Source organism: Oryzias latipes, chromosome 13 (genome assembly GCF_002234675.1).
Source record: "Oryzias latipes chromosome 13, ASM223467v1".
In the NCBI taxonomy this organism is placed as follows: Eukaryota; Metazoa; Chordata; class Actinopteri; order Beloniformes; family Adrianichthyidae; genus Oryzias; species Oryzias latipes.
Genome location: NC_019871.2, coordinates 12,257,020 through 12,320,425, shown reverse-complemented (window position 1 = coordinate 12,320,425; position 63,406 = coordinate 12,257,020). Strand labels below are relative to the sequence as shown.

The following is a 63,406-nucleotide window of genomic DNA, read 5'->3' as shown; positions in this document are numbered from 1 at the left end:
CATAGAGAATATAAACTCAGCTGCCACAGGTATACCTGTCCCACTGCTTGTTAATACAATATCCTAATCATCCGATCAGATGGCAGAAACTCAATGCATTTAGGCATGTAGACATGCTCAAAAGGATCTGCACCAGTTCAAACCGAGCATCAGAATGGAGAAGTAAGGTGATTTGAGTGACTTTTAACGTGGCATGGTCGTTGATGTCAGACGGGCTGGTCTGAGTATTTCAGGAACTCCTGATCCATTGGGTTTTTCACCCACAACCATCTCTAGGGTTTACAGAGAATGGTCCGAAAAAGAGAAAACATCCAGTGAATGGCAGTTCTGTGGGCAGAAATGCCTTGTTGATGTGTGATAACTCTTAATCTACAATATGAAGCCATTTGGATCCTGTTTTCTAAATCCCCCCCACCCCTCAATCTTTAGTCTAGGGGTGTTCAACTCCAGCTGTCATGCTAAAAATAATGGTGTAAAGAAAAGTTTTTGTTTTATTATTATTTTTTTTATCACCAATCCTTTAAGATGAAGTGCAACAAGTGCTAGTTTCTCCGAAACAGTTCCTCTCCTGCACACATCCATGCCTCTGTTGGTCAGACTGCAGGAAACACAGAGAAGCAGCATTTGTTGCACTTTAAAAACACTCTGCCATGGAATCACAATTACGTTAGTTAAAATGAACCAAATAATTACATTTATTGTAACAATGCCTAAAGATTTGATTTATAGCAGTGCAAACAATGAATTGTTGTCTGGTTGTTTGGCTAAAGTTATAGGCATTTCATAGGGTTGATCTGAGAGTTTTTAAGACAGAACCAGCAATTTTTAAGTCAGGTTAAAGCAGGAGAAGACACACTGGACAGTTGTTGGGATTCTTTCCCAGTGATCCCTGCCCTACCTGCTGCTGCTTACCTGTGTCAGGAGTGCTGCTATAAAAAGAAGCAGCGTGTGGAAAAGTATGTGGAAAAAAAGCAAAAAACGGTCTGGACTCCTGCTTTAGTAACAGATATTTCCTGATTGTATTCATCTGTGGTAACTGTGTTAAAACTCAATACTTTCTTTTCTTCTTTATTTTACATAAACAAAAAAACGAGTTAAAGTTGATATAATCAAGGAAATTGTCTTCTTGGTGAACTTTTCTTAACCTCCTGATGCTGATTTTTGGGTTCATATTGTTGGGATTATGTGAGTATGTTTCCGCTTCTAAAAGTCAAACAGGGAAGATGTCTGATCTTGCAATGGTTTTTTCTGACAAATAGAATGACTGAGTCATAGTAATATTTCTCAATAGAACTCTATGGGATTTTGGCTTCTTGGAGCCAGCGGGTACTTCCTGTTCGGAACGGCAGGGCGGAGGGGTTACTCTGTCCAGTTCTCATATGAAGTCTATGTTTAGGACCAAGCGTCCATAGTTAATGAATGGATAGTTAACACATTCATATCAGCTCTAATCAGTAAAATGCATATTGATCAATTACAGAATGAAAAATTGACATGGCAACAAAGGCCAAGATTTTTGACTTAAGAAACATTTTTTTTAGAAATATACCAAAAATAGAGGGATATTTCCTTATATTATTTACTTTTAATTAAAATGTAAGCAAATCACACCTGTGACCGTTCACATTTTTTCCCCTGTTGGTAACTAGTTAAGGTCAGGTTTAGGACCTATCTGAACCATTTTCTACTTCAAACTGTCGTTTAATAATTTTAATTACAAGTCTACATTTGATTTTTCAGACATAACCCAATGAGTAGCTAAATCAAGTGGAGAAAAGTAGTGTAACTTTGTAGTTATCATCGTTATGGCCCAACACAGACGATCACTGTCTTCCAGTGAGGGCTCCCTTTTTATTTCCAACACATCTCATTCTCAACCAGATCTTAGAGTTCCAAGGGATGCATTTATTCACTCACCCTTAATCTAATCAGGCAATGAGGATATCAGATTGTTCCAGACAAGATGGCACCAAGCTCCCAGCATGCCATCCTGCGTAAGTGTGTCACATGAAAAACAATAGGCTAAACTTACAGCAAATTTTTTGGCTTTAAATTTACTGTTTTTTTCTTTTTGACGTATCATTTGGTCCTTAACAGATACATAAAGATGATAATCTATCCAACAGTAGAAAGGCTGTGTTTCATTTCCCCACCACAGGATGGCAGCAGAAGCTCATTTTAGCTGGGCAGGAATGTCCAAAACAAGAAAAGCGAAAAGAAAAGGAATTTATTACAAAGAAATTGTTCTTTTAAACACATTTACTTTTTCTCACCAGCCTAATCCTACTTAATCCATATTGCACAAATCTTTTGATCCCAGATTGCTAAAAAGTGAAAGATTGATCTGTTATTTTAATGTGAAAATCTAAGAAAACCCCAGTCTAAAATAATTCTAAATGAAAATTACAGTTGTCAATAATGCTCTGATGTTAAAAATACACAATAAATTATGCAGAATAAACATCACAGTAGCTGTAAAAAGATAGCTGAAAATTTAAATTGCATTCATATTTTAATAAAAGCAAAACCATTTTACAACTAGATTTAGATCTCATTAGGATAAACAGACAAATCCTCAAAAGTCAAATTCAAATGTTCTCCAGTTTTTCCGATTGTAACCTACAGAAATGAGGGTTACAATAAAATCTAACAATAAAGATAAACAGATATTGATACTTTTGTTGCATCATGGCGTTCATGGACATGAAGTACTTCATTATATCCAAGGGACAAGCGTGTTTTTGTCAGGACTTGGTAAAACAAGGCAGGGCCTCTAAATCAAAATACAAGACGATGAGGAAACATCTTGTAGTCAATTAATTGTCAAAGTATTAAGCTCAAGTCACCATAGAAAGGCTCAGATTTTAGATAGTTTATCATCCAATCAGAGTATAATTAAGTATTCTCTGTTTCACCCGTTTTCTTTGAATTTGACAAAAATTTCAAATACAACCAATCATGTTTTTTTTAAATGTCCAATGTATTTGTAAATGAATCCATAACTACAAATCAAGTAATGATACCAATAAAACATTTAATTGAGAACCCACTCATTTATCTAATAAAACATCGGAAGTGTAAATTTTTTAAAGAAAAAATTATGCTCTTGAAGAAAAAAAAACAGTTTACGTTGACCCTTCTTTTAAGTAAAACTGGATTCTTTTTTTAAAAGCAGCATTTGATTTCTGTTGCAGCTAAAACCAAACAAGTTTTAGCTAAAGGGACAAAAAATATAAAAGAGCAGAACTTTTGGGGGGTAAAACCTATTTTTAAGTTTTTTAACTTTAGTTTTATAACTTTATTAAATTTTTTTGATAAGCGAGTTAATTTATTTTGAAGAACATTCTCATCTGAGCAGACTCATTTCTCAAATTCAGACATATTTCTCAAATCATTGAAGTGAAAAGTACATTTTAAACGAGGTAAAGGGGTTTTAAGCGCACTATGCTTTACTACAGAGCAAAATAGAAACTAAAATGAGGAAAAACAAATGTTTTTTTTTACCAGTGCAGGAGAAAGTTGCCTTAAAGTAATGTCTACTGTGAAAGAGTATCTGACAAAGAAGCTTGAGAGCATCAAAATTTATCATTTAAATTAGTATTTCACTTATAAAAATCTTCTAAAATCTTAAAATAGTTATGATGTAATAATACTTTATCAAGTTATTGAAAACACACCTCTTCAAAGTAGTTTACTTCATCAATGGAAATCGGATTTTTCATGCATTAATAGCACATTAACATTTCAAAAACACACTGAAAATTTTATTTTGAAGATTTTTTCTATAAAAGATGTACGAGTAGGGACCAGTGTAACTTTTCCAAATTTACATTTTATTTTAAACAAAAGTACAAAAACAAACATCAGATATTTACAATACTTGCATGGCAATGTTCACTTTCTTTGGTCGATTTTTCCAATTGGATGTTTTTTTGTTGTTGTTGTTTTCCACAAAGTAGACAGAAGCTCAGAGGTCTGAGATTATCACATGCTTGGAATATTACTTGACCAGACGCTGAGCAAACTACTGGTGACAGAAGCAAATTACACTTTCTGCAAGCAATTTATCACAATTTGAAATAAACAGAAAATCTAGCAGGATATTTAATCTTGTACAATATAAATAGCAAAAAAATAGTAAAAGAAATAAAAAAAAGAAAAGAAAATTACATTCACACACTTCACAACTTCATCCTGGTCTTGTTACATTTTTCGGTTGAGTAAATTTTCCTAATGGACCAAAAATGGTTACACATCACTGATGGAAGCAATACAGGTAGATGTTGAAAGAAGGCATACATATCAAGGCTACTTTGAGACACGCATCCTGTCCTGGATTGCAAAATGATGTTATGGCTATGTGATAAACAATCATTCCTCAACACTGCCTAAGCACAAACCAATAATTATCCTTTCATGTCTGCGGGTCCCGGGGAAAATTCACGGGAGAGGCAACGCGATAAAAGTAACATCTGCGAGCAGAAGTGAAGAAAAAGCTAATTGATGTCGTTTTGTCAAATGTACAGTACATAAAAGAAAAGACAAAGGCTTCATGCCATTTACTCTCCTGGTTACACAACAATAAAAAGGCAAAAAAAAGTGAAAAAGTTAATGCATACAACACCAAAGAAGTTTGTGAACATCACCAGCATCCAGCAACGTGAAAAGTCCCCATCTATAACTAATGCTGAGTATAAGAATATACCCATAGCCCTTTCAGGAATTTCCCCTCAATTTGAAAACTTTTTCCGCCACATTAATGAGCGGAGAATTAACACGTTTACTACTACTGTATACTGATGTTGAAGCAGAGGTGGCTTCACAGAGATTCAACTAATAAGACGTGGGGAAAGTGTTTGTGTGGGGTGGGGGCAGACTAATGCAGAACTACACATCCTTACAGAGAAGGCAACTGGTCTAGTTTAAAACTTTATTTGCATCAACTAAAGACAGCTAAAGAAAAAGATCTGAATCTTCACACTTTCCCCAAAAAATCCATTCTAACTGACATGAATCCTAAAAGTAGACAAGTTTTACACAGGCTTCAGTAGTGCAGACGAGTTATGTATATCACACACAATATCCATTCCATTTTTTTTATTCTTTTCATAAATGGGGGGGGTGAGGAGTTGTGGAGCATAGAGAATGTGTGGATATGTTTTTTTCTAGAAGTCTCCCTGAAACCAAGCTGTCTTCGTCCAAATGCACACTCTTATTCCCACGCTCAGGACAGAAATGTGCAAAAGTTCTATGTTCTCACTGGAAGAAAAAGACAAAAACAGCCCAATGTTATCTTAAAGAATTCAAAAAACATCCAACTGTTTGTTTGACACAGTTATTCCATTGTGTACCTCTCACTTCCCCATTTATAGAATGGACAGCTTTTCTTTACACTTCAGCTTTCTGACTGTTCTCCTCCACTTTCTCCTCCAGCTTTTTCTCCTCCTCAGAGGAACCGTTTTCATTCTCTGCAGTCTTCCAGCTTCCTTGCCTATCAGATAAAAAGACAAATATGATGAGAAATACTCATATTCTTCATATTTCAGAGAAGAATTAATGGCAATCCTGTGAGTTCCACTCAAAGTCCCACTCTGATCATCTTTTGATCTATTGTAAGTGTTCCCAGTGGTCCGGCTTTTAGACACAGTCAAAAAAACTTCCTAGAACATAGTTTCTGCAGGCCGGCTGTAGTTTATCAGAAAGAAATTCACCTTTGGGTTGTAGGACTGTCGGTGTGGTGAGCAATATTGGTTCCAACCGAACAGTTTTGAAACCTGATTTTAGCTCAGACGAGAAAAACAAAGACATTCATGAATCTATTTGCCTACAAGTAGCTGCGTCAGAATGGAGCAGAGCAGGGAGCTAGCGGCCTGCCGATTGTAGCTTCTACAGCACAGCTACACGCTTTTTCAAATGGCATTTTTTCCTCTGCTCCTGATTTACAGCAATCTGAATAATGAAACACTCAGAAATGCGATTTTAAGCGTAATTTTCCTTAGATTTGTTCTCCAACGTGAGAAAAATGTCCCAAGAACACTTTAAAAACACAGAAAACTTGATTTTGATTGAAGTGGATCTTTAACCTTTTAACACTGTTGCTGGTGACTACTAAATAGTGCGCTCTTTGACGTACCGTAACCCCTCCACCAATTATGCGATCAGTGTGAATCAGCTGATTTTGATGTTTCATATTGGCTTTGCACAGATTTGACAGCACATGACTAATGTAAAGTGTTCTGCTTTTCTGGAGGAATTACGTTAATTACATAAACAGTAGAAGACTTTGTGATGGTTGAAAGAATATAAAGACTGAAGCTAAAGTTGTGGTGTAAAAGAGTTAAAAGCCTTTTTACTGATGATGTGGCATCAAGTTAAAATGCTAAAATGGAAAATGCATGTAGGCAAAACCTAAAAAAGTAAATGAAAAAAAGAACATCTTCCCTTCTGTAAGGAAAAGTAGTTTTAAATATTTTATTTATTTATTATTGATCTTATTTAATGTACCGGTTTGTCTTGTCTGGCTTTAAGGTGGAGTGAAAGCAAAACTCTGATAAGATTTTTTTATTTTGAAAATCCACAGACTACAGATGTAGGTAGTCTATGAAGAGTTTGGTGATTGTTGTAAATCTGTAGGCTGCTTTGGATAAAGGGCTGATTTGTGCTATGACTTTAATATAGCATAAATTATTTGTTTGAATAAATGAAAATGTCTTATATAAATCTATTACATGAACTTAAAAAAAGGAGCTTCATTAATTTCTTAAAAAAAATAAAGAATACTTTTCATACTTTCCAGAAAAAAAAGCATTTATCTTGAACTTGGTGGAATAGAAGCACACAGAGAAAAACAGCCACATCAGTTGGCAGCATTAAGTGTTCCAGCTAACAACAGCCTCACTTTGACCATGAAGTACTCTCAGCAGGCAGAGCGTGCCGTGCTGCGATGGTGCATCTAAAATTGAACAGCGTTGTAAACTTGACCCACAGCTCCACGTTGCCTGAAATATTTAACATCCACTCTCAATGTTCGGGATTCCAGAGACTGGAGAGAACTGCTTATTATCTCAATGATTTTGAAAATTCTCATGGTTGTTAATTCATGCAGTCTTTTATTTGTTCCTTTATGTGATAGTTTTTGGTTGTTTAGAAAAGCTGTGTATGAGCAAATGCCCACAAACCTAGATGATCAGAAGTCACCATGTAACAAAAGGAGGAACACATTTTTGTGCAGAAAACTACAACTTCTACATGCTCATCAATCATAGCTTTTTATAGAACCACTCGGATGAAAATTGTGTTTTTACATGCTCTCCTGGCATTTTTCTGATGATGGAAAATATATAAGGAAAATTAGGCTCAAAATTGCATTCCCGAGTATCACTTTAATGAAATCATGAATAAGGAGCAGACAAAAAATGCTGTTTAAAAAAGATTGTATTTGTGACGTAGAAAATAAGCCTGGCCACAAGCTCCCTGCTTTGCTCTACAAGGGGGAAGGGAAAGGGGGTGGGTTTCTCCACACCAATGGTTTGCCCACAACTCAGAGACAAGTTTTTATGAATTACAGTCGCTCTGCAGAAACTATGTCCTAGAACCTGACAGTTTTTTTTTAGTTTGGCTAAAAGTTGTATAAACTATTACTATAGGGTAAAAGATGATTGGAGTTGGACTTAAAAGTTCTCCATTATGCTGTTTTCTACTGTATACATATTCGATAATGTTGTATTTCCACACTGCAAAGCACATTTAAAGGCCTTAATTGAAAAAACACATAATTAAGAGGGTCTTAAGGCCGTGTCACACAGCCACTACGTACATTTTGCACATTCTCTACGTATGAAATTTTGGTCTTTCGTGGTCCATGTGTGATATACGTACTTCTTCTGTGGCTTTAATGTTGTTCTTTCCTGACACATCTATGAAAATTTCACATAAAGACCACAACTTTTCTCACTTTTTCTCACATATGACCAATTTTCATCTGTGCAATATGACTGTTTTGTCTCGCTTAATTTAAGTTAGTCTTAGTGTAAGTTTTTTCTGAGGTTCCACTTTAAGAGGCGATAAAGATTGGTACAGATTTACTGTCTACTATTTTGTTCTGATCCCCAAGACTGTTTCCCACAGGATCAAAATTAAACAGAAATGTTAGAACATGAGGAAGATTAACAGAGAGAGACACTTCCAGAAAGATTTGAATAGACTTCTTACTTGGATTTCTTCAAGTAAAGCCAGTACGCCAGGCCAATGAGCACAGTGGCGACGAGGAGGCCCAGCACAACTCCAACTACCAGCTTGGTTTGATCTCTGCTCACATGCGTGTCTGTAACCAAAACAAAGAAATGAGAGACCTGCCAGATTTCTGTGCAAGGCTCCAGACTGGCTGCATGTAAGGAAATCACAATGCATCAATGAGTGGACACATCTGCGCATGATTATGAAATATTGATTGGGGCATTAATGAGGCATCCAGCTCTTCACGGACAATGCTGATATCTAGTCAGGATGCTGGGCGTTCCAGTTCTCTTGTTTCAAGGGGCATTTTTGAAAGAAGACAAGTACAGCGCTTGGTTAAAAACCTAGAAATGTCTATTTCCCTTGTTGTCTTAGCTCCTTCCCCTCCCACAGTTTCTAACAAGCAAAAAGATTGCTACAACTTACCTTGGTATTTGAATGTCACATCCTTTAATACTGAAATCAGATATGAAATAAAATTAACGTTCAACCAAAACAGAAAGAGAGAAAATAAAAAAAAGGGTTTTCTTTGGATAGAAAAGCTACAACTCTACTTCTATTCTAGTTTGCATGCAAAGAGGGAACTGTTGAAATCCAGCATCCCAACACACACAGACGCTGTGTGAAGATCTGTCCCGAACCAGAGTGAAACCCAGGAAGGAACAAAGGATGAGATGGATTTGGAAGAAGTTCAAAGCGCATGCAAAAGTTATGAGGAGGCAGAAGCCGACAAACAGTGCTGCAATACAGATCAGGAATTTTCATACACTACATTTATTAGCAGAATTACATATTTCTGTTATGATTTATATTCTCAGTAATTGTTTCAAAAATAAAACAACTAAACCCACTAGTTAAACTTAAAAAAGGATAATCAGAGGTTTAAAATCCCCTGTAAACGGAATGAACTTAAGAATATGTTTTTTTATTTTTTTATTTAACGTATCTAAACATTAAATTAAGATAACACAATAGAAATAAAACTTAATAAAATAGATTCCAGAGTGACGATTAGGAGAAAGGACAGTGAGACGGGGAAAAGCAAGAACATCTTCTCTTTGTACTTACAAGGAAGCACATCGATAGATTTCGAATCACTGCCAAACTTGTTGGACACTGTGCATTGGACGGTGAGGTTTTCAGATGGCACAACTGCAAACTTCTGGATTATCTTTCCGTTGCTGAAGGGACTTTCAGTAATCTGCACAAGACAGATGAAGAAATAGAGAAAAAAATGAAAACACCCTGATCTATTAGTTTCTCCTTCTGCCTCTAGGTGGCAATATAAGACAAATGACTCAGTCTTTTTTCAGCGACAGAGCAGCAGCTTGTGCCTGTGGGATGGAGGCTTGTTGCATCTCAGAGGAAAACCCCAGACAAAGACAAACTGCCAGCACCTCATTCACATCCTCAACACATACAAAAGAATGCTGCAACCCTGTAAGTCAGACTAATGATTCTGTGTTGAAGCCTCACATGATTCTTTCACTGAACAGGCTTGAAGGGATTCAGTGGAGAAAAAAAGAGAAACAATCAAAATGTGTCCTGCAAGTGAAAAGAGCTCGCTGCAGCTTCTAAATGAGTGAATTATCGCACGCAGCTTCAGGCTTTAAATTTATTGTTGTGGTTTGAGAGTGAAAAGAGGGCTGAAAAGCATCCTGTGCACTCCCCAAGGTTTAAATGTAATTCACACTGCTCGTCCATCAGAGAAAACACAGGCGCTTCCCACAAATAGAAGAATGCTAATAAAAAGAAAAAAACAGGGCTAAAACAGAGACGGAGGCTTGAAAAAAAGGAAAAGAAAAGGAAAAGCTGCCACTTTTGCACACGGCCACCTGGAAGTGTTCAAAACAGATACGTTTAGACCTCTGACAGCTCAGAAAAACAAAGGGGGGCATGCAGGGAGCAGGGAAAATGCACTTGAGCTGCAGCACAAGCTACCAACTCAGGACATTCAAGCAGGCTGCCCTCCTATTCCAGCTTCCCTGCTGATGCTGACCAGGTTTGTTTAAAGAAAAGCAATGAAAAAAAAACACTTTAATATATATACATGTCTACCATATCCAGATTTTTCCAAAAATGGTTACACTGATCATAATGAATTGAATAAAATACTATAGCATCCAATTTCGACTTACCTGCAAAAGCATAAATCAGTAGAGGACAAACAAAAGAGACTTTATTCTGTTTCTTAGTCAAGGCGATGGAGGCGGGGGAACGTCAAGAAAAAGGTGGGACGCTGCTTGTTCTATCCGATATTGTTAATTCAGTAAATAAACAGCTAACTTCCACTGAGCTGGAAGATAACAAGCACACTGTGCAAACCCACTCATAAAAATGCCTCTGATGAGTCGTCTTGTCCTACCTTGATGATCTGATGCTGCCCCAGATGTTAGTAAATGACAGAGCCGTGTTGGTCAGACAGCGCAGTAAATAACACCTCCTGCCACTGTTTTCAAACCCAATAAAGCACAACTGGCGTTGACTTTTATTTGCTAATGTTAGCAAGTAAAAAGGTGGCCATTTAAGCTGTGTTAAAGCGATCCAGAAAATAGGCCATTTATCATAGATGCAACCGATGTTCTGAAATATTTGTAGACTTCCTTTTAAAAGAAGATAAAACAGCTTGCCCGTTTACGAGAATATCTGCTTGAAAAGGTTATCTCCTGCTGTTTTAGGCTGACTAATGCCAATAGTATAAAATTCTACACAGTCTACATGAGTTCAAAACGTATTTTAAACCTAGTCCTTGCTCCTCTTCTTGTTGCTTCTTTCTAAGGAAAGTAGTTTGGGGTAAAGCCCAACCTGCTCTGAGGCCAGGTCTCCTCTGATTAGCAGTCAGCCACAACCAAACTTCTCTCTGTGCTTTAATTGACTGTCTGTTGAGAGGTGAAACACTCTCACTCTGCCTTCGCCGTGTACAGAATCAGAAAAGGGCTGCAGGGGGGAGCATCCGTAAACAATCAGAAAAGCTGGGACTATAACTTCTACTGCAGCTTCAAGTGAAACTTTCCCCCCTTTGTGAACCCTGCAGGAATATTTACATAAACACTCTGTTCAATGCAGAACATTGGTTCTTACTCTAGAAGAGTTTGGTGGGAATAACCAACAAAGCATGACTTTATGGGAAAACAGAAACTGCAGTTTGGTGCTACTTAACTAAATGTCACTTTTAAGTTATTTGTGTTTATCTGTTATCTAAAATAACTTAAAAACAGTAAATCTTGTTTTAATTTTTTTAAATAAAGTAAAATCAAACCCCATCACTGGACTTTCATTAGACATTAAACCTCAACCTGTGACACATGTGGACTAATTTATTCTTCAGCAGACTCCTGATCCATTGAAATGTTCTCTGATTTCAGATGAAAGTTTTGTTGAGGAAACTGTCCTCCGTCAAACAAACAAACTAAAGCTCTTCAGCTGTGTCTCTGTCCAGGTGTAAACGCATCTTTGAGGAACGAGAAATAATTGTGAAGAGTAAAATGACCTTTATTCATAAAACCAAGAAAGTTTTGTGTTACCCTTTAAGCAGCACATGAGGACACATTTTCAATGTCCTGCATGATGATACACTCCCCCTGTGGCCTGCTTAGGTTATTACAGATTATTCAATTATTACAACCTGAGGAGCTGAGAATCTTCTCCAAACTGTTTTTGTGTGTGTGGGAGGAAGTTGCTGCAATGTTCTTCGCAGCCTCATGGCAATCTTTGAGTTTGACTTTGAAACTAAATAGTAGTATGGCAACAAATTTAGCCCAAAAATCTGGATAAGTCTCCCTTTAGGGTTAGCAGATAAAAATATGTTCCGACTACCAAAACCTTCTCCTTAAGCTTTAATAAGACCGGCTGTTTGACTGTTAAACTGGATTGTGCAGTTTGATCTAATCTATTCTTCATTTTAGTTTTTAAGCTTGTAGTATGTTTGGCTTGTTTATATAATGCAAACAAATCAGCCATGTTTCTTCCTGCTAAAATCATCACACCAGTAGTTTGCTGCACTTTTTGCTGCTGAGCCGCTCTGCTCTTTTAAACACTGACCTATTTTCAAGCAACAACACTTGAGAAATAAATAAAAAAAAATTATTTGCTTCTATCTCTACTTGTTTGCACAAACTAGCTCCCAAAACAGGTCACCTTCAACAGTGTTTTTAACTGCTTATTCTTTTTCCTTTTGAAAGTTAAAGGACATTTTGAAAGTAAAAGGTTATTAGTTAGTTGTTGTTAATTGCCCCAAAGTCGTATCCTTAAAGGAGGAAAGTTGCTAGTTTAAGCATTGTTTGTAGTTGATGTCCCAACAAACTTGAAATAAAATGTGTTTATTTTGCAACTTAAGTTTACTAAAATCCCACCAAACTGCAGTATAAAGCTACATCACCAGAAGTAAATCTATGTTGTTTTTTTCTAGCTTCTAAGGTCAATTTTAGCTACTGGAAACTGGAAGTTATGCACACTTTATTTTCCTCTTTTAAAGCAATAACCTTATGGCTTAAAATATAGGTTATTAAAACTCTATTACTGGGTTAGAATTGCAAAAGCAACACTTCCCTTTCAGTTTGAGGGGAATGTAATGTGCTAAATACTGCACCTCTGGTGTGTATTTGTAGTTGATGTCCCAACAAACTTTGAATAAAATATGTTTATTTTGCAACTTACCGGTAAGTTTACTAAAATCCCACCAAACTGCAGTATAAAACTACATCACCAGAAGTAAATCTTTTTTTCTTCTTCTAGCTTCTAAGGTCAATTTTAGCTACTGGAAACTGGAAGTTATGCACACTTTATTTTCCTCTTTTTAAGCAATAACGTTATGGCTTAAAATATATGTTATTAAAACTCTATTACTGGGTTAGAATTGCAAAACCAACACTTCTCTTTCAGTTTGAGGGGGAATGTAATGCGCTAAATACTGCACCTCTGGTGTGTATTTCTTTAAGCAGTCTGGGGTTTTGTATATAATGACAGGTGGCCGAACTGCAGCCCCTTTCTTCACTACATTAATACATCTTACAACAGATCATAATAAATTCTGCCTTCCTGTCATTGACAGCTGCAAACTGAACAACAAACGAATATCACATAAAGATTTACATACAACAGGACAGTAAACTGTAGACCAGCAATGCTTGGTTTGAAATGGAAGAACCAGCAGAGTGTAATTCTGAATAGCAACAAGCTTCAGGAATGTAGATGCGCGTACCAAAGTGCCGTTGATGTTCCAGGTAACTGCTGGCTTTGGGAATCCTTCGGCCTCACAAGTGAGGACTTTGTATTTGCCGTCGTCACTGCTGTGTTTGGACAAACTGCTGATAACCGGAGCACCTGAAAAAGCACACACACCTTAACATGCATCTGATTTACTTCCATTCTTGTCTGCTGTAAAACAAAAGATCATTTCTGAACTCTTGAGTTCACTCCTGTATCCCCAATCAGTGATTCAGAAATGAAAACTGCATTCATATCGATGCTTCCTGCACCCACGCAAAAGAACACAGAATGACTATTGAATGGCCATACTTTCCATTTATATCATTTTTGGCATTAGTAGACTTGTACAGTGCAGAATAATCCAACAATAAACTATAAATCCTGTAAAAACAGGATTTAGTTAAACGCTCTATGGCTAGCTGAAACTTACCTTTATAGATTGGGGTACCTTCCTCAGGCAGTTCATTGACAATGGAGAATAGGAGGTCTAACACTGACTGTTTACATAAACTCCATATTTTAAATAACTTGTTTACATGTGTGTCTGTGAAGACTCATTCATCTAAGATGGTTCAATAGCTTAAAATGTTTTAAAAGGGTAATTTCATCAAGTGAAACGACCTCAGCTTCAAGAACTAAATCCAGATTTGCTTTTCCAGCAAGAAAAAACCTTTTTTTGACTATTTTTTTCAAAACCATTACCATTAAAAGAAAAAAAAAAGTCAATATGTTTGATTCTGTGAAGTTTCCCACTGTTACACATCTTCTGGCAATGCTCATGGGATGGGAAATTTACAAATTGGGGAAGGATACCAGTTCAGACTGGGTTTAAAAAAATCTATATCAACTTGTTCTTAACCTAAACAAAATGATCTGGATTCAGCAAAACTTGTTTTTTTCAGGTATGAAAAAGTCTTACAGTATTTTTAAATGTAGGAGTTTTTTTATTTTATTGATGTAAGTTTCATATCTATTCAGTGTTCATCATTACATATGTAAAAAATGTTTTGTTACAAAATTAAGTTGGTTTTAAATAGAAAATAGAAAAATAAATCAATATTAAATCCTAAAACAGTGAATTCTAGTGAACTAGAAATGTAAATCAGCTCAGTATTTTGGCTTTAAATTTCCATCCTAAATACTAGTAGTACTGAAAAGCTAATGCGGCTGCATTTTCTAGGCTTCTAATTCAACAGATGTATAAATATATGGAATAAAACCAGGTAGTTGAAGCCTTGGCCAAGTTTGATGATTGTGATATTTGGTATTTACCCATTAAATGTGTCAAAGTCTGCTTTGAGAAACAAGAATTTACTTTGACCTCTCACCTTGGACAACAAGCTCAAAAGATGCTTTCCGGCTGAGGGGTCCCAACGCCACCTCACACTCGTAGACGCCAGAGTCAGAGTAAGCGATCTTGGGGAACTTTGGCTCGTTGTCCAAAATGCGGTTATTCTGGGTCAAATAAAGAAAAGATCAATCTCCACTTTGGGTGACAAGAACAAACCTTTTCTCTGAGGTTTTGAATTGTGCTCTGTAAAGCTCTGCATTTACCTTTTTCCATGAAACGCTATGTGCAGCGGAAGAGTAAATCTGAAGAGTTACTTCCAGCGCTTTGCCAGCAAGCTTCTCAATCCTCCCAGAGGGGCTTAAATTAATGTCTAGGTCTAGAAGAAAAAAAAGAGGGGAAGGTGTTGAAAAGAATGTTCACAGGTTTGATAAGGGTTGAAACATTTCTGTTGTTAAGCACACAACTCTACACTTGGCTCAGAGCCTGGCAGATGCAGCTTTTTTAGAGGCAGAGCCCACACCAATCACCCGAGTGACAGTCTGGCAAAGGTAGACGTTTGAACTTTCTCCCACAAACACTTATTGCTCTCAACACGAAAAGTAGCAAAGGAAAATTACACAGATAAACAATGAAGATGTGGGAAAATTGTGCTAATCTACAAAAGATTTTCTTACAGTTGACTGTGACGTTCTTGGAGGCTTCCAGTCCGCGGTCATCAATTAGAGAACACTTGTATTCACCAGATGCATCACGTGTGACGTTTGTGATGGTAAACGCGTTTTGGTTTTCTACTTTTATTGTCTCCCCCTAAAAAAAAAAAAAATCACAGTTGGAGATTAAATAAATCATTTACTTATTTATTTTTTGCGGTGCACAAAAATCCAAGCAAGTGGTGTGTGTGACCTTGAGGTGAAAGTTAAAGCTGGTGGGAGCAGGGTTTCCATCTGCCACACACTTCAGAGTCATGTTATCTCCTTCCACAAGAGGATCCTGAGGAGTGACGAGAAGTTCGACAGTTTCCGGGGAGTCTGTGGGGAAAAGTAAGAGTTCAGCCTGGTGCATCACATTGGGCTACAATGAAACTTAAAAAAGATGCAGCTGAGGAGATGGCTGAATCACTATCATAATCTGAGGCAATCAACCAGAAAATTCCCTCAAAGCACATCTGAAGCGAACTGTTTGAAGAGCTTCTTGTAAGTAACCACTGCAGCGCTCCTGAATTCCATGGTAAGCAGGTTGCTTTCATATCTGATGCCGCAGTCTATAGAAATGCCAGCACAAAGCATCTAAAGCCAGACATCTTTATTTTTCCAAGCATAACCATCAAAAGCATTGTTGTCATTTCCTGCTTTGCCCTAAAGCAAAAGACATTAAAGTAGAAAAAAAGTAAACAAACTTAAAATAATATTTAAAAAAAAGACAGACAATGGGACTCTGCTGGCAGCAGCTACTGAGTGTTTATTGATCCCCTGGTCAGAAGCTGCCGCTGTGTGATGGGATGTTGACTGAATAAACCGAATGGCGTTCACTGGATCTGGATGCCCATCAGCAGCAATGACTCTTCCTGTGAGGGCAACAGCCAATTTTCTGGATCTCTGCTGCAGCCTACAGCGCTTAGAATAACAGAAAACCTGAAATAAAAGCTGTGGTTCAACATGAAGCAGAATCTATAAAAGTATCAAAACAAAGCAAAAAAACATGACCATTTCTGGTTATGACACTGCACTTCAGTTTTTTTACTGTTCGTTATGTGTGTTGATTTTGCATTTATTCTTCCTATTTATGAATGAGAAGAAATGTTTTTAAACATATCCAAATATTTTCTCATTTGCAGTTTTAACAGAATTCAGAGCTGCAACAACCTGATACGATCGGCACCTATTGGTGCAAATATACATCAAAACGTCTTGGCTCCTAAATAACCTTAATTTAGCATCTACTTCAGGCAAAACCATAAGTGAAAATGGTTTTTTTTCAGAGCTAGAAATATATTCAGGTGTTAATTTTGGGCCAAAAATTATTTTGGATATGAAAACCCGGTGAAGAAGGTGCCAGGAAACACTTATATCAACACAAACAATCCTAAAAAGATCTTAAAAAGAAATTGCATTTGAGAAACGAAGGAAAGTAGGGCTTCTGAGATTTCTTTTGGACTGGTTTGACAAAAGCCTGCATGCAGAGATAACATCTCTACGCTTATGTCATCTCCTGTTCTCGCCTTGCATGGCCATGGGGGATGCAGGAAGCCTATTCCAGGTACTGTAGGGTGAAGGGGGGTCCACCCAGAGCGATTCGCCCCTGGATCACAGGGCCACACACGCTAACCTATCAATCCTGTTTTTAGATTCGCTATAAAGTGACAGGGCAAAGAACCACATCACCTGCATGTAACCCTTCAGTGAAGCATATTTAACATCCTGAAAAAAAACAAATAGTGGTATTGTTTTTCCTCCATTAACTCAGCAAGATGGTAAAAACATTTTTCCCATGACGAAAAACCGCACTATCAAAACATTTCCCTTATTTACTCCATAGAAGAGTGTTGATTTAAACCAAGATCCTTATCTGTGAAAAATAAAGTAGAGAACCTGTTGTCTTGAAAAAAAGACTTTTGAGATCCTCCGATTAACCTATTCAGCGTTACTGTAACTTTATGGTTAGTTGCTCAGGTCCAATCTGAGAAAAACTGCAAACAATAGCGTGGAGTGACTCACAGGTGACGTTTAGAGTAATCGAAGAAGTTATGGGCTCTCCCACAATGTGCTTAGCGCGGCAGGTGAACACAGCGCCGTCGTCTTCCTTCTGGGCGGAGTACTTCAGAGTGGAGGTTGTGGTCGACAAGAGTGTACCGAGGTCTACCTTCACATCCTTTGTAATGAAAATCCCTGCCCACAAAGAAATATCAACAGGTGTTGTCTTTAAAGTCAAGGTGCTGGAGAGATGACAGTTAGAAACTGCACAAATGCATGCGGTCTGATCTGATCAGTGATTAATATTGAGGCTTGCACACCTTTCCCGTCATCCATCAGAGCTTGGTTGTTCTTTAACCACATGATTTCTGCAGCTGGGTTCGCATTCTTTGCAGTACACACTCCCAGCTGTGGAACCACCCAAAAGAAAACAGAGAAAAAGAAAGAAAAAAACATTTCAGGAATATTTTCAAATGCCTAAATTATACGCAAATGAGATTTTTCCATTTCTCTACAGCATTTGAGGAGTAAAGAGTTTTCCAAGCAGTAGACCATGAAATGCCCAGAGCACTGCAAAAGCCTCTTCAATCCTCTGAGGATTCTAATTGCATTAGGGGGGGTGGGCAAATGGGATGGGGTGGGGGGGTTGTTCTGCTCTTTACTAATTCATGAGGATCCCTTCAAAGAACTTATTACTGGAATAACATGCACAGTCTCTGTTTTAGGTCTCCGTGAAACTGAGGGATTTCCCTTGATAAGAATAATGTTATGAGCAACATTTAACATTGAAAACTCCACCTTAGTGAGTTTGCCAATCTCCAGCTCCTCTGCCTTGTCAAATATCTCCAGGCCTTCAGGCGACTCTGCAATAGAGAAAAAAAAACATGTTTCTGAACAGGCTGTTAAGCACAGGCGCGGATGCTGTTCCTGTCAATCATAGAGGCACTTTAAAGAGCTGATGCTATGCTTTATGAATTTCTGGCTCTTCTTTGGTGTGCTCTATGGCGTTTTGTGTCTACAGTCTGCATCTTTACAAAGCTGGGCTGGTAACAAAGCAAGATATTTATATATTTTTTTCTTTTTCTTGTAGCTGAGCCTGCCCCTGAACTTTCTGCACTGACGTGGTAAATATCTTTTACCATAAAGCATCAGGGTTTAAACTTTTCCCAGGAGAACAATCTGCTCAAACTTTTAGTTTAAAAGTATTTGTTCATTTGTTTCTTGTTTTACTCACTTAGAACCTCCAGTTTAATTTGGTGTTCAAAAATGTTAGCAGTGGTCACCACCATGCAGGTGAAAGTCCCTTGGTCGGTCAGCCTGGCGCCAGACAGCAGCAGGCTGGAGTTGGCCACCATGCTCACACGATGCTTGAGTGCGTCGGGGACGGAGATTAGGGGGTCCTGGTCTTTGCTTTTGACTATCAGATCCTGTGGAGACCCGTCTGTTTTTTGCTGCAGAGAGGAGCAGAGTGCTCTTGAGACACGACTCTCGCATATGGCTTTCAATTTCAATAAAAGCACTCAGTGTCAGACGGATGGTGCAGATGCATGCACTAATGCGCGTGCAGTCAGACAGGGCGTGGCTCAGACACCAGGAGAAGGTGTCAGAGGCATGCCGCAGTTGACCTCCACTTTGACTTACATATTTCCATTTGATCATCATGGTGTTTTCTGTTTGGATGAATGGGTCGCAGGGAATCTCTATGGTTTCCCCGTACATGCCGCGAACACTCGGCATACATTTGACTGCAAAAGAGGAAAGCAAAGGCACTGTTTTGATTTGTTTGTGGGGGACAAAAACACGGAAAACACATTCAACCTCAACGCCATAAACATAGGAGCTGTTTGTAACAACGCTAACCGGATGATTCCTCAAAAGCATCCACACTGCTGTTCTGACAAAGTTTTAATCATTCCACGGGTCCTTTCCTGCCCTAAATTTTATTCAAAACATCGCCATGGAGACAAAGTGCTTGAAAGGGGGATGGGATGGGATGGGATGGGATGGGGGGGGTGCCAGAAAGCAGAGTCTCAAAGGATTGCGATGATGAGGTGGAGCTGGATAGCTTCAGGAAAGACGAGGCATGAAAATGAGGCGTTGCTCACTTTTCTGGCATTTAGACGTACATTTCCGACCTCGCAGGGTTCAGGTAAAATGCCTGCGTGGGCGTGTGGAGGGACATGATTCAAATCAGCACAACGGCAGCTCAGGACACCACTACTAAGCTGCATCCAGCCAGCCCCTATCCTTCCGCTAAACTGGGTTTTTTATGACCTTTACAGACAATCATTGGACAATTTGTGGATATTCAGGTACCCAAATGTCTGATTATGTTTATCTAAAATAAACTAGCTAGTGATTCTTAAGTCATAGGAGTTTTACAGGGCATCTTTGGTGCGATGCAAACATGTGATCCTCATTTAAATCCTGTTTGAATACAAGTAAATAGCTTTTCTATGGTTACCATTGTCCACATTTGAAGTAAGTAACAGCTTGGACCCTTGGGGAGTGTTTGCACAGCTCAATTCAGCGAGTTTTAGACAAGCGCTGATGTTTATTTCCCACCCTGCCTCTTGTTTCCCCGCATGTCACAACCCCCTGCTGTCGAGTGTCATTTTTAAACCAGGGTTTTAAGACGAGCTCTGAGAGGAGTCACAAAAATCAGCAGGCTCTGCTATAGCCGCCATCTTTTTTTGGCCCTCAGCAGAGTGAGTTCATGCATTGACACTTGTCACTCATCGTTATGAGTTTCAAAACGGTTCGAGTCGCTGAACATGCAATACTCGTTTTCAGATACCCGAGACCAACCGACGGCACGACAAAAACAAACCCTGTTATCTGATGGTTTCTAATGGGTCCTGTCTGACTCATAGATCATTTCCGTCAGGTTGTTTTTGTCGTGTCTATGAGTGCCGTGACTTCATCGCCCCCCAGCCACTTGTCTCACTCTAAGAGACAGGATTGACTTCCAGGATGTGAACCTACTTCTGTTGTAGACAGGTAAATGACAAGATTGGTAAAATGTTGAGCTCAATGACAAACAAGATTTGTCTTGTCCACATATTTTGACTACAAAACACTGGAGCCAGGTTACTTCAGTTCTGCTCTTTTAAAAAGTTGTGAAAAGCTGTCAATCTCCTGGCTGCAACCATTCAAAGTATAATACAACAGTTCAGCCAATAATATAGGTTTGGCAGTTTTACCCTAATAAAAATGGGCATGTTGGGAATGAGGGGTGAGATATTGTTCACGCCTCTCTCTGGTGGTTCTTTCACTTTAAAAGTACTTTTGTTGTCACTCCTCAACGGTGGAGACAAGTGTTGAACTTTGACGCATGAAAAAGTCCCGTGACATCTATTACTTGTCAAAAATATTTTTCCTTGCGTCTGAATTTCTGATGAGTCCCACATGATCTGAAGAAGACCCAAACATGCAGAAGGCTCAAAGGAAACTTCCACCTAGAATGCCGTACTTTGAAATCTGCACCGCGTCTCAGACAAAGCACAATGATTATGCATCCTTGCGAGTAAAAAGATTTTCTTTCTGTTTCTGCTTTTTTTTCATGCTGTGAAGTAAGTGCACTTTGAACTACTGGTTTTTTGTTAAAGTTACTAGAAATCAATGGGGAAAAAGAGTTCACCTGTGGTGCAAATTCTTTCTATTTTAGTTTGTTCATTTTGGATGTTTTTTTTACCTTTTAGCAAAAGCCTCTATTCTAGCAAATGTTTTAGTGCACATTAACAGCTATATACATGAGCAAGCTTGAAGGCAGTCAAACTGAAACAGACAGAGATTAAGAAAAGTGTGAGGTAGACATATATCTGTGATTTTTATCATAACTAAGGCTAAAAGAAGTGGCAGCAGCACATTCAATGTTAAAACCACTTTTTCTTTTTTTGGTTTTTCACACAAGTTCTTACAAACAAATATAACCAGAGTTTCAACTTCTTTCTGCATAATTCACATTTATTCTCTATGGTACCTCATAGTTTCTTCAAACTAATTAAAATGAAGTTTTAATTAGTCCAAAGAAATGAAGTTGGTGTATTTGGTTTTGAAATTATATGATTATTATATTATATGATATTTCAAATATTAGAGACCAACTCCAATGAAAATTGCATTTGGGTGTTTTTAACATGTTCTTGTGGCTGTATTTTGATGACACAAGATATATATCAAGGAAAATTCAATTTAAAATTAGCTTTCTGAATATTTTTTGTGTAAATTGTTGTGAATCAGGAGCAGACGACAAACTGTTGTTTGCAAAAGAATATTTGTGGTGTAGGGCCAGCAGCTCCCTGCTCCCTCCATTTTGACGCATCCACTCAAAGACAACTAGATCCATGTATGATTTTGTTTCCTCGTCTGAGCTGGCATCTGGATCAAAAATGTAGGGCTGGGTAGCTCCAATATTGCTCGCTATTTTGGTTGCACTGGTAATGTTATGTTGAGGGAGTTAGGGGCTGTAAACTGGCAGGAGAGCACATAAACAGAGAGCTCTCAAGGGAAGGGGAAGTAGGGTTGCTCCACACCAATTGTCCCGGCCACAACCCAAAAGGTGAATTTCTAATGATTTCCTGCTGTTCTGCAGAAACTATGTTATAGAAAACAACACAGGTTTTTTTAGTTTCGGCTAAAAATAACATAATCATAATTAAAAGACCACCGGTAACGCTTATCGGAATATCGGAGTGGGTCTTTAACCTATAATCAAAAGTGAAGTTGGCTGCAACATGGCTGTGTTTGTCCAAACTGTGGTGGGATGCAGATTTGTTTGAGCACAGCATGCGGTTTTTCTTTTTCACTTTCGCTTTGGCTAGTATGAAAGTAATAAAACGAGCAGGCTTCTGATCCATACAGAAACAAATGCACATGCTGGGAGGAAAAATAGAAAGAGTGCAAACATGATGAGCCTTTTGGGCAGGACATAGAGATATCTTTCCTTTGTTTACTAAATTGGATGGTGTTGTGTGACACTTTAGTTATGGACCCTTTCAGGGTGCGAAAAGTAAGCAGGAGATTGAATATATAAAGATTGAATGAAGATTGAATAAAAGATTGTTAGGGTGAAAAAAAGTTTAATTATTTAAAGAATTTGGCAAAATTCGACCAAACTCATGTTTATAATTCATAGCAATCAGCCAATACATCAATCATATTGGGTTCCTGCCTCAATACTGAGACAACTTTCTGAGAGGAGTTTGTAATTTTCAAGACTGATGATACAATTGTCACCAACGTTTCAGTTGCTTGGTATTCTATTTATAGCGATATATAGGGAGTGTTGAGATTCTGTTTTCTATATATATAAAACCTTGTTTTTTTTCATTTTCACATTCAACATTTTTCTGAAGATGCTTACATCTATATAAATATGATTTTGGTTAATGGTGCAAACAAGACAAGGTAGGTGGTTTATTTTTTTTGGTTGCTATTTTTTTTGTCTCAACATACCTGTACTTTTGGAAAAGAAAAATCTTGAAATGATTTGCCATTTATTCCACATCTTAATCAACTATAGCTCAAGTTAAAAGTTGCATCAGAAAGTAAAAATACAGTGAAAGTGTCACGTTTATATTACAAATGTTTTTGGAACGGAGTCCGACTGAAATAACGTCTAACCTCTCTTGTATTTAGAATGCATTAAAAACGACCTTTTCCTTGAAATCCTAGGATGTGGACATGTTCAGGGTGGAGTTTGCTCTGCCATTGCATCATCAAAACATTCGAAATAAGTTCAGGTTAAATGGCTCGATATGCACGCGATTGCACAACGGGCTTAAAATTCCAAACGTGGATGATGTCATCACTCAGGCGTCCCCCTACCATCCAAAAAATGCTCCATGGGTTAATTAGTGACCCCAGGTGTGCATGTGGGAACCCAAAATTGCAGGTTAAGAAAATGAATGGATGGATAGATGATGTCATCAGCCTGTGTCACATTTGGCAGCGATTGGGGCAATTCCTTTCTGATGGCCTTTTGACCTTAGCAATTACAAATGGCTATGAAGTATAAACCGGGCGTTAGGATGTGTCTAAATGGGCAATATGTAAAGATAATACGCGCAAGCTATATGGAAAGTTGACAAAAAAAATCCATAAATAATAGACTTCTTATGTTTCAAATCCCATCTGAGTTTTTTTTTTAACATTCAAGTGAAGCTTTATTCAGCATATTTGAAAACTTTTAAAACGAGAACATATTAAGGAAAAGGCATTATCTATGCAGATTACACTACTACACAATGAGAATTAATCACACTCGTGGAGTTACAGAAGGTAAAGCTCCTGCTGCTCACCAAGATAAGCTAATCCTTCATAACAAAAGCAGAGGCATAGTTACTTTATGCTGAATATACTTGCACACAATGCATACCAAAAACCATCACCTGCACCAGTTGGCTGCAGGATGAAACACCAAAGGAAGGAGGTGACTGTTCAGTGTTCTTACACTGCTGGTGCATTTCAAAGAAAACGAAGAAATAAATTTTACTTTTTGCCACAGACTGACTTGATTAAAAATGTTACGAGTTGTATGTGTGGGGTATACAAGGAAAACAAATGTGTACTCACAGCCGGAAAAGAAATTCATCATTCCGATTAGCACCAAAGCAGCTGTTTTTCTACTCAAATCCGCATAGGTTTACGTGGTATTGATGCAACAGTTACCGCTTGGTGAACAAAGAAAAATAAGATAAATCTCACTGTGCCTTACTGCTGTGATCTCAGCGGCACGGAACAGAACAGTCATTCATCATTTTCTGCTTCTGACAATTAAAATGTCATTGACCAAAATTGTATTTATGAGCTGCTAAGGAAGGTGTAAAGGAGCTCAAATGTGAAATTTGTTTGTTTTTTACTTTAGAAAGGAGTTTATGTAACCTAATGCACCAGATGGTTTAATACTTTGAACCATCTGGGAAATGATCAATAGAGACTATCTGAAAAAAGAAATAATTGACAGGTAATTAGATAAACCATCTGTTTATCCCCACCTATCTGGATAAAAAAGATAACATCAACCTGTCAAACAAATGGAGCGGAACCTGTAGGTAAAACCCACTGGAGAACGGAGGAGAAAACTTTATTCCTTTTTTTTTAATTTAGTTAATCATTCTCAACCCCTCTGACAATTAGCTGAACAAACCTTGTTAGGATCTACCATCACCAATGAAACAGCAATCAAAATCTGTCCATAATGCATGCTGATTGGTCAATTTGCTGCAGCTAAACGCGTAGCTGGAAGCCTGGAAGCAGATGGATTCTCTGGTAATTGTGGTGTAGAAAATCTCTTGAGGATGCAGAAGCCTGAGAAAACACAAGCTCCAATTCACTGCATCCGCGGATTCAGAAATCACTCAAGGGTGCTTCGCTCTTATAAACTCCAAACATCTCAGCTATGGTTTGTTTTGTCTTCGGAAAAATGGACACGAGACAAGTTGGCTAATATTTCAGGAAAGGTACTTCAGGTACTAGACAGGTGAATGACAGAGGCAGGAGGCAGCCCTGCAGGAAATACTTTTACATTCCTGATTAAGCAGCCTGCATCCATGAGTGGAGGAAGGTGACAGCAGCTCAGACATGAAGCTCATGAGGGAAATCAGTTACTTCCCCAGACTAGTTTCTATCTCCTTACCTCTGCCTTGCGTGTGTCGTAGAGTGAGTGCCTGGCTTTCAGTGACAACAACCTAAAGAAAAACCCAGGCCCAAACTTATTAAGTGCTGAAAATGAGGATTGTGCATTGAATGGGGATCCCATGGCGCATGTCCACAAAGACGGGATGGCAAACAGGCTTCAGGGGGGGAGAACCATTCCGGCTAGATCAATAATACTTCAGGAAAGGCCAAGTTCTTTCAGAGAGCGGCTACAGCATGAGAAGGTACAAATCAAAGAGAAACTAACCTTCTGTGACATTCTACATCTGTTTATTAATAATTCAAGTACAGAATCCTGGTTAGCTGCTTTAATAAGAGGGATCAGTGACTTAATAAGCTTAGTTTTCTAAGTGCTTGTTGTCAAGTAATATGGCATTAATGGAGAAAAGGTGAAAAAATGTTTTCAAATTTAAAAGTCCAGCTCCAGGGTCTCCGAAGGATCATAGCAGGCTTTTCAAAAGCACAGCAGAGTGCTGTTATCTCAACCTTTTTTCACTCCAAACACACCATGTCAAGTCTTGTTACTGAAAGCCACATGACTATATAGAATTCAGCTGCAGGTCACACTCAACTACCAAAGAAGACAATTCAAAAATATACTGCTACATCCTCTCTGCCTCCATCTGTGTCAAGGGAAAAAAGTATAATCATGTCACTGATGGATAACTGACAGCACAGCCTGCATAAGATCCTTCTCTGCAGCTTCGCTTCTCGTTTCAGGCTGAGCCATTCCACTCGTCAACATTGTATGCTCTGTAATTTTACTCTTTCCTTCCCACTGTAATTGCCTGTCAGTGCCTTTACAGCATAAAACTAAAACCATCAGCTTGTGTTTTTTTTTTTGACTATCAAGAACCAGTGGGCTAAAAAATGCAACCATTCACAACTGAGTGACTTTTAAATGTAATGAGGAAGCATCTACAGCTTCCTTGTGTAGGCTCCAAACCCTCTAGCAATGCTGGCAGCAAAATAAGAAAGTACTGTAAGCAGGTCCACCCATTGAGATTAAGGCTTCAGTGCAACTATTAAGAGTTGTGCGGACCTTCATGACCCTGCGTGTTTTCCTGTAGCACTGATAAGTGTGACACATGTTATTTCTAAAGCCTAAAAAGAAAAAGACTATTTACCCAATTCTAAGAAAGCATGCGCTGTTTTTTCTATATTCATAAAGCCTTAGTCACGTGTACCTGTAAGCGGGTCTACCTGTTTGGGTGCTGCGTGGTTCTGAGTTGTCCAGGTCTATGAGGAGCACAGGCATGTTGTGCAGTTCCCTTGAGGCTCATATGGCCAACATGAGGGACGCAGTTAAAAATGGAACATCTGACTGTTTATGCACCTGGTAAGTATTCATACCGCTATTGTAAGTCACACGCACTTTTTACGTTTGTGTAATGCTGTCATTAGGTGTCTTTACATCATATTCTAGTTGTTAGTAAGGTGCAAGTATTGGATAAGACAAGGTTAGATGGAGGAAGCTGATTTGCTGTGGCGACCCCTGAAGAGAAAAGCTGAAAAGAAAAGTAGAAGACTCCAATTCTTCATGCACTTAGTCACCCTACCTATGAATTTTTCTCATTGAACTCCTATCTATGCTCTCATCTTAACTCTTTAGTTATTCCTTCCTTCTACTCACACACTCACAGTTCTGTGTTTTTGCAACTATATAATTCTAACCCTTTACCTGTTCTCTATTCATCCATTTTTCCATTTATTCCCTACCAATTACCCATATTCTCATCTGTTCTTTCCCTCACTGTCTTCTGTTATCCAGGTGGATCCATGTTCTGGCTGACTCCACATACCTGATTCAGGTAGTCAGCAGCAACTAAGGCAGGGTCAAGCTGGGAAACAAGCAGGGTGGGAAATCTCAGGGAATTGGGCAGCCATATCATACACTTATCTTTTCTTCTTTTCCTTTTGCATGTAAAGTTTCCTTTTCTAATCCTCCCCCCTCTTCTTCTATTATTAAGGATGTAGATCTCTCATCAAAACACCAAGTCTTCAACTTTGCTATTCATTACTAGAAGCCCAGATAGCTTGGTTACGTTTCTGTTTATCATGTGGAATGGCAGCAAAGAAGTGATTCAAACCGGCCCTATACGAACACTTAACATGTTCCCGTCTTTCATGTAAATCAAAATGAATTTTATGTTGAATGTAATCTCAGTGTTCTGCTGGATTATAATGATCAGGCCTTTCATTTTTACTTTGTTTATGCATCAGCAGCCAACTGGCCCCATTTACTAGAGTACTTCATACCGTAATGCTAGATCAAGAAAAGGCAATTTGACAACAGCAGTGCCAACTGGAAAGCAATGAATCCATCCCTATAAAAAACAAATCTGACCAATCACAGTTACTGATGCTTTGCCTGGACTCGATGATAAGTTATATTCGGGTGAATATCAAGCTACAGCCTTCAGAGAGCGACTGGGACTCAGCGTACAGCTGTCAGGATAAAACAAACAAAAATAAATTAAAAACTCATGGAAACTATGAGGATGTCAATGTAATAATGAGCCAAAATGCTTCTGATTTCCAAATGACTGGGTTCCAAAATTAGTAGGAACAGGAATAAACCACAAAAGTTCAAATAGTCACAGCTCAGTAGAATGAAAAGTAAGTACAAATTCTGTCATATTTTTGGATGCAAACCCTCCACTGGGACAGTGCAAGTTACATGTAAAAAAATAGTCTTTAAAAATGAAAACCCTTCTATACATTCTATCCTTTAATAGATAGAACCGGTATTTTGCATTTTTTTTGTACAAGGAGAAATAAAAATCTTGTTTTTGATCACATCAGAAAAAATGAATCATTTGCGTTGTTTTCCCTCTTACAGCTATTTTACATCCACATATTATAACTATCCCTGCAGTTGACCCATTTTATTGTGCAAAAATCTGCACAAATAGATAATAAACAGAGATATGACCACGTGGTTTTCACCTTTAGTCTGAAAATAGAGACTATTATTGGATTGAACATCTTGAGTTTCCTCCCAAACTTCCCCAAAGACTCCATCTGCAGCTCGGCTGAAGAAGAAAGTCTGCTTTTGTTTTTAATAAGAGATCCGAGAGAAATATAAGAGAAATATATTAGTTTTATGGACACAGAAGAATGTGCTGATACTGATGTTGACCTTATAGATGTGATAAATGGCTACAGAAAGAAGAGAACAAAAAAAGGAAGTTAGCTTTGAAATGATCAGAGCAGCTGGTCAAATGTAAATTCTTCTGGTAAAAAAAGAATATCAACCCTTGAATCTAGACGTTTAGGAACTACATGACATAAAATTAGGCTAAAATATAATCAGCTTGATTAGAATGATTCTTTAGAAAGTGTTATTGCTGTCACTTACTGTAAAAGAAGTTTTTTTAGCTTCCAGTTTCCCCTTAACTTTTACTAGAAAACTTCAACTTTTTTCAATCAATTATTGGACTGAAACAAAACCAAAAATCGAGGTTTGAACCGCATTGTGGGGAACGCAGATTGCTGCTTGTAAGAACTTTTAAAATTTGAAAGATTTTCGCTAAACCGTTAAAGTGGAAGTTGAAAACTGGAAGACCAATGTCTGCGTTGTCCAATTTTTAGGGTGTGGTGGACAAAAACAACAATATAAAATGATGACGCTGTGACAAAACTGGTATTTTAATGATGTAATAATATTTGAAAGTTGGTTGCTGCACATTAAGCTGAGTGGGCTTGGTGTGTGGGAACAACTGTCGCAATAAATCCATATTTTGACTATTTTGTCTGGAAGGCTCTTCTTCTGTTTCCTCATTGATTCTTTTGCAAAGAAACTTTTCAAAGACATTTATTTTTTGTTGACTTTGGTAGTTTTAGGGATTTTGATTTAGTGGCTGGAGCTCCCGCTTTAAGAAGGTAGCAAATGTATTTAAGATGTGACTGAGGTGTACATCTTGGATGAAAAAGGAGTCATCGAATGATGTGGTGGAGAGAATCTGATAGTTTTACCAAAAAAAATCTTCCTTCAGACTCATAAACCACTGGTTCAGCTGTAAAAACAAACTTTGCCCCAGGAAGACAGCATCACATTCAATTCAATTCAGCAACAAATTGAAGTATATGTAAAATAAGTCATTTTCTTGTTCATTTTCTATTATTGTATAACTTTTTTGTTTGTTAAATTTAAATCGCAGTCTGCAGTGAGGGGTTTATCTCCATTTTCTACTTAACAATAACAATACTTATCAAAAGCCACTTTTATTGAGGACAACGGTGTCAGTGTGTGAAACTAACAAAAAATTCCTCCAGTGTTTTGAGAAAAAAAGGCAAAACGGGCCTGTTTTCTAGCAGACAACAGAATCGGCCAAATGCTGAATTATGTGGAGCGTGCATCACAGAATTATGAGTGTGAGTCCATTAACCATAATGAATGCTCTCCCTTAACACCACAGAGAGCAAATATTTTCAGACCAATTTGTGTTCCAACATCAACAAAAGTTTTCTTGACTGGCAAACATCCAATTACAGAAATTAAGACCATTCTGAGCTTGTACAATGCACTACCTGAACTTTTAATTTGAATTGCCAAGGTTTTTATCAAACACCTGAATGCTTCGGCATGCAGACTAACGCTCACCCTTTTGCAGCATCTTTCTAAGCACTGTGCTTTCTTGTCAGATACCGTGCGTGTGAAAAATATAGATTTTCTTGAGAGACACACAGATAGCTCGCTCTCTCTTTCCTTCTCCCCTTCAGCAAAAACAAAACAATGTTCATTAGCTGCAGCATGTGTGGTCAACAGACATCTGCAAACCCCAGTAGGTGGGAACAGGCCTAACGCACTGCCTGCAGTCTCACCTGTCGAGCTCTCATTGTGGCTGAAAATACCGCCTCCATTTCCTTTGGCTCCGAGGAGGCCCCAGAACCTGTCCAGACCTGCTGCAGAGGGATCGCGTTGCTACTTCAGCCTCTCATTGGGGATTGAGATCAGAGGGCAAAGACAGCGAGGAGGGCTCAAGGAGGAGGAGATTTATTTGGTTTTTAGACATCTAAGCCACTTGTGGGATCATTGGCTGCTCTCTGAAGAAACATAATTTACTTTTACCTTCCTGTAATGCTTTAAAAAAAAAAAAACTCAAAAGGTTTTTTAATAAAAACGTGTCAAAGGCTGTTCATCCACACAGCTGTGCTACATAAATCCCTTAATAACTGTAGTTATTGAAAATAAATTCAAAGGGTAATTTTGAAGTCATGAAGAAAAATATTGCACTTTTGTCCTAGAAAAAAACTTTCGTTTTCTTTTTTATCTTAAGAGCCTTTTTGTGGAGATGGGGAAACGTTTATTACTCTTAATTAAAGTTCATTAAATCTTATGGCATTTTTTCTTTGATTAGTGTGACTCATATCATGGCGTGTTTGCTTTTTCTGATTGCCTGCAATTGTCTGAATACCTGTTAACAATGGCATTCAGTGCCCTTCGAACAGGAGAAACGCTCTGCACCTGCCGCAGTTTGTTCATAGAGGTGGGGAGAACAACAGCATTTGGCAAACAGTGCAGCTTTAAACAAAAAACAACAAAAAAAAGAAATAGTCCATTTCTGTAGATGAGAAAAACATGAAGGGATGATTGTGCTGCATTCAGCTGCTCTGCATCCCACAGTCTCAACGATGAGGAAAGTATCCTCAAGGACCAGAAAACAGACATTTTTCCTTAACACCTCAGATTTGCATCAGGTTTTTCTGATATTACGCTGAATGGTTTAATGCTTTCTTACTCTATAGGTGTTTCTTTATATAAATACATAGTGATCTCACTGGGGCTTTGAAGACATAACATTGATTTACATCACAGAGAGACAACAGCCAGAGATTCAAAGATATTTTCCTTCTGTGTTTCTTTCTTCCCGTTTATATTCTTCTATTTGGGGGGCCAGTTTAGCTCGTGCTGGTTTGCGGCGCCTTCCGTCCGTGAAACCCAGGTTCGACTCCAGGCTGCTCCCTGTTCCCTTCTCTACCTCCGCCGGTTCCAAGCCCGGTTAGAGAAGGTTGCGTCAGGAAGGGCATCCGGCGTAAAACATTGCCAAATTTACCATGCGACTTGTTCGCTGTGGCGACCCCTGATGGGAGAAGCCGAAAGTGGAAGTATATTCTTCTATTTATGATGAGAATTTAAAAGGTAATACGGTCAAATACTTGAATAAATAATGTTAAAGTTACTTTAAGGGGCTTTTTCAGTATAGATGCTGACAGTAACATCAAAGCATGCGTCTCGGCTTTGATTTGGCCTAAACTGCTTTGAAAACTTTCATTTTGATTGGTTATGAAGTTAAAAAAGAAGAAATGAGACAAAAGGAAGTGGCCTTGTGAGCCATCAGGAGGAAAACAGGTATCAACCTGCGTTTTGACACAAGTTGATGGCAGCTTGAGTCATTCTGCTATATTTTCTCCAAGACAGGCGGAAGGGAAAGATAAAAGCACCGTCCACGAAGGATGATTATCCCCCTAAATGACTTGCCACGAGGTTTCCCAGAAATTGATCTTGTAGCATGATCGTTAGTCTTTGAAATGTTCTCATCTGCACACTCGACCACATGCCCGTCCATAAAAACCTCTTAAAAAATGTCATAAATTGCATCAGCAGATTAGCTGTACCCGAGCGAAGGCACCGCTCTTAAGATCACAGCTGGCTGGAGCGATCGGGTGGTAAGTGCACTCTGAAATCACGTCCATTATGTTGTGAATTATGTATTTAAGGGGTGCACACCACAGGGCCCTAAGGGGAGGTGTGTGGGGGGGGGGTCTATGTGGCTGCTGGAAGCCTGTGAGCAGACATGGGGTGGATCAAAGGAGAGCTCACTGTCCTGACTCTAAACATCCAACAACTCCCATTAATGACGTAGCTAACCATTAAAAGCAGCATTAGGCCATTAACAAAGCACGGCAGCGCTGCTTCCTCCTTACCCATTACCTCTTTCCTAATGCACCATGGTGGCAAGCGTTTGGGCTTGACTTAAGGCTTTTGTTTCCGGTAGAGCGTGCATTAGCTCACGTTAAACCTGCAGGTTATGACTGAGTATGACAGATGAGACCCAACCGGAGGCTAATGAATCTCTGTGTCCTGTCGCCCTGCACACAGGCCACGCCTCCCAGGTAGAAAGTCATAAATCACGCCTCGATCAAAGTTACTCCTAAGAAAGACTTTCAAGTATTTTTCCTATCAAGACTAAAAGTAAAGGAATGTGTCGGTTACACAAGCACATTTCAATAGAAGTTATATGACGCACCAAGGAACAATTTCACTCAGTTCGAAGCTCTTCTAAGATAAAGATTTTTGCAGAACAGTCAAGGAGGACCGTCAAATCTTTTCAACCTCTAAAGTACCAGATGTACAAATTCTGTACAAAATTAAAGGTTACATCCAATATTAAAGAATTACACATTTGCTTCTTTGGTCCTTCCATCTACAAAAGTAACACTCTGTGAATTGCTGTGACCCGATCTTTTCCACTTTTCACATGCCAAAGAAAACATCTCATTTTTTTCTAGTTGCTGCTTTTCTGTGGAGGATGGCAAGGCTGAGGCCTTTCACTTTGCCTCATTCATTCTTAATTATTTCTGAGTCATTTATACATGATAACATTCTCATACACTAAGAAGCCTTCAAACTTTATTAAACTGGAGGATCCTACAAGCATAATTGAATTAGTTCTGCCTGGCTTGTGCCTGATGCTGAGCTCGCATAGGAGGCAACATCCCTGCTTCTGAACATTCAACTTTCCCAGTTTGTGCTGCAGCTGCTAAAACAATGTTTGCACTAAAAAGATCTAGCTGGCCACTTTTAGTTTAGAATGCTGACTTTGGAGCATCCAAATCATGTTTTCACATTTAGGGTATCAGGTGAAAAACTAAGAAGGGAAGTGATCTCTTCCTGCTTTGAGTAATGTTTTCGTTAGTGCTTTTGGTCATCATTGCAACAGGAGAAACAGAGCTCTTCACCTGACAGGTATCAGATCACATTGTCATTGGTTTATGCTGGAACAACAGACTTGGATAAATATTTGAGTGTTTCCAACTCCAACAAGCGGCTACCTAAAAGAAAAGTCTTCCCCAAAATCAGGTCTTGTAAGAGCAGTCAGGCTCAAACACAAGTTTACACCATTAAAAGATAAAAGTATTGGTAAGGCAGAAGCTTTGGGTGATATACATATCGCAGAAGAACCCAGAACGGAGTCACTTCAGACGCTGATGAAGTTAGTGACATGCAGATTACTGGGAAGGAATCAGGGAATCTAAGTGAAAGAAACGGATCCTCAACTTCTTCAAGGCTTTCCCCTTTTTTCTCTTTTTTCATCCGGATGTCAGGATTTAGCAGGAAGCATTAAAATATTCTTGACACATTCCAAACAGCCTCTCTGACATCAAAGTGCTCATCATTTCTCCAGGTCTCTTGGAGAGGTATCACAGCAGACAGGAGGTACCAGCTTTTCTGCATACAAGCCATAAACTTGCCAGCTTCGTTTGCTTGAAGCAAACTGAGCCTACTGACTTCTACTGTTAGTGTCTATTCAGTGGGTTACAGAACAAGCAACTTCGTGAATTAGACTTGCTGATAACAAAATATACATGCAATAAATATACATTTGACCATGCATGGTGCTCTTGAAGCAATATGTTAGTTCAATGATTAGCAGACCAGCAAACAACTCTAATACACGGGGAACTGTTTGTGCGATACAAAGCAAAAAATGTCAAACATAATGATGCTTTTAGCATTCAAATTGTCCTTATTTACTGCATGACAGATTCTTTCTACTGAAAACAGGCAATCAAAAAAGTGGCAGCTTGAGCTCTGAAGATATGTGGTTTATGCTGTTTACTGGCATTTTGTGGACAAAGAGGCTGATTAAATAAACAAAATTTGCTGAAAAAAAGCAAAATATTTGTTTCAGGCTTGTTAATCAAGCCCACATCTTCTGTTCTCAGAACCAAACCAGTCAGGAGGTTTCAAATGCCACAGTTCTTCAAACGACTACGGGGATAGCAGTGACGTGCAGTCAGAAGAGGCAGGTGAGGCTGTGCCTCACCTGTTATTATGGGAAGAAAAGAGAAAAAATAAATTCAATTATTATATTCAATCAGTAATTTGTGCTTTGCAGTCATTTTCCATTTAAATGTACCATTTTTGGGTGTTTTTTCTTTTCAAAATCGCTGAATTTCCGCATTTGACGTTCAGATACTAAGTAACTACGATGAGGCGCCAGCCCACTGAGCCTCACCTTGGATTGCACAATACCTATGCAGTCAGACGGCACTGCTGTCTCTCTGTATGTCGGTTCAATCACTTGTACTATATGAGCTGAGTTTACATAATTTAGCAGATGTATATGATGTAAGGTGTTTGTTTTTATAAATAACTGTAAGTGAGGGACGTGTTTCTTATGCTGAGCGCTTAACGCCGGCAAAAAAGCCGCTGGGTGAGGCCAGCAGTTCTCGTGCCTCATGTTAGGGGGCGCCGGTGAGCCCTGAGATTATGACGCTAAAAAATAATAGAATGATAGCAAGCGGCAAGTCATTTTCTTCAGAAGGAGCGGCGTATGGACTTTATTTACAAGTAAAGGTAAGACGATAATTAGGTTTGTTTTTTTCTATGCTGCAGTTTGTATATGAAAAAAAAAACATGTTGAAATGATATTTTAAACAAAACACGTTAACTGTTGTCAATCAAAGGGTGAATAAGTTACTCAGTGTGGTTCATATGTTTGTAAATCTGACAGATGATGTCAGTGTCTCACCAGCCATTAACCTCACCGCACGTCACTGGGGGATAGGTGGTAAAAAGGAGCAATTTCTTTTTGAACTTTCCCTCGTCCTATCTTGTGGGGTCCAGATACATTCCAAAAACCTGCCAAACCCCCTTCTGGCTTAATTTGGGAATTAAATGATGGTGCTAAAGAATACTGATAAAGTTCTAAGTCTACGAATTTAATGTATCACTTTGAAGAGAAATAAGTTACAGACAGGTGTGTTCCACGGACCTGTCCCTTGTGAGAGTCATTGGGGCCGCTCCTCTTCAAGTCTGTTCCTGAGTATGGATTTGCCATATTACCCCTCACTTATGCCTGGCTGCAGGAACCCAGGAACCCACTCAGGTGTTAGGGCATCTGGGATCTGCCCTTTTGGGGAGGGGTACTGTAAGGGCTGTGCTTTGGGTTTTTGTGGTTATGTTGTCATGTTCTATTTTCCTTGTCAGTCTCACCAGGTTCAGGTCGATCATCCACAGCTGGTTTTATTTAATCCCCCTTAGTCTATTTAAGTGTCTGGTTTTCAGTTCCTCAGTGTCAGGGCATGTGTTCTGTTTTGTCACTACTTTGTTGCTCCCAGAGTTTTGTCATGTTTCAGTTTATTCTTTAAATATTTTAAGTTTCTGCCACCATGTCTGGTCTCCTGCATTTTGGGCTCCTACACCACCAGTTCCTGACAGTATTAGTAGCAACAGACCCGTTTGAACACTGTATGCTAAAAACGCATTCAAGAAACCAAGTTCAGCACGTTCTTGACATGCTTGGTTTGTATTTACCATGAGAAGGCATGCATCCTTCCGTGCTGCTGTGTCTATGTTATAATCTGTAGCCACCACCTTGGTGTTTTTAGGAAAAATACTGAACTGCCGTGCGTTTTACATTCTTGGCCCAAAATGAACCTGTTATGTTTATAAGAGGAATGCTGATGAGATATGAAACACATTCAGTACTCTGCAAATACACTGAGTTTGTATATTTGTAAATCTGACTCTGAAAAGAATCAGTGCCTCACCAGCCTCCAACCTCAATGCATGCCATTAGCGTGTTCACATCTTATTTGATGTGTTTTGATACTTAAGAAAAATATCAAAACATATTTCTTTTGTTATACAACACTTCTGGCATCTGAAATTTGCACTTGAGGATGAACACAAATGGGTGTGGAGTCAAGAAGTCTATTGTATATAAGGAATATTGAACAAAAATAGTATACTTTATACTTACATTGAAATTTGTGGCATTGGTGAAATATGAATATGACTTTTTGAAAGAAAGTTTGCAACTTATTGTTTAAAACACTTTATTATAGTAAAACTTTTGTACTAATATAAATGATCTTACATAGCCTTTATTGATACATGGGTTTTGTCAGTTACTGATATAATTTTTTCTATTATTACAAGAGGACTTTATTGTTTGGACAGAGGTACTGTCATTGAGATATCCTTGTGTTTAATCTATGTATTTAATATCATTTACAAGATAATACCCACAGATTGGACTCTGATAACACTTGATATTAATTTCCGCATCATTTTCAGCTTGAAACAGCGGCACATGTTGATAATAATTTCCAAAAAGCTGTTAGCTGCAGCCCTCACTAAAACCCTAATGCACAACATATTGCATTTAATGAACCATTAGACTAAAAAAGCTTCCTCCTGCCACTGGTGGTGTATTCAATAAATTATGATTATTGTTTTTCCTTGAGCTATAAAACCCAATGGGCAGCTATAGATTGAACTATTTACACAACTACAGCCAGCTCTTGTTGGCACAGACGTCTGTCTGTATCACCAGTGCAGCTTCTGCTGGAAAGGCGGCCGCGCCCAGTTATTCCCTGCCCCCACACCTCCACTCAGCAGCGAATCCTTTGAATGCTTGCAGTGTATCTGTCCTCAGGGAGCTGTTGTGTTTACCATTATGCTATCTGTATGAGTATATTACAGTGTCAGGTGGTGCCTAAGGATACCAATCAAATCTGCTGCCACAACACGCTTGTGCTGAGGGTAAATGGATACTGGCAACAAAATCGTAAGCAGCCCCAACCTAGACTGCAAAGACAAAGGTGGGAATGAAGCCAAGGGCCCTCACTTTTCCACTTGGGTGGAAATGAAAAAACCCACTTCTTGACCTTTAGATGCTTCATTAGACGCTTCATAGCACATGGGTTAATATTTTCCCAATTCAGAGCAAATGATTTATGGAAATGCGTGCAGCTGTTTTGTCAGTGTTCTGAATGTAAGTCAGCCCACCTCGCCTCTGTGACAGTAATGTGTGTGCTTTGCCATTGCAAAGCGGTAAACAATGTGAAACATTACCAGGTAGGAATTCTCATTTGTTCGGCAGATGACTCTTGTAGCTTTCATCTTTGGTAATTTCGGAGCTCGCGCTCTCCCATTAGTCGTGTGTATGTGTTTGCACACTCAAAAATGACAGAACTGACCTTCTAACCCGCTTCTGTGAAACAAGAGAAAGCAGCTCTCCCCATTCCAATAAGTCCAGCAGCCTGGTAGGTGTTAGGAGACCATGACGGTTTCAAATTGTGTCCCAACGTTTTAGCTCGAGGGGGGGTTTCTTAAAGCCTCTGCTGGCTAAACAGAGCAGAAAGTAGTGGGAGGAATACATGGAATGCAGATAAAACATACAAAGGATTATGTACCTGCTTGCACATGGAATCTTTGTGGTTTTACATTTAATACCCATTGACCAATGTCTGCTTTGAAGCCCCGCTGTGAAAGGCTGCAGATTAGCATACTGGTATACCACAGTCTTCAGGACTTTGAGGTTCACATGGAGAATGGACTGCTAACACAAACTTACTGCAAAGCTTTAGTGGTGGGAACTCCAAGCTACTTTTTTTGGGAGTGTGTGAAGCTTTTTGTATCTTCTATAAAAGGATTTGTTTGTTATTGTGCTAGAAATTCACTTACATCCAGACAGCAATTTGTCTTTTGTCTACACAGGGCCATTAATACTGTCAAAACAATAACCCGGCTCGCTCTTTTGTTATAGGAATCCTTTTGTTTCAGCAAAATGAGATAACCGAATTTATGTATTTCGGGATGGGACACAGTCCTTCCATGGACCTTTAATATAATTCAATTAGTGTCAGTCATTACATTTTCTTCTTTCACCATGATGAGAAGAGAAGCTATGCATCAAGATAAGTGCTTTTAACCCTCCACCCTCCTGCTAAAAGATTTTACTCCCCCACCCCTCTGCCTCATGTGTTCAGCATTCCAAACATGGGCACAAAAAGCCTCGAAGACATGTCTGACAGCAAAAAAACAAACAAAAAATGTACGGGAAGCGGTGAAACATCCCACACAACAAAAAGCTGTCAATAAGCAAAAGGTACCGACACATGTTCTACCACGGAAAGATGTTCACAACATCTGCAACGTGGCCTGGAGAGCTCAAGAGTCGTCCTCCGGGATCGTCTGCACAGGTTTTCCCCTTCAAGCAACCGTAAAGAAAGAGCTGCTACAAACGGCAAGGCCGGATAAAAGTGGGGGCTTAGAGACCAGAGCTCCCATGACACCAGTCAGTTGTCAGAGAAAGAAAAGTATGATTGATACTCCATAATAACTATCAATCAATGCTGGAGAGTATGCATTATTATCATTAGCATCAAATTTGTATTTCCCTTTTAAACAACCAAACCGGAGGTTCTTAGATACGTTTTTAGATTATTCAGTGGTGATTTTTATGTATTGGGAACAAAAAAAAAACACATTTAAAAAAGTATATAACCTTAAGGTTTACACAACATTTGTTTAAGTGTAAACTTTATTGGCATCAGTATAGCATTTATTCAAAATAACTGGATAGAACAAATAAAAACATAGAATTTTAAAATACGTTTTAAAGTTTAGTGCAATCAAAAGTAATAAATAAGATTCAAGTTTCTGAGTAACACAACTTTTTTTTATTTTAAGTTATTACATGTTTAATTCTTTACTTGACTTCAATTTGATTAGAACAGTTGCGCCTTGAGTTTTGAGAACTTTTACTGAAATCAGGGTTTGTAGTGCAGAAAGTTTCCCAATAAAGGTAAAAAAAAATCAATAATCTGGATGAATCTAGTATATTCTGTATTAAAAGCTTACAGAGGTTAACGAACTAGAGACCTGTTTGCACGGTTCTTACTTAGTCTCGCATAAAACATAGATAAAGAGAAAAAACAGCACAGATAAAAATAAGTTGAGTATTTTTTGCATATTCACTGGAATTCGGAACAGTGCATAAAACAATGAATGGTGGTATCTTTCTAACTGGCAGATCCTCATAGTTTGGGGCACTGGGAGCTGCACAGATAAGTCTGGCTGAGTGGATCTGTTGTGCTGATGAACTGTGGCAGAACATGGAGATTATTCTTCAACAGATGTTTGGTTAAGCTGTGTAAATGAGAGCTAAGGTAATGCTTAACCAGAATTTCTGAACGCTGAGTCATGCCAGGAGCGAAGAGGAGCTGCAGTTGAGCCTCAAGATTTAGATTATTTAAACTAAAGCTACAATTCATGAGTTTTTCACAGTCATTTTTTTTAAATACGAGCATTAAAGAGCTCACACACCATGGGTGGGAAACACATGTAACGTTAGCAGCACCGATTTCCTTCAAAGCACAGCTTTAGGTAAAAACTTAAAGCCATTAGGTCTATGGCAAACAGGGTCATGAGTTCATCTAAGGACACGGTGATGCAGCTTAGGCTTTAATTTTGGGATTTGTGTAGAAAGTGAAAAAACTGTCTCAACAATTTTATTTCTGCCAATGGAAATCTGCAGTACTCGGTTCAGCAGCAGTAAGAAGACAAAATAAACTCAAAGCCTTCACGATGCAGTATTTTTTAAACTACATATGTGGAGTTACCACACTGACACTCAAGTCCTGTGCTGCTTATGCTACATCGTTAAAGACCCACTCTGATCATCTTTCGATCTTTCTATTTTAAAAGTGTTCCCAGTGGTTTAATAATTATGATTTTGCCATTTTTTAGCCAAAATCAGAAAAAACTGTCCTTTTCTAGGACATAGATTCTGCAGAGTGGCAGAAGTTCATTCGAAATTTGCCTCTGAGTTGTGGGCAGGGACATTGGCGCAGAGTCAGCCTCCGCTAATTTCCTATCATCTCTATATTTGCAAGCTAATCCTCTAGTTTACAGCCCCTCATAAACCCAACCTAACATTACTGGTGCAACAAACAATGATGCGCAATATCAGACCTGTCCAACTATACCGTTTGGAGCCAAATGTCAGCACAAACAAGGAAAACAGAGACGTACCTGGATCTAGTCGTCTACAAGTGGATGCATTGAAATGGAGCGGAGCAGGGAGCTTGTGGGCTGCCAATTGTAGTTTGCACACAACCACTACAAGCACTTTTCAAACGGCATTTTTTTCATCTGCTTCTGATTCACCATGATTTGAAAAAAAATACTTAGAAATGCAGTTTTAATCTTCATTTTCTTTATATGTGTCCTCCATTATAAGAAAAATGCTTCAAGAACATGTTAAGAACACCCAATACATCATTTTTATTGGAGTGGAGAGGATTTCCTTGTTTTTCTTATTTTTCACTTGTGTTGAATGGAAAACAAACAGAGTTTGTGACCCATACCTGAGTAAAGCATAAACAAGGAAGAACCTTGACTGACAGACAGGAATTCTTGGTTGCTAACCACAACTGCTAACCAGCAGCCAACCCAGTTCAAAGGCACCAAAAACAGACTGTAGAGTCATCTCTTTTAAATTAACCTACTAAGTAGGATTACGTCTTTCCTTTGCTATGAACCAATCCAGAGTCTCTCTTGGTGCTCCAGCTTTGAACATGAACCTATAATCTTGATCTAAACTTCAAAGTTACAGAGGAATATGGGGCATCTGAACAAAAGTGCAATCTTCTAAGCTCTTGGTTCAGCAATGATGACTGAACTTTTTCTGTGTAAGATTGTGAAAAGATCCTAACCCCTTTTAAAATAAGAAAATGACTCGCACTAACAATGGGATTTTTAAAAATTGCTACTATTCAAAGGTCAGATCTGGATAACTTTATTGACACATTTTGTGCAGAATCATCATCTTTAGACAATAATAAGGCATACACGCCAAAGCTGTAGGATTACAGAAAACACAGCCAGGCAGGCATTAACATAATGATTTAAAAAAAGAGCTGGTCTTTGGAAGTTGTTACTGTGTTGAATTGAATTGAATATTTTTAAAACATATGAGGCACAGAGCAAATCCCTCAACCATGCGAAGAAATGCTACCCAGGTAACAAAGTTTTGTACTTATGAGAAACCCTCTGGGAAATAATATTGTTTGAACAAACACTGCCCGCCTGTGAGAACAAACCAACGCTGTGATGTTGACTTGGTCTGGATTACCAGTTTGCTTTGGCTTTGCTTTCATGAGCGTGCTTTGGCAACCTCCTCACAGTAAAACAGGTAATCCTGAGATTTCCTTGCATTTAAAAAAATAGAAAATCTAAGCTGCTTTCCCATAAATATTCCAGTCTCCTCAGCACTTTATGTACATCAAGTTTTTGTTAGCCTGATCTTGAAAATGATTTGCCGCAATTAGATGTAAAACGTCTAATCTTCACTATATTTTTCACTGTTATAAGGCTTCATCTTAATATATTTATTGCTCACATCATATAGGAAGTAATGTAATAAATAGAACAATTCTTCTAAATTACTGCTTTGTGCAATGTTTCGATGTTCTGCCTTAGTATAAACAGTTGACCTTACAGGACATCCCAATTGATTAAATATTAAATTCAATTAACAGTGAAGCCTTTCTTTCACCCACCTTATGAGCTTAGGCAAAGGAGATGAACATAAAGGCAATATGTTTCTGTTTATACACAAAAGAACACCTTTCACTTATCCACAAGTTCAGTTCAAACCCAGATTCTGTTGTTGCTCAACGGCACAGCAAAAAGCCACCACTTGCGTAGAGGTTCAGATGGATATAACAGAACTACACAGGAAGGTGTCTTTAAACTTGCACTCAGTCTTTCACTGGAAGGTGAAATTGTTTTCTTTGTGTGTGTTTTTATAACGGCATTCGCCTTGAAACTCTACGGCTGGATAGCTCTAAAGGCCTGTTCTACGGTGGCCCAGAAGGGTCACAACACAACACATTAACTTTATACACAACACACTAACTTTACACACAACACATTAACTTTACACACAACACACTAACTTTACACACAACACACTAACTTTACACACAACAGATTAACTTTACACACAACACATTAACTTTACACACAACACATTAACTTAACACACAACACATTAACTCACAACACAATAACTCACAACACAACACATTAACTCACAACACAACACAATAACTCACAACACAACACATTAACTCACAACACAACACATTAACTTACCTCACAACACATTAACTCACAGCGGAAGTAAAGCAGCAATTGAAGTGCTTTTATTCTGAAATTTCTACTGGGCTGAGCAGCTAACTACCTAACAGAAAGTAAAGTCACAGTGAGCTGTGGAGGGAGCTGCACGCACTCCTCTCCTCTCCTTTTTTCCGCTCCGTCCTCTCACACAGGCACGTGCAGTCCCCAACACACACGCACACACAGGACAGAGGGGAAAAAAGGAGAGGAGAGGAGCGCGCGTGCAGCGACAGAGGGGGGGGGTCAGAGCGGAGGGAGGAGTGTGTGTTCATATTGTGTGTGTTTAGAGGAAGGAGAACCGTAGTAAAGACAAAGTTTCTGGCAACACTGCTGCTAGCTTCTCTTGTAGCAATAACATGCTCCCTCCACAGCTCACTGTGACATTACTTTCTGTTAGGTAGTTAGCTGCTCAGCCCAGTAGAAATTTCAGAATAAAAGCACTTCAATTGCTGCTTTACTTCCGTTGTGAGTTAATGTGTTGTGAGGTAAGTTAATGTGTTGTGTTGTGACCCTTCTGGGCCATGAGTTAACGTGTTGTGTTGTGAGTTAATGTGTTGTGTTGTGAGTTATTGTGTTGTGTTGTGAGTTAATGTGTTGTGTTGTGAGCTATTGTGTTGTGTTGTGAGTTAATGTGTTGTGTGTTAAGTTAATGTGTTGTGTGTTAAGTTAATGTGTTGTGTGTAAAGTTAATGTGTTGTGTGTAAAGTTAGTGTGTTGTGTGTAAAGTTAGTGTGTTGTGTATAAAGTTAATGTGTTGTGTGTAAAGTTAATGTGTTGTGTGTAAAGTTAGTGTGTTGTGTATAAAGTTAATGTGTTGTGTTGTGACCCTTCTGGGCCACCGTACTGTTCACACCGGGAGGAATTTCGCCGGCGATTTTCGCCGACGTTTAACGCCTCGTGACTTAACAAAGGGCACCAATGAGAGTGTGCACACCGACGCGAAAAAACGCTACGCGTCAAAGCGTCAAAAAAAAACAAACCTCGGGTTCTTTTCTTTTTTTTTTGACGCCTCGCGTCGAAATCTATTCGACCAATGAGAATGGCGCTTATGCACACGTGTCTGGAGCTTCTGAAGTTACAGTGAAACACAACTTGGGGGCGCTCAAACACAAAACTGCCTTGCTGAGCACACATACCAGCGAAGAAGATAGACGCCAAGTAGCGTCTACACTGCCGCGAAGAAATAATGAAAGATATTCTAAAATATCCCCGAACCAAGCACCAGTTGGAGCTACTGGTGCTTGAAATATTCCTGTTTTCCTTGTATTATTCTGACAAGCGCGTAATACTTGCTCTCTTCTTCTGAGTGAAAAGCAACTTTAAGAAGCTTAAAGTTGCGCAGCGCCACCTTGTGTACAGGAGTATTTCTGTTTACATTAAGCGCCATCTAATGTCAGGGAATGAAATTGCATGTTCGCTCGGCTCATCGTCAGCGAAAATCGCCTGGGTGTGAACACAAAAACGTGGCGAAAAACACGGGTGAATAACGCCTGGCGAATATTCGTCCCAGTGTGTACGGGCCTTAATACTGCTTGCTATTTCTGTTGCACTGGAGCAGGAAATATCAGTGGAGGAATGCTCCACGCCGACAGTCCCGCCCACAACTTACAGGTGAATTTCTAAGGAACTCCTGTCGCTCTGCAGAAAATATGTACAAAAAAAACAAACAGGTTTTGTGATTTTGGCCTAAAACTGCATAATCATAATTAAAAGACCATTGGGAATGCTTCTACAATAGATAAACATATAGTTGGAATGTGCCTTTAATTTCACTATACAGACATTTTTTTGAATCCCAAAATTTAACTGCTGCTCCTGCTGACCAAGGTGAGGCGCTACTACATAAATACTTTCAGGCTCAAAAGAAGACAGCAAAGTCCAGTAGTGGAACAACGAAGAGAACATAGAACCATAGGCAAACTCTTGGTCATTGTGGGCGGGATCATTAATGAGGCAGACTGTGAATCCAAAACAATAGAAATAACTTGCACAAAGCTGACAATGGTCAGCCACTTTTATCTGTAGTCTGACATAAAGTGATACTGGAAGAAATAGAAACTACAGTAATCTTGCAATGAAACAACAGTGGAATGGATCTCTAGTATCATGTGGAACATGACCTGTAATGAGATAATGAGTGGAAATAGCACAGCAAGTTTCAAAAATGATGATCCTCAAGATGACAGGCAGAGGAGCACTGTGTGAATCAACAGAAACAGGGTTTTTAGTTCTCCAAGATGACTGGGACTTGTTTTGAGGATCACATTTTCTTAGAATGCATCAAAGCTTTTCAAAGCAGTTTCACATGAAGAAGGACATAGCCCAAGGCCAAGGAGGAAGTCTAAACTGTTCATGGACCGGAATGCAGAAGATTTCCTGTTATCGCAAAAAACAAGAGCTGAAGTTGTGATTTATGAGGCTCTGTTTTTCTGAAACATACACCCAGTCTTTCGCTGTTGTCACTGCGTTGACTGGTTTCGCTTTTTGAGGCAAGTCTACCTTATGGCGGAATTGATGATGAAGACAAGTGATTTGAAGTGATAATAAGAGTTTAGTTGACTTGTTAACATGTTCTTTATGCTATGGTTGTCTGAATAATTGTTCATATCTTACGGTAATATACATGATTCCTCCTATGTTTCATGAAGCTGCTAAGCATCAATGTGTTATGGTAGTGAAGACTATAATTCAGTCTATACTTGTTATCTATTCCTTTATCATGATTGGCCTTTTAAGATGAAATGTCAATACTTTGTTAAAAGATTTCTCCCAAAAGTGCAATCTATGTATAATTTTTCTTCTTTATTATGCATTTTTTTGGCTGCTGCAACTTATACTCTGGAGCAACTCATAGTCCAAAAAATAAAGTATTATTGGGACCAAAGACCCTAGCAAAACAAAGAGAATAAAAAATTTGAGCGCTGTGAAATTAAACTCTTGCAGCACAACTTTGGAAAAGTGGGAAATGTTAAAAGGTCGGAAAATGTCTATTCTGTAAAAGTGGTGTAGAAATCGGCTTATCAGTATATGAAAACTATTGTCTTATTAATTTATGAAGAACAGTATGAGCTAGCTGTTCTTTCTTTTCTATTCCTTTCTTCCCATTTAGAGCTTGTTTTTGTTTATTCTGCCCTCTGAAGAGCGGCTGTTGTGACTGCATGAAGCTTGAGTGTAAAACCAAATAAAAAAGAAATACAAAATTTGGGAAATTCCCTCCATTCAAGCTGATTCCCTGTGGCCTACCTGACAGTTAAAGCACTCCTAATTGTAATCTTTTTTCCCATTTATTTACAGGATTAACAAGGGTTAGGCACTAGGGTGTAAGCTGACTCTGTAATTCAAATTCTTTTTGTCAAGACTTCCTCAGAGAAACAGATCACAAAAAGATATGTCTTCTGTGATAACATTTTTACATAACCCAATAAATCTGCTTTTTGACTTTCCTTTCTGTGACTGGCCGAGTTCTCTTAATTCCTGTTTGCTTGCTAAAAAATTGATGAACTGCCACCAGCATGTAAAAAGAAGTTGAGAAAGGATATTGAATGTATTGATTGATGCAAAATGACTGTTAGAAATGTGCGTCACACAAGCTGGTCTGTGATTCCCACCACACATCTGAACAAAGAGATAATAACAGTAGAAATGCAGTATTTTTTCTTCCGTTTCCTCTATGCACAACAAGCCTTATCAAACTTTCATCTAAATTTTAAAGCGTTATATAAAAATGTTGCAGTCAGTGGATCTGTGGGTACTAGAACAAAAGCTTGATTTACATCAGAGAGAATAGTAACAGGATGTTAAATATTAAGCATATTTAAAAAATAAAAAAAATCCCTGTGGCTTTTTAATGCGTGTAAAAGGTCTATGGGAGTCAGAAGGGTATTGAATGACCCACAGAGACAGGTCAACCTTTTTTAATCCTTTCACTTGTTTGTTGCTTGGACACAAGGAGAATGACAGGCTTTTAATTTCAATGAGACATTTACTCTGACACCCCCCTGTGAAAGAGAGGCTTTCTGAATGGAAAGGCCTGTCTCCTGCAAGTTCAATACAGCAGCATATGCTGAGATGGCTTCAGGCATTGCAGCTTGCTGCTGCAGTCTGTGACAGAAGGCTGGTGGACATTGCCACTGCACAAAGAACCGGCTTTTTAAATGGCAAGAATGTGACTAATGAGGTCAAATGCCCACTGAAAAGCCCGCTCTTTAGAATCAAAAGGGCGGTAAAAGCTGGGAATCTGTGCAATTCTTAAATTAATCATAAAAAACCACCACATACTGTAAGGATGAATAGTGATTTCTCAATTTGCAAACTGGCTTTGGATCTAACACAGAGGGATTCAGACATGAACCTGAAGACAAAACTTCATGTCATTTTATTAGCTGCCCCCAGGCTTGAACTGAATGCTTCACCTTTTCTACAAGAGCTGTGTCAACTCGCCCGACTCTTTTGAACCTTTGTTGAAGCAGAATAAAAGGTTTGATTAAAAAAAGATTAGAGACCTCTCGGATTCCCCTCAAAAACAGCAGAAATTGTCATTTTATGGTGAATGAAGGCAGCCATTTTTGTCTTTTACTCCCACTCCATTTATGGACCAATAAGAGAAGCTGCTGCCGCTGGTCCCATGTGGTTCCTGCTGTCAGCGGTGCTCCCATCGCTTTTGTTTTATCCACAGAGATAAAGATGTAAAGAGAAAAAGCAATCCATTACATCACATTACAAAACAAAAGTGGCATTAGCACCTATCCTATAGCCTCCTACATTTTCTGAATCTATTCTTGGAGGCCCGATCGTCACCATCACAGATAATGGAAGCCACTAAAAGAATTCATTTAAAACAGAACGATAACTGAATTTGAACAAAGATTCAGGTCCCGTTAAAGAAGGGTGTGGTCGCAAGCTTTTCAAATGGAGGGGGAGGCATCCCCCAACCCCCTCCTCCAACCCCACTTTTCCAGGTTGCACATGTGAGGACTGGCAGCAGCGACTCCGTGCCCTCTCCAAGGGGTGTGTGCTGTTCCATATTAATGACAAAAGGGGAGAGTGGAGCGGCAACAAGAAGTCACCATCTTACACTCATTTGTTTAAAAAGAGCCGGCGTCACAATACAGTCGGCGGGAGTCCACAGGAATCCAGTGAAAGCTGGGAGGGGGGGCGTCAATGACAAAAGACGGAAACAACCTCAGAAACAAGGGGGTTTCCCAATTTCATAGCACCGCTGGTCTTTCACCAAAACCAAGGCCGGCTTCATGCATTTAAATGGGAGCATCCCTGCACAAAGAGAGAAGCGCCACTGCAGAGGAGAGCCTTCTCTCTCCTGTTGTTAGGTCTTTCTTTGGAGGTGAAACAAAAGAACTGCGCTCCCTCCTGTCGGATAACAAATAAACCATTATTTTCTAGGCAGATCAACCTGCATGTAAATGGGAAACAAAAGAATCTACTCTTGTTGAAAGCACTCTCACTCAGGATGTTACACACGTGACAATTCCAACAAGTCTAATTAGTAGAAGTTTGGATAGTATTTTTTTTACACCTGACCAGCAAATTAGACCGGCAGGGATTATAAAAACTTAATGTATCTTCCACTCTAAAAAAGCTAGTAAAAGTGAGTTGAACCAATCACCAAAGTGTAATTAAGATTCGCCGGCTGCTGTCTTCCTGATAATACTGTGTGTAAAAGTGTCCCCGGCAAACAAAAGAGCCTTTTCCTCATTGAGTCATTGCCTGGGAATGATTACTTTTGCCGCACAAGTCTTTTTCATTTTCGGGAGGCAAAGACACACACGTGCATCTCCCAGCGTGGCGAGTCCAGCGGGGAGGAAATTGCTCGCAGTGACACGCAGGAAGCTCCACATGCTCACGCCGTGGCTCATATTTCTTCCGGAGCGTTCTAATCCGGTGGTGATGTTTTGGTTTTCGTTTTGGATTGAAGAATAAAACTTAAAACTGCCCCCCCCCCCCTTTTTTTCTCGTGAACAACTGCTGAATAACGAGGCTCCCATAGTCAGCTTTTGAATTAGAGTGAATGATGGGAACAGGCTGTCCTTCCGACAACTGTACACACAAACAGGGATCATAAAGGGTTGGCCAACACCACTCCTTGTTCACAGCCCCCCAAAAACCAACACTCCTCCACCTGTTCAGTGGCCCTGCTGGGGGTGGAGAGCAGCATGAGCGTGCTTTTGCTCATTATAAGGTTGACAAACAAAAGAAATCAGCAGTTAGAAACTGTGTTACATCAGAACTAAGAGTTTTAAATGCCCACTCTGCACACAGGTCTATAGATAAAACTACCACATTTAGATGCATTGTGTAAGTGAACACCCCCCTCCTCTGCAGGCTATACGCCATATGGCGGGGAAGCATCATGTCTCTGGGGAGCAGGTGATGCACCAGTCTGATTTCTCAGAAACTTTGATATTCAGAGCTTCTCCTCTTAAAGGAGTAAATCAGGCTAACGGTCAGCTGACATGAGCTTTTCTCACTTGAAGAAGTGTAATCAAAGCTCCTCTTTGGTGCTGTTTCAGAAAGAAAAAAAAGGCCATGCAACACCCCCGTCTCGCTTTCATCAGAAGTTATTTTTAGTTTTCTATCATATGTATTTTTATCGCCTGGGATCATTTCAATGCCATGTTAAAAAATGCTGATTGTCATTCAAGCCTGATCCTCGCATCCTGACCATAAAGCGCCGCTGCCAGGGGCTCCGCTTGGAATTCTGCGACCCCCTGGTGGGACACGACACTGGGCCCTCCACGCAAATGCCGCTTTAATTTACAGTGCAGCCCGGCCTGCCTGAGCGTGCCTGTCGTCTTTCAGGAGCATGCATCCGTCGCATCTCTGCCTTCAGCTCACCCCTTTCCCAATTTAACGTTTTCATGCAGGCCCAGAGGAACACAAGGGCCACGATTGAACCTCTTTCTCCTCGCCGAACATCTGTTTCCTTCTTATATCTCACTTGCTTTGTGCCTCCTCGATGAGTAATAGCGTCTCACGTTTTGTGCGCCGTGTTTCTCATCCAAAAAAACAAGTGTTAGTAACGGTGTGCTGCTAGAAAAGGTTCCACTTCACCATCTCTCTCCACACAGAGCACTGAGAGCCCTTCAGAGCCTTTTGAGAGACATTATGAGGTGCCTAATTTGGGTTAAGCATCCAGCAGGATAATAACTTCCATAGATGTCACATTGGGGAGTATTTCAAGCATTTCTATTACAAAAAAAAAAAAAGTGAGGAGCTGGGGATTAATAGGGAACTTCAAAACGCTTTTAGTGAAATTACAACTTTTACATCCTACTTTAGTTCTTACTTTCTTGTATTTCTATATACGGTAATCAGTTTGGATTGATTGTGCTTTCCATGCAACCAGTTCAACTTTTGAGGAAGGCTATCAACTAATAATTATGACTGGAAATCAGGGGCAAAAATAATATGCAGCACGTTTCTCTATTTACATCTAAAATTTGAAATGCGCGGCAAAGTTACACAGCCACAAAAATCATTTTAAAGAGCCACTCCGATGAAAAATGTGCTTTTGGTGTTTTTGATATGTGGATTGTTTTTAATGATGTAGGGCATATATATAAATTTAAAATAGCATTTCTGAGTATTTCTTTTTTCAATTCATTGTCATCAGGAGCAGATGGAAAAAATGCAGCTTGAAAACGTTTGTAGCAGTAACGTAGAAGCTACAACTGGCAGACCACAAGCTCCGCCCAATTCCGATACATCCACATGCAGACAAATTCAGTTCAGTTTTTTTTAATAGCCAATAATTACAACAATAGTCGTCTCAATGGACAAATAGATTCATGTACATCGTTTTCCGTGTCCGATCTGGAATGTGGCTCAAAACTGTACAGCTGGATGGCTACAATATTGCTCGCTATTTTTGTTGTTAGGGTTGTGAGGGGCTGTAAGCTAGTTGGAAAGCGTGCAAATAGATGGATGATGGGAAGTAAGCGAAGCTCACTCTGCACCAACAGTCCCGCCCACAACTCAAGGGCAATTTTCAAATGAACTCCTGCCGGTCTGCAGAAACTATGACCTAGAAAAAACATTTTTTTTTAATTTTGGCTAAAAACTCTATTATTAAAAGACCACCTGGAACACTCAAAAGAGTATTGGGGAGGGACTTTAAAAAAAGGAAAACGACCACAAGCAGTCTTTAAACATGGAGTAGAATAAGTCCAAAACAAAGGAACATAAGATCCCCAGCAGCATTCACACCAACAGGACAGCGTATTGTTGAATGCTACCCAAACATGCAATCAAAGCCATTCTCTCCACTTCCTGCAGATCAACATCGCTGTCATTCACCGAGCAAGTTCTGACATAACCCAGTTAGAGATGAAAGAGGAGGAGGGGGCTGAATACATTTCAGGTAATTTGGGTGACTCCTCACCAGACATTAGCCTATTAGCTAAAGGGAGAACCCCACTTGGCTGACAAGTAATACCAGCTGTGACACGGTCCACTGTCTGTCTGTGCAGGAGGGGCACGGAGGCAGTGATGGGTGGGTGTGGAGATCGGGGGAGTAGAGTCAAAAGGTTGAACAAAAAAACAGATGCGTCTTTCTTCCTGGACCGTTTTGTCCCAAAATCAACTCTTGTTTTTCTACTGTATCTCCTTGCAGGTCATGGCTCACCATCTAGAGCCAAAACACAAGAGGGCTGTTACAAATTCCAGTTGTTCCAACAAAGTAAACACACCTGTTTTCATTTGTACCCCCCGCCTTACATTCACATCTCAGATTCTTTTTCTCACCACCTCGTAAGCCAATGCTTATTTTGACTATTGTGTTAGGCAGCAGAAGACCATAAAATCCAGACTTTCTTCCATCTCCAGACGCAGTAACAAAGTAGTGCAAAATCCAACCCCAAAGGGTCTGTTCGTTTCCCCTCAAACAAACCACCTGAGCTTGACGGATGGGTGGCGGGTGGTGTTAATTTTCAACAACAGACACCACTGTAGTGTGACAAGGCGGAGTGGAACCATACCTTCCCGCCTGTTTCCCAAAGAATGGGCTCATGGCTGAGCTGAATGAGAGATGTTAACACATGGGGCCACTACCTGTTGACCTCCAAAAAACTAGAAAAAAATCCACATTTGAAGCTTTAAAACAATAAACGCTAAATAAGACAAAATTACAATGTTTGTACTTCAAATAAAACCAAAATATATATTATTTTCTGTCTGCTTTACCCTAAAAAAAGCCTACATGTGTAATTACCAAAGTGTGCCTGTAAGGAATACTTTCCTTGTGCACACAGCTCATTATTATAATAAATCAAACAAGAAAAGCAGCTTCTTCTGCCAGCTTAGTTAACAAACTCCAGAAACAGGACAAAACGCGCCCTGGTAATGACATCATCGCATGAGTGGATGACCGCAGACGCACAATTGGACAGCCAGAGGGTTTATCCGCAGGAAAAGTCACTTTTTTACGCCAAGCATTGATTCAGTATTTTTTACTTGAGGGGTAGGAATGAGAGTTGGAATGCAATAAAACAGTTTGTAAGATAACACATATGTATATGTATACTGCATAGGCTTCATTTGAAGCGCTCATGATTACATTTTCTTTAGTGATTGATAAAGTATAACAGCCAACAACAGAAACACAACTTTTAATGATTAACAGCAACATTGCTGCTGCTCAGGTTCCCGCCGGTGGAAGCGTGGTGGGAAGAGCAGCTGGGAGTTTATGAGACACCTGCAGTCAGAGCTTTCAGCTTCCACGCGTGTCCGGACACGGAGGTAGCGCCTTACCTTGGCAAAAGAAGAGCGCCTGGATTAGCAGCGCACAAGCGCATCTGGCTGACAACAAGTGCATCCTCGCGGGTCTGTCAGATCCTCCGTCAAATTTCAAGGTAAACAACCAAACAAACAAACAAAAACAAAAACACCGTGCTCTTTTATCAGATGTAAAGAATTATTTGTCCTCGCGCGCCTGGTAGTAGTTTCAGTTTTCTTCCAGCCTACGTGGCACGTGCTCGCAAACTCGCGCTCGCATCAGTTCTGCTAGAACAGGTAATTGAGCTTGGAGACGAGCGCTAGGGCGGGGGATACTGTCTCCGCCCCCCATACCCCCCCCCCCCCCTCCCACTGAAAAAAAACCCTCCTCCCGACCCCCACCCTCCCCTCCTGGTGCCCTCCAGCTGCACCACCTTCCTTCCTCCCACACATAAGTGCACCCCATCCTTTTAAAACACCCCCTCCTACTCCTCTTTACTCTATATTCTTTTTTACAACCCCCCCCCCTCACTCCTCCTCTGTCTTTCATACATTTGCTCTCATCCTCACCCCCCCCCCCCCCTTTTACACACACACTCACACATACACGCGCGCGCGCTTCTAAAGAATCAGACTTAAGAAACGGCTCTCACCTGGACTATACACACATAAAACCGAGCAGTGTTTTCAAAGGTTTTCTCAAGGACTTTATCTTTTGGGGGCAAAAAGGCATCAGGGCAACTCTAGGTGAATATTTTTATTTTAAAAAAAAGTTTCTAATTTTTCCAAAACACTTAACGTTCTTTCTTATTTAAAAATTTGCTTAGTAGATAGCTGGAGATTTTTGAACTCATGTAGTTGAACTGCATGCAGAAATACAGACAACATTATGTGCATCTTTGAAAAACAAGAAACCGAACTGAATAGGGAATTTAGCCAGTTCTATTTAAATTGCATTCGACTTAGAGTTGTTCTGTTACTTTTGAATTTAGATTAAGTGACTACATTTATATTTATACCTTTTTGAGGAAGCCAAACAATTGCAGCCACAATCAATTCCTTTTTCTATATTTCTCCAATGAAAATTGTTTTTTTGGTGTTTTTAAAATATTCTCGCAGCATTTCCACATGATTGAGGACACATTTAAACTGTGTATATCTTTATTCAAGTCATTACAAATCAGAAGCAGATTTTACTTAAAATCTACTGCCAGTTACAAGCTCCTTGCCCTGCTCCCTTCTGATCCATCCATTTCCAGACAAATAGATCCGTGTACGTCTTTGTTTTCTTCATCTGAGGTGGCATCTGGCTTATAACTGTTCAGATGGATAGCTCCAATATTAGTTCAAGTCCCAAATTAATGTTATGTTGGGGTTGTAAGGGTCTGTAAAAGTAAAGTATTTTACAGAAGGATGATTGGAAAAGGTAAACAGAAGGATAATGGGAAAAGGGGGCTGGCTTACCAACTTTCTGCTGAAACTATGTCCTAGAAAACAACACAGTCTTTGTGATTTTCGCTAAAAATCCCATAATCATAATTAAAAGACCACTGGGAACCCTTTTGTAATAAATCAATAGATGGTTGAAATGGATCTCTAAAGGAAATTTTTGCTTTTATACATATTTTTTTCAGTTATAACTGTATTATTCACCAATGCAATATGAGAGAAAAGCCGTTATTAGACCACAAAAACTTATTCTACCGCTTTGTGTTCATGACCCATGGAAGCACAACCTGCTGTAATTCATAGAAAGACTTTTGAAAGTGCTTTACTGACACAATAGGAACCGCCTGAAATAAAGCTTTGCTGTCATTGGTGACCACAATGTACCTGCATGCTACATTTGCAGATATCAGGTAAAGTACAAACTTAACAGGGAAAGCTGTCTGCATCAGAAATGAGTCACTGCAGTTTAAAATTCTGGATGAAAATATATTGACCCTGAAATGTTTTCCCAAAACCAATAAACAACAACTTCACTACCCAGAAAACATTTTCAAGTTTCAGCTTAAATGGCCATTTAGGTGTAATTTAAAATCATGCAGATGAAGTAAGTAGATAATCCAAAACAAACTATTTCATTCAACTAAACAGAACCAAAGTAAAGCCTAAAGAGGAATCATGGAAAGATCTCAACATAATCAAACTTCTAATGAAACTGGAAACCGAATACAGACAAAAAACAAACTTGACCAAATGTTCAGAAACAAAGACTGAACCAAAGCTATTGGACATTTTACCCAGAACATTTTATACTTTTATGAGGCAAACCCAGAACATATTTATAAAGCGTGCAAACACCACAAGCTGCGTGGTGTGCAGCATCTTTGATGTTTGTCATTAGATCAAGAACAGCAGACATTTAGAGCTGGACCCCATAAACAGGGGACTTTGTTGGGTTCATTTGCATTTTATCTCTCAGTACCGTCACAAATCTCCAATAATACTATAAAAAGCTTTAAGTTGCATTGCTAGTTGCCGCTTAAAAAACAGTTGCAAGTTCAGCTTTAAGTTTGCTAGTGTCTCAGTTTGAGACACTTCTACTGAAGGCAAAAGGCAAAGGTACAGGGGCTGTTCAGAATAAGAAAGCAAATGCCAGTTGAAAGCTCGTCAGGAGGGAGAAAAGAGGACAGGGTTTTAATTCAGAAAGCTGACAAGCAGCAAGTCACAAACACACAGTCAATGTCTGTTCTTTCATAGGGAATCATGTGTACTGCTTTTTGACGCTGGTGTTTGTGGGCCCTCCCACTGCAGCCCACATGACACGCAGCAAGTGTTGAAGCAAGTGCAAAGCTAGAGATAACTGTTTTGGAGTTGACAGAAGAATAAAAGCATGTTTGATAGAGGGTATAGGATCTTTTGTTGTTGCTCTGTGATCCAAAAAGAAAACAAGTGTACTTAGACCTTGGTCAGTTGAGGTCAGATCAGCCAGCACCTTCACAGTACTATTCTTTTCACAATAATCCCCCTTATTTAAATTCTTCACGAGTCACACTGTAGTTTTTTCCCCGAAGAACAGAAGAATCTCCTGTGGTTTAATGTGAACAGGTTGCAAGAATTTCAAATTTGTGAGGAAGAATTGACATTATTTTGTTCTCTCAGCCCAGGCAGTTAGCCCAGATAATGTCTCTGTTCTTGTAGAGTATGAATAGGAAGCATAGTAGTAGAGGATTGTTGTCAGATATAAATTAGGCTATAAGTCTAAAGGCTTATGTCATGCAAAATCAACTTTTTTTGAGCTTTTAAGTATATTATAATGTTCATTCCTCACAAAAAAAACAACAACCTCGAAGTGGTATTTTAATCCATTCACGCATTTCTGAGTATTCCTCTAAAAATCTGCTCTCTCAGCGCCAGCCCCTCCAAATCCACAAAAACCTGCGGGTTCTCACATTGTGATGTAGATAAGTGAGGAACCGCCCCTTCTAGGAATAGTCTGCACCGCCCCCAGGCTAACACACACACCCACTTTCTCAGTGATCAACAAAAATGCTTTTACTTTACATGCACAACATGCACATACTTTGGATGTTGTTTGTATTCCTGGGTGAAACGCAGACACGTTGCAGAGGTCGACTCTAGGATGACGTCATGAAATGGGCGGCAGCCTCATGGACAGAAAGATGGTGCTTCCGTGATTGAGTCGTCTGACTTCCAGGTAGAAAAAAGGGCTGCAAAAATAACAGTATTTCATTTAAAAAAAATAATTCTTTAGTGTGCCAAAGGTAATATATTTTAATACATGTGAATACAGTTTCCTCTGAAAGGCTTGGTTACAACTACTCTTACTGCTAGGTTTGGCCTGTATGGTGCATGCAGGCGGCCCACTCAAAAAAGTGAGATCTAAGACCCCTTGGTAAACCTGTAGAACAAAAATGTTTACCATTTTTTATGGGAATGCTGCAAACGACAGGTCATAGTGAACACGTAAACAACACACAAGACTAAGTAGGGATGTGGTGAGATGCAGGCGAGTTGCACAGGATTTTTATTTTTTCGACCGTATCCTGCATAAGAGGGCCAAGAGTATTGTTTAGGTGATAAATATGGGCTCCTTGCATGCAGCCTGACTGTTAGAAAGAGGAAATTAGACAATCAGAGCATAATTATGGGCTTCCTATGGGCATGTACCTACAGTATCACATGCACACCCTTTGCATGAAGCATGTGTGCAGGGTCAATAAGAGGTCAGTACTCACACTTTACTAATGATGAAAGTGTGATGTTAGGGCCTGTACAACATCATCACCCATATCTCATAAGTACGTGCAACTAACAAATATTTCACGAAGGATTTACCACACGCATGAAAAATGTATGTTCCATTTTCAAGGGAACTTCAAGGCACACCTGTGCTCCTCCTAAAATCCCATTCTGATCACCTTTTGATCTATAGCAAAAGCATTCCCAGTGGTTAATTATGATTATGCTTTTATAGCTAAAATAAAAAAAGACTTGTGTCATTTTCTTGGACACAGATTCTGTAGAGCGACAGTAGTTCACAAGAAATTTGTCTCTAAGTTTTGGGTGGGACTGTTTGCAGGGTCTTCAAGATGTAGCCACTCCTCTCTATAACCCTCCATGAGCCCGGACAACCCAAAACCCACAGCACATCAATCAAACTCAATCAAACTTTATTTATAAAGCACTTTTCATATAAAAATATAACACAAAGTGCTTTACATTAAAACACAACAAAATATAAAAACAAGTATTGACGAATTAAAAATAAAATAAAAATTAATAAATAAATAAATAGGGCCCCCCTCCCCGTACCTAGCCCCCCACTCCTTTCACACCTCCCACCCCTTAAGTGATGGCAAGGACAATGAGAAATGTACAAGTAACCTCTGTACAGATGCTTGTGACTAAGGTTATACAAAAGCTCTAGTATTATTTGCCACAACAAATTACTTGCAGTTTTGATCACACATAATTTATTTTAGCAAATCAGTTTACATTTGCCCTTTCGTAAATGATCAAAAGAAAAAAAAACAACGACAAAAGTATTGGAACAACCTTTAGGCCAAGCACTTTCTGAGTTAATGTGTGGTCCACCACCCACTACCTGAATGTTATGTCACCATAGAACCTCGTAAAGGTCCTAATCCTCAGAAAGCCCACATCACTCCTTGTTTTCAGCGTGTTTGCTGAAGTGCAGCAGGAAAATCCAGACACAATCTATCAGAAATAGGGGACCCATTGTGAAAATTTGTCGCCTCACATTTTTACAGATGCCTGCACCTCCAAACACTCTGCCGCCCTCAGACTTGCAGTACACGGGAGAGCATCACTGTGCTTTATGCCCTCCAGGCGCAGAACACCAGGCTGATGATGATGGTAAAGCAGGCTATATGGCACCTAATTAACTTAAAGAAGAAATTTCCACATGAATAATGAAGATGTAATTAATTATTAAAATCCTCCTTTTGTATCTCATTGCTTTTCAATTATTTCAGAGCGCATTCAAGAGGAATCTCCCTTAATGCCTAAAGACCGCCTATTAATTGTAATACACTACCGAGCTTCTACTTTGCTTCATGTGTGGCAGATTCTGTGTGCCTTTCGTGGCGTGGGTTGTTTTTACATAACTCTGTCAAGACAAGCCTTGTTTCTGTACGATGGTTCAGATGCTGTAAGCAAAGATAGAACATGATTGTTGTAAACACTCCGTGCAGTTTGACTTGACAGTTTGGTTCAAGATCATTTAGGAGGTAGGTAAAAATAATGTGTCTGCATGGTGGGGTGGTGGTTAACACCCTTGCCTCACAGTGAGAAGGACCTGGTTTGAATCTCAGCTGGGTTCTTGTCATGTGGTGTTTGCATGTTCTCCCTGTGCATGTGAGTTTTCTCTCCAGGCACTCTGGCTTCCTCCCACAGTCCAAAGACATGCTTTGTTATCGATGATTAATGGTTAATTGATTATTCCAAATTGTCCCTAGATGTGGATATGAGTGTGTGTGTGTGGCTGTGCGGCCTTGTGAAAGACTGCCAAGGTTGTACCCAGCCTTAACCCAACAGTAGCCGCGACAGGCTGCAGCAGCTCCATGACCCCCAAAGGGGATACAGGGTGTCAAGATAATGAATTGATGGTTAATTGATTATACCAAATTGTTCCTAGATTTTGATATGAGTGTGTGTGGTTGTGTCCAGGGTGTGCCCCGTCTTCGCCCAACAGTAGCTGCGATAGGTTCCAGCAGCCCCATGACCCAAACAGGATTTTGGAAAATAGATGGATGGTAAAAATGATATACTTTTGTGCTGTGACCTCATAATCATGCTCGTCTGATCACGGAATGTGAGGGACCTTATGTCTACTGCATACCAGGCAACAGGAAAAATCCATTGCAGGGAAAAAGTAAATACTTCTCACTCTGGGTGTGAAATTCATGTCGGTCTGCGATGGTTCGTGCAAATAGAATGGCAGGCAATGAAAACCTCATGCAATTTGATTACAAGTTTCCCGCAAAGCAATTCTTTTCCTGCATCAGAGCACGCTGGTTGTGTATGTGTGTAAAAGTGAAGGAGTGGGAATAATGACCATGCCTTGGGTGCTGCGTTCAATTACCAAACAATAACACCTTGGCTATAGCTGGGATTTCAGGTGAGGCTGCTCAAGGACTAAATACTCAAGAAAAAGAAAGCAGCCTCTGAAAAAGGAAAATCCAATAGCGCACAGCGCTCGTTCCTTTCTCCAGATCAAATGCAGCTGAAGCACAGGTTCAATTTGTATTCACAGGAGAGCGTTTTCAGTCAGTCCCTATGACTCTAGAGAGAGATTACCTCGGAATAATGAATTACAATATATCATGTCACAGCGGAGAAACTGTACCACTTCCTGCTGTCTTTTATTTGATAAAAGAACAAGCGCTCCTATTTTGACATTTTGTGAGACACCTCTCGGCACTGCTCCTGCGATGAGCACAGAAACAAACAAGCCTGTGTTGCTATGCACTAAGGCAAAGAAAGTACGCGTTTCTGACATTCAGAGTTGCAGCAGACAGCTAATCTTTCTCTTACTTTCCCCAATGACTCACTCTATAGATCCTCTCTAATTGCCAAAGGTGTGCTTCAAGTAAAAAAAATGAAATAAAATCCAGCTTTGTCAGAATGATTGCAACAGCAGCAGTAATCAGAGCTGACGGCGCAGCTCAGGTTACACACCGAACAGGATACTACTCATTTGCAGCCTTCCAGCTGTCTGTTCTCTTTTGCGCTCCTTCATTTTCTGCCAGTTGAAACGGCTAATATGGCAGAGGTTAATTTGGCCCCTTGCCGAGCATTGTGACAATCAAATCACACTGAGCTGCTGGGCCCCTCAGGAGCCATTTGTGGGAGGCAAACGAGTGATTAGTCCTGCACAGACTTGGCTTTGGTAACCTGTGTCGAGGAGCCAGTGCAGTGACCCTGACATTTTCAGTGTGGCCAAGGGAGGGGAAGATCCACTTAAAGGCTTGTCCTGCGCCAGCCTGCACCCCCCCCACTCCTGGATCAATAATCGCTTCATTAGTTAATCTGATTGAGTGTGTGAGCAGCGGTAGTTGATGCAGTGACTTCTCTTTCTGAGCGGAGTCTGGGTTTTATTGATTTCATTGTTCTCTGTAGAGCCTAACTCCACCCCGTCCTCAACTAATCCCCACATTTACACGAAAAAAGGGACATTGAACATTTTTGTATGAGCCCCTCTTCCCATCCATGCTTGTGTTATATTAAAACAGATCAATAGAAGCTACTTCTTCATTCCAACAGGGAAACAAATGACGAAACAAAATCACATCTATCATGTTGCTGTGTTCTCAGGGCTTGAAGACAAAAGGGATGACACATTTTGACATTCAATCAGCCATATTATGGATCAAATCCACAAAGTGGGGGAGGGACCATATTGTGATTGGAAAGCTTTTTTTTATTTTTATTTTTTTAATCTTTCGGGCTGAGTTTGATTACCTAAAACCTTCATGAAAAGTTCCCAAGTTCTGTTCTGGTGACAAATAACAACAACCGTCTGACTCCACAGCACCACCAAAGATTGCCTTCTTGCAATGTTCATTTTTATCTGGTCTTTCTTCAGATTTGACATATAAATTCTGAAAAAACCATGTCAGTAATTTCCAACCAAAAACTAAAGATCATTATGGAGAGGCTCTCTGAGCTACTGAGGTGGAGCAATTTGGCAGCTAAGTGTAACATTTAAGGTTTTTATATATAGATTTTTTTCAATTCAAACTTTTTTCTACCAGCACAAAACTTGGTTCTTTAGTAACTTTGGGTGGAAAGAGTAGAATAAAAGTCTGTAGAATGAAAAAGAGCCTTTAATGCCACTGAATACAGAAAACCCATCCATCCATCCATCCATAAAAAAACATTAATTTTCAGAATCTGCTGATAGCCTTGAACATGATCCATATACCATCTTATTCCTCCAAATCCTCCTTTTTAGGCACTACAGCACTAGAGGGGCACTTGAGTGTAAAGTCAAAGTATTTAATTGTTTTTTTGAACAAAAATTAAAGCGGAGCAACCCAAAAATCATTCATCTGTTTCAGTGGTAACTTTAAACACAACTTGTTTATGTTTTTCTCTCAATTTTCTGCCTCTGTGAGCAGAAGCCAAAGTGTAAACCTCTGATCTTCTCTTTTTAAGAGCATCTTTGCTCTTCTTGGCTTTTTGTACTCCTGTTAAAAGTTTTAAAGTGGGTAAGTAGATTGTCTACTAAAAATGATGAAGTTGAACATTTTCCATACATGCATCTTGTCATTTGATTATTTCAGCATAAAGGTCATTGATGTTTGTGACCCAAATTTGCATGTAAAAGGCACAGGAGTCCAGTAACAAAGCATGACTCACCTTCAGATTGGTGAATCTGTTTAAACAAATCATTGGTCCTCAGGCTCTAGTGGGTTAAAGAGTCACATACGAGTGAATGTACAATCAAGACCCACTTCTCCACATTAAAGTCTGTGACAGATCCCTACAAAAGTATTACCTAATCCTTCTAACACTTCGTGTGCAACTATTTCTCAAAGCTTTCTGCAATGAGGTCAATACTTAAGCCTCATGTCTCTTTCCAGTTCCTTTTGATGCATCATGTCGTTTGATGCTTGTAATGAGGGGTTTGCTTTTTTTGGAACTTGGAAGGCTGCCAAAACGTGAACTCGTGGTTCCAATCCTTCATTCACCCAAACTAAAAACATCTTGACATTGGGTGCTTGTCACAGCTTGTTCATTAGGGCGTTTTGCACACAAGTTTTCTGTTTGGGGTTGAAGTCTGGATTGGTAACTTTATCTGTTACAGTTTTATTTTTAGCGCATGTTGGCAAAAACATCATATAGACACAAGGGCAGCAGTTTAGCTCAGGCGGTAGAGCAGCCCATCCAACAACCTAAGGCTTGGTGGATCAATCCCCGCTGTCCCCAGCCAGCTGCCCCCCCTGAGCGCATCCAGTCTGCAGCTCACCACGCCTCCTAGGGCAGGGGTGTCAAACTCATCTTCACCGAGGGGCCACATTAGCATAGTGGTTGTCCTCAAAGGGCCAGATATAACATGTTAATGTAACTAAATGTAGTGAAAAATAAATATAACCACTCCTTACTGTTAAATAAGTAGTTATTTATTATAACTTTTTAAAGCGACAATTAGAGTTGCATAGAAAACATATGTTTGCTTGTTACTTTAGCATAAATCCTTTTACATTTGATTCTGTCAGGTTAGGTTATATGGACAGTGTTTAAGTCCTAATGTATTGTTGCCCAATCCCATATTTCAAGTACAATTCCCCCTAGATATAATATATATATAATAAATACACATCAAATTTTATTTTAAGAAATTAAAGACTTTTATTCTCTTGCGGGCCACATAAAGTGACTTGGCGGACCACATTTGGCCCGCGGGCCTTGAATTTGACACGTGCCCTAGTGGAGTGGTCAAAATGCGGAGAAGAATTTCCCCATTGTGGGATAAATAAAGTATCAATTGTTATTATTTATTCAGAAGGGAATACGAAAAACCAGCTTTCCTGATCTTAACCTGAACAACACAAAACGTCCATCATTTGATCAACACCAGTAACCTATATATAAGGGTTCTGCAACTCAAAGTGCAATTTCTATCTCTGTCTACAAGTAAATTACGGGTACACACTATCATAGAAACATTTATAAATATACATGTAAAACAAGACATGTAAAACTAAGATCTACCTCCAGACTATCATGTAAGTGATTATGTCTGATGAGATGTCCATCATCAGGAATTATTGGACGACACGCAACCGTCTGACACGACGCATTTAGGCTTTTTGACCAAAATTTCTTTTACTGGTGTCCAATGGAGTTTGATGAGCAGTGAAAAGCTTCTGGACTTCAGTTGGACAGAGAACTTCCCTTTTTCAGCTGTTCACTTGAGCTTAGTTTTCAGATCCTCCAGATCAATCTGGAAACCCAACCTCCCTCCTGGAAGACGTCATATCCAGGAGGAGAATCTGCCAGTCAAATCTTTTCCTGGAATGATCCTGCTCAGACTTAAGGCTTGAGACAACCTGCAGGTTTTTCTTTTGCTCTTGTGATCCAACAGCTATGTCCATATTGAGTTCTTATTGCAGAGTTTCTGTCTGGATGCAGAAACATCTGCTTCATATTTGGAGGTAAGATCTTTAAATAACTCCTTCATATGTTCCAGCTCTGCTGTTATAAGTTCCTGCAGAGAAGCCTTTAATGTTCCTGCTCCTTGTCTGGCTGCAAAAACACCAGCCTGATATTTAGAGCTAAGCTCTTTTGTTGTTGCTTCTGCACAGAAGCCATCTGCAGGTGGAGGGCGTCCAGTCATATCTGGAAAAGATCATTTTTCTCTTTTTCTTGTAGGGGCTCTTCATTTACAACATATGCAACCCTTGGTTTTTTGTCATCTCTTTGGACATTCTTTTAAAATTTATTTTATGTATCTTTGAACTTGGTTTGCAACGTTCACTGATTGAGGGTGTTTCGCTTTTGTGTATTTTTGTAGTCTCCAGAGTTCACGCTTTTGTTCTTTGAGTCAATTTTGTCTGCCAACTGTTGTTCTGTTATCTCTAATTCCTAGTTTTGTTGTGTAGCTTAGGTATTTTCTCCAGAATTTGTAACCTGTCAGTTTCCTGCATGAGGGCGGTTGGTTGGCATGTTGTGAGGCCGGTTAGGTCCTCTGTTGTCAGAAAAGTGAACAGATCTTTGCTTGCCTTTATGCAAATAGGTTTAACTGATCAAAACGTCTAAAGAGTTATCACAGTTAGAATGCTTAAATAATCATGTAGATAAATAAAAACAAAAGAAAATCATGACTTTTGAAAATATTTAAAGCTGCGCGCTTATGGGGTGGGTGCTGAACACTCATTCAAGCTTTGATGTGCC

At 39.4% G+C, this 63,406-nt stretch overlaps 1 protein-coding gene across 2 annotated transcripts; it reads right to left on the bottom strand.

Moving 5' to 3' along the window:
• Positions 1-3,812: 3,812 nt before the first annotated feature.
• LOC101169470 (CD166 antigen homolog A) lies at positions 3,813-52,321 on the bottom strand. Of its 2 annotated transcripts, XM_004075351.3 has the most exons (16): positions 52,055-52,321; positions 19,066-19,169; positions 18,659-18,875; positions 18,223-18,287; positions 17,745-17,832; positions 17,449-17,619; positions 15,638-15,762; positions 15,409-15,541; positions 14,998-15,110; positions 14,772-14,898; positions 13,436-13,557; positions 9,304-9,436; positions 8,662-8,691; positions 8,212-8,323; positions 5,352-5,491; positions 3,813-5,259 (listed from the first exon to the last, which is right to left on the bottom strand). In XM_004075351.3, exons 1-15 carry the CDS (start codon positions 52,116-52,118, stop codon positions 5,389-5,391), a joined length of 1,707 nt encoding a protein of 568 aa, XP_004075399.1. In that variant the 5' UTR covers positions 52,119-52,321; the 3' UTR covers positions 3,813-5,259; positions 5,352-5,388. The 2 variants fall into 2 exon arrangements, with proteins under 2 accessions (XP_004075399.1, XP_023817413.1); XM_023961645.1 differs by lacking the exons at positions 8,662-8,691; positions 52,055-52,321 and having other exon boundaries at positions 19,066-19,208.
• Between the last annotated feature and the right edge of the window lie 11,085 nt (positions 52,322-63,406).

Excerpts from the sequence above, each read along its gene's own strand:
- LOC101169470 (XM_004075351.3), bottom strand. The coding sequence starts at position 52,118 with ATGCACTTGTTGTCAGCCAGATGCGCTTGTGCGCTGCTAATCCAGGCG. Across the intron at positions 15,763-17,448 it reads GATTACTCTAAACGTCACCT|ACTCCCCGGAAACTGTCGAA; the intron begins GTGAGTCACTCC and ends TTTTCCCCACAG. Across the intron at positions 8,324-8,661 it reads TGTGACATTCAAATACCAAG|ACACGCATGTGAGCAGAGAT; the intron begins GTAAGTTGTAGC and ends TTTTGGTTACAG.